The sequence below is a fragment of the Candoia aspera genome, chromosome 10, assembly GCF_035149785.1.
Source record: "Candoia aspera isolate rCanAsp1 chromosome 10, rCanAsp1.hap2, whole genome shotgun sequence".
In the NCBI taxonomy this organism is placed as follows: domain Eukaryota; kingdom Metazoa; phylum Chordata; class Lepidosauria; order Squamata; family Boidae; genus Candoia; species Candoia aspera.
In genome coordinates, this window is record NC_086162.1 from 21,187,643 (window position 1) to 21,245,249 (window position 57,607).

At 44.7% G+C, this 57,607-nt stretch overlaps 1 protein-coding gene across 1 annotated transcript; it reads left to right on the forward strand.

Moving 5' to 3' along the window:
- Positions 1 to 20,761: 20,761 nt before the first annotated feature.
- LOC134503668 (phospholipase A2 inhibitor and Ly6/PLAUR domain-containing protein-like) lies at positions 20,762 to 38,451 on the forward strand. The gene is made up of 6 exons (XM_063312547.1): positions 20,762 to 20,848; positions 32,795 to 32,905; positions 33,634 to 33,759; positions 34,627 to 34,779; positions 35,680 to 35,826; positions 38,045 to 38,451. The coding sequence occupies exons 1-6, from the start codon at positions 20,782 to 20,784 to the stop codon at positions 38,203 to 38,205; spliced, it is 765 nt and encodes a 254-aa protein (XP_063168617.1). The 5' UTR covers positions 20,762 to 20,781; the 3' UTR covers positions 38,206 to 38,451.
- The last annotated feature ends 19,156 nt before the right edge of the window (positions 38,452 to 57,607 follow it).

Genomic DNA, 57,607 nt, shown 5'->3' on the forward strand with positions numbered 1-57,607 from the left:
ACCTACGGAGACTCCACCCGGTGTTCCACACCAGCCTCCTGAAACCGGCAACCACCTCTCGATGGCACCCAAGCACGCCACAGCCCTCACCGGTGATGATCGACGGGCAACATCACTTCGACGTAAGGGACATACTCGACTCCCGCAAGCAACGAGGAACCCTACACTATTTGGTCAGGTGGAAACACTTCCCCCACCCGGAATGGGTGGCGGCGCACAACGTTAACGCGCCTGGCCTGACCCGGGCTTTTCACCGGGCATACCCCGACAAGCCAAAACCAAGGTTAGCAAGCCGTCCCCTGCAAAACCCCTACCCCGCGGGCCCCCCCCCGCCTACCGTGCCCCAAGGGAAAGGGCCCCCCCAAGCCCGCGACTTGGGTGGACCTCCCCCCCCGGGACTCACTCCCCCCGCCCCGGGCCCACGAGGCAGTAACAAGCGTTCGCCAGCACCCTCCCCCCGCCCCGGGCCCACGGTGGAGTGGCAAGCAAGTCAACAGGGCTACCTGGGGGCAACGCCCAGGAGCACAAATAACAAAGGTGACGCACTTTAAATAAAAAAGAAGGGCCTTACCTGGAGCTGATAAGCACCCGACCAGCCACGCCTCTCTCCTCGCCGAACTGAGCCTAACAAATAGGGTGTGGCCGGAGCATGCGCACGCCAGGGCGTGACCTGGGCATGCGTACTAGGACACACCCTGGGAAGGCACGTGGTAGAGGGAGGAGCAAAGGGAGGGGCGAAAACTACTCCGGCGGGAATTTCAAAAAAAAAAAAAAGAGTGCCGTTTGACATCTCCACCGAAAAAAAAAAAAAAAAAAAAAACCAGAAAACCGGGGGGGAGCACTATTCGGACAGGGGGCAGTATGTCATGAGTGCCGTTGAGCTGAAGTCATCAGCGCAATGGCACACATGACAATAGCAAGGAAACAGGGGAAGGGGCTCAAGATAAGTAGCCATCAACCCATAACGACTAACGGTCAAGAAACAATAGCTAAACGGATCACGGAACACACCCAAGCCATCAGCGCTAATACAACGGAGATCGCCCAGCTGAAAGCAATCACCGGAGGAATAGAGAAACCGATGATGGGCGATCCCGGAACGCCAGCGGGGCCTCGCAACCCCTCACCCACCGGCAGGGCAACGTATTGGACAAAGGGGGGTGACGTGACCGCGAGTGAGGGGGCGCTGACCGGCGTGGGGTATTTAAACCCCGCACCGGCGCGCTCCTGTCACTCTCAGCTTTTTTCCCGATGCTGTACCTACGCTATGAATAAACCAGAGCCTGTTCCACCGATTCAGTCTCTGAGCATTATTCAGGGGTAGGCAGTGCATGACATCTAGTCACTGAAGACCCTTTTATCTCAAGGCAAATTCACAAATATTCTTATTAACCCTCCAAGTCTCCACATACTACACAGAATTCTGACTTGCTGTTTGCTTTTTCTGGGCTTCCAAGCTAAGACCCCGGCTGTGGCCATTCAGCATTTTTATTTTTTCAAGAAGGCCTCAGTAGGACTAAGAGGCATCCTTCTTAATGAAGGGGAAATGAAAGACACCCCCTAAGGTGGGCGTGGTAAAGGTTTGGTTGCTATTTAAAGTGTTAAAATTAAAAATAATATTTAAAAAGCTCAAGGTGTCATATTGAAAACTTCAGGGGCTCGGTCTTACACTTTTGGATACCAAAACGTGGCAGTCAGTTCTGCAATGGAGCTTTTTCAGCCACACCACCACACCATCATGGTTTTTGGGAAAAACAGACCAGAGAGGGCTTGGCTACTGCCTCAAGGCTGTATGGGTTTGTTGATTCACACAACACAATAGACCAGAAAGGAGAGTTGAACTTGTACCCCCCGACACACACACACTGTTTGGGATCCCATCTTTCTTGTGACCCAGACGAGCACACATCACACTATTTCCACCACTGACCTGTTTCAGTGTGCTGCATAAAATTTCTAAGAGAATTTCTAAGACTGATCTGTACTTTCAACATTTGGCTTGAATCCTGGATCTTCATGCCCAAAGCAAACGACAACTCCTACCGGTCACAGTATTCCAGCCCCCAATGCCTGTTTCTTTTAATAGGTTTCCTGAAGTCCAGGAGGAGGGCCATTTCAATATCCAGGGAAATGTTTGTTCTTGTTGGAAAGAATGCACTTTTTTACTTACAAGATTGCTGATTCAGCTATTTCTCACGCTTATCCCTTTCTCCACAGTACCTAGCGGAGACACGAAAACCAGCAATTTGGAGTGCCCCGCCTGTTTTAATTTCTCTTCCACCCCCTGTGGGGCCACAGTGATCAAATGTCCTGAAAAAGAGGACCAATGCGTGAACATTACTGGGATATTTACTGAAGGTAAAACTGAAACCAAAATACTTGGAGTGAGGAAGTGTCCAGCTAGGTTGACAGAACACATTTAGTCCTGGCTGGCAGACAGAATTAATTTCCTCAATTTGTGCAGCTGAACTGCAAATTTTGTCTTGGCTGCAGTTCCTTGCAAGCGCCTAGTAATATGGGGACTTAACTGCAGACAGTCCCTTGTAGGACAAGAACCACTTGGTGACTGCACTGGGCTAATCCTGTGTCCTGCCATTTTCCACTGTTTGGGAGCAGATCCAAAGATATGTGTTTGTGTGCCTGTGTACATGTGTGCCCAAACACACACTCACATGAACATATACATTGTCCTGAAATGCTCAGCAAGGTTGGACCTGGCTGGCCTTTGGATGAGCTCCACTGGAAAGCCAGAAACACCTCTTGGCACAAGGCAATGGGAAACCACTTCTGTGGTGCTGCTCTGAAAACTACATCAACGTGTCCATGGAGTCACTAAGACTTGAAGCGTCTCTACCTTTTCCTTTGTATTAGCAGCAATTAGTTGAGGCTACTTGTCCTCTTTTCCTCTTTTCCAGGTTCTGAAAAAAAATTGTTCTATGGTAGAGGTTGTACCACACTCTCAGATAAGAAGATTGCTCTCGGTCAAACTATATACACAAGTGCAACCTCCTGGCTTCAAATTTATGACACCAATGTGGAGAAAGCTACAGATAGTTCGTGGTCAGTTCAAGGAAGCTTCATGGTTACCCTCCTTCTGTCTGGTCTTATTGGAATCCAGCCGACCAACATCCTTTATTGATCCTGGTTTCCTGTATTGAGAAAACATCTGAGCCCCAAAGAATTAAGGCTTTGGCTAATTTGAATGGCTGAGTTGTAATTTAACCCCACAGATGTTTGGATTTCACCTTTGAGAAACGGTTTTTGTGTCCATACGATTTGGTTTTGTTAATGTTTGAATTAGTTTCAATCATTATAGCTAATTAATTCATCAGAAGGATTTTCTCAAATTCTGACATTAAAATGTATTTGCATTCAGTTCATGTGAAAAAATAAAAATTAAAAATAGAGGAGGATCTATAAGCAAAAAGTAGAATATATGCTTTTGGTATGGAATATCCCTTTTTCAGCTTTGGAAACTTCCACTGAAACCATGACAAAAATTGTGACAGACGGGCCTTTGTCTGAATCGCTGGCAGTCCATTTCCTGTCTAATTAACTAAAAGTTAAAGTGGTCTTGAAGCCAGAACCAAAAAGAACCACATTAAGGCGTATAATGACCTGTGATTCTATTTGAAATAGGGCAGATTCCTACGTCCCTAAAACCATGCGAGCAACTGGATGAGTTACTTTGTTGTGGTAGTTGAGTTCTCTCACCCCACCCTCATGGACAGAAACTTGCTTGTATTTCGCCTGACGAATTCCAGACTTTTTTATTTCTTTTCACACTTCTTCCTCCTCTTAGGGCATCTTCGGAGCCCCCAGAATTCGATGCTTAGAGCTCTGTAACCGCTGAATTTTGGCTTGATCAGTAACTAATAAAAGAACTGGATCCTTGCCAGGGAAGAAGGGAAATGGCCCTGTTCAACATAATAAGGCAAAGTATCTATTTGCACATCAGGGTGTTATGTTTCCTTTTTTGCTCCATTCGTTCCGGACACAGCCTCCAGTTGAACCAGGCATTGCTTATAGTTCCTTCTTCATTACCATATTATGATCTAAAAGGGATTTCCTAGAGTGGCCCATTCCAGATGTTCTTTCCTTTATCCCTCCTCCCTTCGACTCTTGGGCTTTACGTACAGCTGCTGAGAAGAAAAAGGGAAGGTCGGATCAGCTTTCCAGACTATAGACCAGGGATGGCAAGCTGGAGCCTCCAAGTAATGTACTTCTTGTGGGCGAGAAGAAATGAGAGAGGGCCAAGTTCATGAAAGATGGAGACGTCTGATCCAGTGGGAGCACTACCTTTTCATTCACAATGCTCCTGGAAATCTACATCACTGGTTAGATTGATACCTTGCCTTCTGTCTGGGGGTTCAGAGGGACAACCTAGAACTCCCAGCTCCATTGCTTTTCCTAAAGAAGAGCTTTGTGCTGTCGCACCACTCCCAGTAAGGCCTTGTGGGGAAATATTGTGGCCCAGCTGAACCTGGATCTTAACCCTGTGCTGCTGGAAGGAACAGGATGTCATGTTCACTGTTTCAATGTGCACTGTACATGGTAACGTTTCACATGCCATGGCGCTGACGCGCATTTCTGTTTGGGAAGGAGCTGCTGTGAAACCTTGTACCGAGCTCTGTATCTATGTTCATTTCAATGGAATGTGTTTGGGTTATCTACTTTGCTCAAGGACTTTTCCCGCAGACCATCAGAAACCGTTAGGAGCACCTGGGAATGTGAACTTGAGAAGATTCTACGGGGGGAGGGATCTCATTTGCACCGAGGGTTTTTAGTTTGATTTTGGCACGCTTTCATCATTCTCAGCTTTCTTTGTGCCTGCATACTATTCTTTAATAAATCAGATATCTCTGTACTTCTGCTTGTGAGTCTGAGAGTAATTTTAGAATAGGCAATCATCACATAAAGCTCAGAATTACCAAAGTACACAGTAGCTCCTACCAAGATCAATTCTTGTGAGGGAAGTAGTTAACGATGGCCGAGTTGAAACTCACGACCGAGGGACTTGAGGAGCTGGCTAGCTCAATGCCCGAGTCGACGGTCAGGAATGGAGAACTGACCCCCCCCCCGAGCTTTCATGTTACCAGAAGGATTCGAGTTCCAGCCCTGAGCTGGAGGAATCCAGTGACTGGGGAGAACCAGCACAACCGGCACCAAGCGAATCGCCCGCGGAGTTGATCACCTGGGATACGATGGGAGAACCCCAGCCAGGGACGTCCCAGGCGTCCTGGAAGAATCGGTTCCCGCTGACCCCAGATGTGGAATCTACCACGGTATCAACGGAGAGACAGCCTAACGTGTGGGGGGGGGGGAGGAATCTCAACCCCCTGAAAGGCTGAGAGTGCTGGAGGCAAAAATGGAATCGATGGAGTATCTGTTGAAAAACCTGTCTTTATCATTGGGCGGGCAGGGGAGGTATGACGGAGGCCCCAGCTTCGTGCAAACATCCCCCATCCTCCCACCCGGGCCGCCGGCGGAGCGGGGCCGGAGACGGCTCCGGGATGGATCTCCACCCCGCAGAGGGGCAACCACCGTGACCTGGGGCCCCACCACTCAAGCAGCTGCCGGTTCCACTCCAGCAGGAGGGGGGGTGAAGGACTTTTCCATCAAATTTGATGGAGATCCAACCAAGCTATCTTCTTTCTAACTAATGCAAAGAGTTACATGAGGCAATTTGGCCCATGTTTCCCTTCTGAAGAAGCTAAGATAACAGCAATTGCCACCAAATTAAAAGGCAGAGTGGCTGACTGGTATGTCCAATTGACTGAGGCTAACTCCCCTGAGCTCGAGTATTTTGAGGACTTTATGTCTGCGTTAAAGCTGCATTTTGAGGATCCGCTGGCCAAGGCAAGGGCTAAGAAGGCGCTGAAGGATCTCACCCAGGGCCAGATGTCTGTAGCCGATTATGCCTTGGAATTTAAAGCCTTAGCCGGCAAAATCCCCAATTGGTCTCAGTCAACCTTCATAGAACGGTTTGAAGAAGGGCTCAATCGGGACATCCTAAAATGGGCGCTGTATAGAGACGACCTAGAGTCGTTGCACGAATGGATCTGTCTGGCCGGGAAGGCTGAGCATGCTCAGCATACTTTCATGCAAACCAGACGACCTGAGAGACAACCAGCCACGATGCAGGGACCCCGAAGAGGTGCAACTGCTGCCCGGCCAGGCTATAGAGCCTGGGAAGAGGAGAGAGATCGGCGCTACGCGCGGGGTCAATATCTCCAGTGCGGAAAGGAAGGGCATCAGGCAGCAGACTGCCCAAAAGCCAAGGCTGGAGATCGAGCGGCAAAGTTGCCGGCCAAATCGCCCCCCCCCTCGCGACGGATGACAGCAGCCAAGGGGGCAGCCGACGCGGAGGAAGAGATTTATTTCTCAGGAGAGGCTGCCTCTAAGGAGCTGGCAGGAAACACCAGCCACCTGCCCTGAAAAGCGCCTGCGGGCAGGTGGAGGAGGATGGGCGCGAGGATGCTATGGTGAGTGCTGATTGCCCTCTTTAGCGGTGAAAGTGAAATTGGGCTCCCGCACTAAGGCTACGGAAGTCTGGGCTCTAGTTGACTCTGGGTGTTCCAGGTGTCTCATCCACCCTGATTTGGTTGCTGCTCTGGACTTGCCTAGCTTTCCCCTCCAGCAGCCTTTGATCTTTACCCAGTTGGATGGGTCAACGGCGGGGGGGGGGGGCAGCAACCTATTTCACTGGAGCTGTCGCAATACAAATGGGCAGCCACCAGGAGACTTTGAAATTTATTGTGGCGCCTGTTGGCAATCCCTTAGTAATTCTGGGGATTCCCTGGTTGACTTTTCAAAACCCATATATAAACTGGGAACACAGAACTGTAACTTTTAAAGATGGGTTTTACCAAGCTCCTACAGCAGAGAGAGCTTCACGTGCGGGGGTTGGAAGGGCCACAATCGCCATGCCGCGCCCTAGCTTGGCACACTTATAAGGCTTGCCTGACCGATACCAAGACTTTGCAGACGTCTTTGGGGAAGTGGAAGCAGATCAGCTGCCCCCCCCCCATCGGAAAACTGACTGTGCAATAGAGTTGGTGCCCAACGCTCAATTGCCCAAGCCAAAAATTTATCCAATGACTCAGAAGGAGCTTGAGGCATTACGGGACTTTATTGACAAAAATCTGTCAAGGGGGTTTATTGAACCTGCAAATTCCCCAGTTGGGGCCCCTGTGCTATTCCGGGAAAAGAAAGATGGCACGCTTCGACTCTGTACGGACTATCGGGGGTTAAATTCTGTCTCAATCTGCAACAAGTACCCTCTGCCCATCATAAAGGACATGCTAGCTCATTTGTCAAAGGGCAAGTTTTTCTCCAAGCTCGATCTTCACGAAGCCTACTTTCGCATTCGCATAAAAGCTGGGGATGAGTGGAAAACTGCTTTTAATTGCCCACTAGGATCGTTTCAATACAAAGTCCTCCCTTTTGGGTTGGCAGGGGCGCCCGGAGTTTCAATGCAAATGATTAATGAAGTATTACATGATCATTTGTTTAAAGGGGTCCTGGTTTATTTAGATGATGTTCTCATTTACATTGAAATCGAGGAGGAACACGAACGTCTTCTCAAACAGGTATTAAGCAAGCTTAGAGATGCCAAACTTTATGCCAAGCTTTCCAAATGTGAGTTTCACAAGACCCAACTTGACTATCTGGGCTATAGGGTGTCTGACAAGGGCATTGAAATGGACCCTGCAAAAATCCAGGCGATCTTAAGTTGGGAATGTCCCCACACCCGGAGGCAATTGCAGAGTTTCCTCAGGTTCAGTAATTACTACCGCCAATTTATCCAGGGGTTCCCTGAGATTGCTTTGCCCCTCATTGATTTACTCCATACCAAGGGCTTGGGGGAGACACGCAAAGTGAAACACCCTGGGGCAGTGCTCAATTGGATGCCTAAATGCCAGGCAGCGTTTGAAAAGTTAAAAACCCTCTTCACTGCTGAGCCTATTCTACAGCACCCTGATCCTGAACGCCCCTTTGTGGTCCAAGTTGATGCTTCTGACTTCTCAGTTGGGGCTATATTGTTACAGAGCGATTCTGAAAATCACTTAAAACCCTGCGCTTACTTGTCCAGAAAATTTTCTGAAACAGAACGCCGGTGGCATGTTTGGGAAAAGGAGGCTTTTGCTGTAAAAGCTGCTTTGGAGGCTTGGCGTCACCTCCTGGAAGGTGCCAAATGCCCTTTCGAGGTTTGGACTGATCACAGAAATTTGGAAGCCCTCTGCACTCCCCGGCATCTCAGTCCTAAACAAATTCGCTGGGCTCACTTTTTCAGCCGCTTTGACTTCCAGTTAAAATTTATTCCCGGAAAGAAAAACTTTCTGGCCGATGCGTTGTCACGGTTACCTCAGGACAATGACCAGGTGGAAGATGTGGTTGGGACTGTTCTCACTGAACCACAACTGGGCTTGGTTGCTGTCACTCGGAGCCAGACCCAGGCGCTGGCAGCACCGCCCTCAGCACCTCCTGGGAGGCAGAAAGTCCAAGTTCCTTGTCAATTGCAGAAGGACTTTCTTCAGGCACTGAAATCTGACACTTGGTTGCTAGCTAATAAAGACAAAGTTTCTTTTGAAAACGATCTGGCATGGGTGGACCACCGCCTTTATGTCCCTGACATTTTGAGAGCTGATATTTTGCAGCGTTCCCATGATGACAAGCTTGCTGGACACTTTGGGTTTGTCAAGACCTTGCACTTGGTTCGCCGTCAGTTTTGGTGGCCCACCTTAAGACGAGATGTCAAAGACTATGTAGCTTCCTGTCCTGTTTGTGCGATGTCGAAGCGACAGGGGGGGAAGCCGCAGGGGCTTCTACACCCTGTGGCAAGCCTGTCCCATCCCTGGGATGAGATTTCTATGGATTTTATTGTGGATCTTCCTCCCAGTCAGAAGAAAACTGTCATTTGGGTTGTGAATGATTTTTTTTCCAAACAAGCCCATTTCATTCCATGTGCATCCATCCCATCTGCTCAGCAGTTGGCGCGCCTATTTTTAGTCCACATCTACCGTCTTCACGGTAGCCCCTCCCATTTGGTCAGCGACCACAGAACACAATTTACTTCCCAATTTTGGAAGTCATTTTTAAAGTTGATTGGCACCAAACAGGCACTGTCCACGTCTTCGCATCCCCAGACTGATGGGGCCACGGAGATTTCAAACTACACCCTCGAGCAATTTCTTCAGGAATACATTAACTACCATCAGGACAATTGGGTGGACCTGCTGCCTTTTGCTGAGGTAGCTTACAACAATGCTGTCCATCAGAGCACCGGGCAAACCCCTTTTCGTGTGGTTTCTGGTCATGACTTTGTTCCCATCCCTGAACTGCCCCTGCCCACAACCCCCTGACCAGACTTGCTCTGCCTCTGACTGGGCTGTTAAACTTGCTGATTCCTGACCAGTGATTCAGCAAGTTTTGGCTGATGCCCAAGCTGCTTACAAATTCCAGGCCGATAAACATCGTTCTTTGCAGCACGATTTCAAGGTTGGGGATCAGGTATATCTATCTACCAAGTTCATCAAGTCCCCACAACCCTCTAAAAAACTTGCTCCCAAGTTCATTGGTCCTTTCCCTATTGTTGATCTTGTCAATCCAGTTACTGTTAAGTTAGATCTGCCTCACAACTTGAAATGCTTGCACCCTGTTTTCCATTGCAGCTTGCTCAAGCCTGCTAACCCCTCTTCCCGCTGGCATCCCCAACCACCTCCTCCTCCTCCGATCATGATTGACGGCCAGCAGCACTTTGAAGTTAAGGAAATCATTGATTCCCGCAAGCTTCGAGGCACCCTCCAATATCTGGTTCGCTGGAAGCACTTCCCCATCCCGAATGGGTGTTCGCTTGCCACGTTAATGCTCCTGATTTAGTTCGCCGTTTCCACTCAGCCTACCCTTTGAAGCCTGCTGCTTAGTCTTTTGTTTTGGGGGGGCAGTATGTCATGTTCACTGTTTCAATGTGCACTGTACATGGTAACGTTTCACATGCCATGGCGCTGACACGCATTTCTGTTTGGGAGGCAGCTGCTGTGAAACCTTGTACCGAGCTCTGTATCTATGTTCATTTCAATGGAATGTGTTTGGGTTATCTACTTTGCCCAAGGACTTTTCCCGCAGACCATCAGAAACCGTTAGGAGCACCTGGGAATGTGAACTTGAGAAGATTCTACGGGGGGAGGGATCTCGTTTGCACCGAGGGTTTTTAGTTTGATTTTGGTGCGCTTTCATCATTCTCAGCTTTCTTTGTGCCTGCATACTATTCTTTAATAAATCAGATCTCTTTGTACTTCTGCTTGTGAGTCTGAGAGTAATTTTAGAAAAGGCAATCATCACACAGGAAAGCAGAAAGGGTACAATGGGATGACAATATGAGTTCCTTTTTGCCATGCAGAAAAACTATTGCATTTTATTTTATTCATAAACTTTCTATTCTGATTTTTAATGGTCAAATGACATGCAACAATTTGCCACACCTTAACAACCTTTTTAGAGTACTACTTTACAGTAAAAACACTCCAGGAATGCAGTCTCTTTAAAGGCGCAACCTGACTTCGGTTGTTCTGCTGTTAGAATGTCATTTTCCTTCTTCCCTCAACACAATTCTGCTGTCAGAAGAATCTGCAATGCCTCAGTGATGAGGCTGGCAGTGATGTGATCGGAGGCAGGGATTTGGTGTGCTCCTGTTGGCTGCTTGAGTCCTTGTGGGCACATTTCCTCTCATCTGGAAACTGGTTACTAACTGCTATGTCCATTTAGGCTTGGGTGCAAGAGAGACTAGATGCTTGCACACAACAGCCCTTCCTTCCTTCCTTCCTTCCTTCCTTCCTTCCTTCCTTCCTTCCTTCCTTCCTTCCTTCCTTCCTTCCTTCCACTATTAGTGGACAGCTAGGACCACTGAATGGAGCAGAGCTTAATACAGCGAAAAAGATATGCACAGAAAAGAATATTATCTAAAATAGCATTAATGAGCATATATTAGAGAAATATAGCTTATTGATCTTACACACTTAGCCCACCCAAGCATAAAGAATTACACACTTGGACAAAGTAGGTTCAAAAGTAAGCAAAAAGAAAGTCTTATTTATTTGGTCCAGTTACATCCATCCAGGAAAAATTATTCTTGTTCTGCTTTCTTTCCCTAAACTGAATTAATCCTTAGCCCTCATAGCTGCTAAAGGCTGCATGCAGAAAGGGGGAACCTTCTGACTCTAGGCCCATGCATGGCCCCCAGATGGAAGAAGCAGCAGCAGCAGCATGCTTCCTTCTCAGAGGGTAGAAGAAGGTAGGAATAAGGAATGTGGGAGGGACAACAAACAGCCTCCTCCAGAAGCACATAGAGAACTGCATCCTAGAACAAACTCATCCACATGCTAATGAGGCATGCTGATTTGCTGGGACCACCAACACTTCCTTCCATCAATCTTTCAGCTATCAATAGTCCTACAGCACTATGGCATGCATCTCTCTCTCTCTCTCTCTCCATCTGGCTGATGATCATAGGGCATATGAGGGAAGCAGGAGGAATCAGAAGGAATATCTGTTGATCTCTGCAGAGGCACCATCCTGACAGGTGGTGGTTTGGTTTGGTTTTTTATGCTAGGACTATCAATCTTTCAGGACTATCAAAGGTTTCTTCATGAGTCTTTCTCAGACACCTCTTCCCCAATCCTACTTCACCTACTAATTCTGAGAAGATTAAAAACCTTTAGCCTCAATCCATTTGCTTGCGATTAAAGCTAGAACAGCTGCTCACTGCAGCTGGTTGCTACTAGTTTCCAAGAAGAATAAAGGTAGTGTCCTAACAGCCAGGAATCACGCTGAGACGGGGAGACCTTGGGAGACGGGGCCAAGAGACCCCGCCAAGGGAACCATCGGATAAAAGACCGCACAGCCCGCAGCTGGATAGGGGGCGGGGCAAGAGGCTTAGAAGGGACCCTCCCTAGTTTCTCAGGCTCTGGGTGGGGGGAGAGAATTTAGACCTACAAGATTCTGTTAATGTAGCTTTGTTGTTGTTTATTCGTTTAGTCGCTTCCGACTCTTCGTGACTTCATGGACCAGCCCACGCCAGAGCTTCCTGTCGGTCGTCAACACCCCCAGCTCCCCCAGGGACGAGTCCGTCACCCCTAGAATATCATCCATCCACCTTGTCCTTGGTCGGCCCCTCTTCCTTTTGCCTTCCACTCTCCCTAGCATCAGCATCTTCTCCAGGGTGTCCTGTCTTCTCATTATGTGGCCAAAGTATTTCAGTTTTGCCTTTAATATCATTCCCTCAAGTGAGCAGTCTGGCTTTATTTCCTGGAGGATGGACTGGTTTGATCTTCTTGCAGTCCAAGGCACTCTCAGAATTTTCCTCCAACACCACAGTTCAAAAGCATCTATCTTCCTTCGCTCAGCCTTCCTTATGGTCCAGCTCTCACAGCCATATGTTACTACAGGGAACACCATTGCTTTAACTATGCGGGCCTTTGTTGTCAGTGTGATGTCTCTGCTCTTAACTATTTTATCGAGATTTGTCATTGCTCTTCTCCCAAGGATTAAGCGTCTTCTGATTTCCTGACTGCAGTCAGCATCTGCTGTAATCTTTGCACCTAGGAATACAAAGTCTTTCACTGCTTCTACATTTTCTCCCTCTATTTGCCAGTTATCAATCAAGCTGGTTGCCATAATCTTGGTTTTTTTGAGGTTTAGCTGCAAACCAGCTTTTGCACTTTCTTCTTTCACCTTCATCATAAGGCTCCTCAGTTCCTCTTCGCTTTCAGCCATCAAAGTGGTATCATCTGCATATCTGAGATTGTTAATGTTTCTTCCAGAGATTTTAACTCCAGCCTTGGATTCCTCAAGGCCAGCTTGTCGCATGATGTGTTCTGCATACAAGTTGAATAGGTAGGGTGAGAGTATACAGCCCTGCCGTACTCCTTTCCCAATCTTAAACCAGTCTGTTGTTCCGTGGTCTGTTCTTACTGTTGCTACTTGGTCATTATACAGATTCTTCAGGAGGCAGACAAGATGACTTGGTATCCCCATAACACTAAGAACTTTCCACAATTTGTTATGGTCCACACAGTCAAAGGCTTTAGAATAGTCAATAAAACAGAAATAGATGTTTTTCTGAAACTCCCTGGCTTTTTCCATTATCCAGCGGATATTGGCAATTTGGTCTCTAGTTCCTCTGCCTTTTCTAAACCCAGCTTGTACATCTGGCAATTCTTGCTCCATGAACTGCTGAAGTCTACCTTGCAGGATCTTGAGCATTACCTTACTGGCATGTGAAATGAGTACCACTGTTCGATAGTTTGAACATTCTTTAGTGTTCCCCTTTTTTGGTATGGGGATATAAGTTGATTTTTTCCAGTCTGATGGCCATTCTTGTGTTTTCCAAATTTGCTGGCATATAGCATGCATTACCTTGACAGCATCATCTTGCAAGATTTTGAACAGTTCAGCTGGGATGCCGTCGTCTCCTGTTGCCTTGTTATTAGCAATGCTTCTTAAGGCCCACTCAACCTCACTCTTCAGGATGTCTGGCTCTAGCTCACCGACCACACCGTCAAAGCTATCCCCGATATTGTTATCCTTCCTATACAGGTTTTCTGTATATTCTTGCCACCTTTTCTTGATCTCTTCTTCTTCTGTTAGGTCCTTGCCATCTTTGTTTTTGATCATACCCATTTTTGCCTGGAATTTACCTCCAATGTTTCTAATTTTCTGGAAGAGGTCTCTTGTCCTTCCTATTCTATTGTCTTCTTCCACTTCCGCGCATTGCTTGTTTAAAAATAATTCCTTATCTCTTCTGGCTAACCTCTGGAATTTTGCATTTAATTGGGCATATCTCCCCCTATCACTGTTGCCTTTTGCTTTCCTTCTTTCTTGGGCTACTTCTAGTGTCTCAGCAGACAGCCATTTTGCCTTCTTGGTTTTCTCTTTCTTTGGGATGTATTTTGTTGCCGCCTCCTGAACAATGCTGCCAACTTCTGTCCAGAGTTCTTCCGGGACCCTATCTACTAAGTCCAGTCCCTTAAATCGATTCTTCACCTCCACTGCATATTCCTTAGGAATATTAGTGAGCTCATATCTAGCTGATCTGTGGGTCTTCCCTAATCTCTTTAGTCTGATCCTAAATTGTGCAAGAAGAAGTTCGTGATCTGAACTACAGTCAGCTCCAGGCCTTGTTTTTACCGACTGTACAGATGTCTGCCACCTTTGGCTGCAAAGGATGTAATCAATCTGATTTCGGTGTTGTCCATCTGGTGAAGTCCATGTATAAAGCCGTCTCTTAGGTTGTTGGAAGAGAGTGTTTGTTATGCAGAGTGAATTGTCTTGGCAAAATTCTATCAGCCTGTGTCCTGCTTCATTTTGTTCTCCTAGGCCATACTTACCTGTAATTCGAGGTGTCATTTGACTGCCCACCTTAGCATTCCAGTCTCCTGTGATGAAAATAACATCTCTTTTAGGCGTGTTGTCCAGTAGGTGCTGCAGATCCTCATAGAACTGCTCTATTTCAGCTTCTTCAGCATCTGTGGTTGGGGCGTATATTTGGATCACTGTGATGTAGGCTTGCCCTGAATTCAAATTGAGATCATTCTATCGTTTTTTGGATTGTATCCAAGCACTGCTTTCGCCACTTTACTATTAATTATGAAGGCTACTCCATTTCTTCTGTGGTCCTCTTGTCCGCAGTAGTAGATCTGGTGGTCATTTGATGTGAAGTGGCCCATTCCAGTCCATTTCAGTTCACTGACGCCCAGAATGTCTATCTTTAATCTTGACATCTCACCAATAACCACATCCAATTTGCCCTGGCTCATAGATCTTACATTCCAGGTTCCGATGGTGTGTTGATGCTTAGAACATCGGATTCGCCGTTCACCACCAGCACCGTCGGCCGCTAGCCGTCCTTTCGGCTTTGAGCTAATTAGCTCATCTGATCGTGTTCTCTGTCTGGTCTACGCAGTAGGGCTGACATCTCTGTCCCCAAATCTTTCAACGTACAGTACCTGTACACGTGCCTTGTTTCCTTCCACATCTGATACTTTGCATCAGGAGTCCAGACCAAAGGTCCCAACACCACATGTACTCCCTGAAGGCCTTATATGAAGTTCTCAAAGCCTCTCTAAAGGTTGCCATCAAACTGCAGGTTGTAAAATAACCAACAGGGAAAAGCTTTTAAATGCATGAAAAGCATTTGTAATAATGCTACTGAATTTACTACATTTATTTATTTACTTACTTACTTACTGCATTTGTTCATTTATTAACTACCTTTATTATTTACTACAGTGTTTATTTACTACATGAATTTGTTTATTTGTTTATTAAATTTCTTTGCCGCCCGTCTCGCGTACGACGACTCTGGGCGGCTTACAAATAGTAAAAATAGCAAATCCCTAAAACAGTTCAATATAAATACCTAAAAATACAAATACAAACACACAATATAAAATACAAAATTCCAGATGGGAAGATCTTAACCTTGGCACCCTCACGGGGCCAACCACCCCCATGAATAACTGTCTCCCCTCCCATCCCAGGCCAGGTGGCACAACCATGTTTTTACTCCCTTCCGAAAGGCCAGGAGACTGGGGGCCTGTCTTACCCCCAGGGGTAGCTTGTTCCAAAGGGCGGGTGCTACGGCAGAGAAGGCCCTCTTCCTGAACCCTGCCAATCAGCAATCCCTCGGGGACAGGGTCCGTAGCATGCTCTCTCTGCCGGACCAGGTGGGACGGGTTGATGTAACGTCCTACATTTATTCTCTGTCAATTAATTCAAATTAATTTAAACCAAGTTTATTTTTGTCCTTTCTCTGCCCACTTGTGCCCTGGCTCTGCCTATGACTTGGAGCATGCCTTCTTATCACGCTGAGCTTCATGTAGCCTTCATCCTGATAAAAAGTGGAACATCCCTGTTCTGAGTGAACTAGAAAACCTCAATGGGCAGGAGGGATGAAAAAGCTAGACAGCCTGTGCTTACCTTCCAGGACCAGCCATTTCAAACCCATAATCTTTATTTGATGCAGAGGAGAAATCAGTGCATCTCTTTTCCCAGATATGCTTTCTTTGCAAAACATAGCATCAAAAGGCTGGTAGCCACAAGGGTGAGCTGAGAATATGAGCCAAGATAGCCCAGGTTCAAATCTTTTTTCACCCAAAGTGCTCCTATTTCTCAGCTCCATCCATCATTCTTTTACCAACCCAGATTGAGTTAATGACTATACTTCAGGACTTTCTTATGGCATTGCTCTAAAGATTTCAGATTTGATGTATGAGAACAATTAAAAAAAAAACACCTTGAAGTTGTGATTCTTTGAGAGCATACTGGAGAGTCAGACTCATTGAATCCTGAAGACCTGAAGATGAAGAGTTCCTCATATAAGAATGGGCAAGTTTTTTATTGCTAGGTGCTACAGTTTGCATCTTTAGTATTCATACTACTAGTGACTCACAAAAATCCCCATTAAACCACTGCAAGAAGCCATACAAATTCAACATACAAAAATCTCCACCCCTAACAAAATCCAACATCCCACAGCAACTTCCTTCTTTCTTGTCCATTAAAAGCTAGGCAAAAGAGTTCTGTTGGCAGAGCCCTCCGGCGTCTAGTCAAGCAGGGTGCCATTTGCTCTTCTGGAGTTCAGGTTCTCTGCAAAATGAGTCCATATGGTGAGAAACAGCGTGTTCTAACTCCCTCTCCTCTGATCTCATTTGGGGGGCACTCTCAACATCCCCACCCTGGCTGAATGACCTGGATGGGTTGGTTCTGCCTGGAGGAGGCAGCCCTTCAGATGTCTAGGGTCAAATCTTGAAGGGCTTTATAGATTATGACAGGCACTCTGAGCTGTATTTGGAACCCTAGTGGTAGCCATTGCTGCGCTCCCAAAAGCAGGGTTCTATGGCAATGTTTCTCAACCTTGACAACTTGAAGATGTGTGGACTTCAACTCCCAGAATTCCCCAGCCAGCCATGCTGAGAGTTGAAGTCCACACATCTTCAAGTTGCCAAGGTTGAAATATTGTCAGTCTTCCCAAGTAGACCAGACAGGAAACACGACCAGATGAGCTAGTTCTACTTTATTGTAAGGCTACATTAACAGAACCTTGCAAGTCTGAAAGTACAATATTCCCCCCCCCCACATCTCCTTTACACCCTGAGAAATTAGGGAGGGCCCCTCCTGAACCTTAGCAGCGTCTCTTCGCCCAGTTTCCCAAGGTCATTCTCACATACCATTACAGAAACAGTGTTCTGTGGTATTGGCAGTTCTCAACGGCAAACAGCCCCAGTTTGTACCAACTGCAGCTTCTGAGTAGCCTTTGAAGGGAGCCCCACGTACAGTGCATTGCTACCATCGGTATGAGGGCTGAGAAGGGCATGGATAACAATTGCAAGGGCATGATGCTCCAGGAAGGGCTGCAACTGGTACGCCGGCTGAAGCTGAGCGAATGCCCATCTAGCCAAGCCACCAGTACTGAGGAGAACCACAAATCACAGACCTGCTCCTTCATTAGACGTGCCTCCCTATCCAGAGTTATCCCTGAAGCAGACAAAATGCTGGATGGTTTCTGAAGAACTAACACCTCCATCTTTCAGGGATTTCAGCCCAGCTTGTTTCTTCTCATTAAGATCCTAACAGCCTCTAGACATCAAGTCATCAAGCCAAAATTTCATCAGAATGATGAAAAGTTCATGGCAGTGTTGCAGTGCAGACTTTGTACGTGCATTGTGATTTCACAGGCAAGTACATAAGTGGCACAGCTGCTTCATGAGATCATGATATACATTTCATCACGTTGATGAATTCTCAGCTTGCCGTAGATGCCCACCCCCACCAGAAGAGGTAGAGAATAACCGCAACAGCAACCATGCTCAAAGAAGCAACGCAGTAAAAGTCGTGTTGTTGTTAGTAGTAGTAGTGATAGTACTGTGTTGTTTCTCAATGAATAAAAACATGAGAATGTCCTTAACCGTTACCATGGATGCCCACTTTGGACATGCTGGCGTATATCAAACCTCCTGTTATTCTCCCCCTCCAAAATAAAAAGAATAAAAAGAGGAGGGACAGACGTCCTCTACCAGTCCCCCAGTTATGATGGACTCCAGTCCGTACCTAATTTAGACAACCCTCTGGGTTACTGACTACTCCCAACAAGCCTCAGCCAACTTGCTGGTTCTTCACTGACGTTGTCCCTTTTCCTACTTTCATTGCGCAAATTGATATTACCCAACGCTGTGTGGGATCTGATGATCACTCATGTCTCCCATTCCACCCACTTGAGGGAATTGTTCGAAACCATCCCACACTGCAACAACTATAAAGCTCAGCGCATTCGATAGATGGCTTCAGGAAAGGCAGTCGAATCGCTCTGCGAACACAATGGCTGCTGGCCTCTTGGTCTTCTCTCTCATCTCTTCAGCCTTATTGACAGGTGGTGAGTATTGCTATTCAACACTGAGATCTTAGAGAGGCAGTAGAGGGAGGCTTCTTCCCTGGGTAAGGACACATGGCTGGACAGGCAGATACTCCACTGCTAGAACTACCTGCAAAAATCTTTGGTTTCTCTCTCTTTTTTTTAATTCTGGGATGAGTTGTGAGAAAACGGCTCACTTACATTAGAAACCAAAGCATGTGGAGATAGATGCAAGAAAGTATATTTACAGGAGACTCTCAGTTAACCGGCACCCATTGTCATGAGCACTGATGGTGAGCAGGAGGGGGCCCCTATCCAGGGGGGGAAATGCATGCGTAGTACTGAGGGGTTGAGCAGCCATTCAAAGAGACACAGATCAGACCCACCTTGACTTTTGGGGTTTACCTGTCTGGGTTTTTCCCACGCTTCTTCAGTTTGTTAGGATTTTCTGTCTAGTGTAGCAGTAATAAACACTGGAGACCTATTCCTTGTCTCAGCGTGGTTCCTGGCTGTTAGGACACCCATGGGATTGGCAGATGCCAAATAAATGTAGTTTCTAGTTGCTTGAGAGTTACTGTTAAACCCTAATACCCACTAGATGGCAGCAGAGAGATACAGATTTTTTTGCCAATTGCTTGAAAGTGCTGGTTTTTTTCTGGTTGCTTGAGAGTGCCGGTTTTCTTCCCCGGTTCCATTTGTGTGCCAGTCGCTTGAGTTCCGCTTAACTGAGAGTCCGCTGTATTAGAATACACTTACGGGGATCACCAGGCTCCCTGCCAGCAGACTCCAGGAGAGACCCCCCAGCAAAACTCCCCATGCTGTGCATGTTTGATCAATTACCTTTGAAGCAGAAAGATAAAAAGGACTACAGTAATACGATTACATTGCCACCCTTCCCCTGGATGGCTCTGAGAAGCTATTTGCTGACCTCCTTGCCATATTTCACGCTTGCAGTATCCTCCCTGATAATTATCATGTGCCATAAACAGCAGTGTTTACACTGTGATCTCTTGTTATACCCTTCTATTCTTGCTTCCTAGAAAGACAACAGTCAGGCTTATTTAACTGTCCGTGGTCCAGGGTCACAGCATTAAGAACCCGGCTATACAAATACATTGCTGCCTCTAAGCTGCCTGAAGATTTATACCTCTCAATAGGTGCATACATTCTCACATCATGTGATGTGTAGCAGATGTCCAATTATACCATCACAGATGGAGGGAACAGAAATGTGCTGGTCGGTGCTTTGTGAGATAACCAAGGCCAGTGTCAGAGAGAGTCTTCCAAAATATACTTACCTTTCAGTCAGACTCTCCCAGCCCAAGCCATCCCATTAGGGAGGATTTCAAGGATCATAATTCTCAGGAAATGCACACTGAGGTGAGGAGAAACCACAGGAGGTTCTCTTGAGAGCGTCAAGCTCTCATGTTTTCTAACATGTTTTTTCCACGTTCAATTTGAATGAGATTTATCAAAAAGGAATGAAATTACAGAAATCTCAGCAATTGGCTTGCTTTCCCTTTCAGACACAATTTAGCTCTATGCTTGTATCAGCTTTTTACTACAGACTGTCAGTAAATGAATTGGGAAGTTCATCACCAACCAAAGAGCGGATGGATGGGCAGGAGGCTAAGACTGAGGTTCTAAACATCCCATTGTGGTGGTTATGGTCTTTTGAGTCAGTCTTGACTCCTGGGGGCTGCAGGAACAGGTCATGCCATTTTCTTGGCCGTATTTTTGGAGATGACTTGCCAGACCTTCTTCCTAGGGCTAAGAAGAAGCCACCGGCACCCAGCTGACTTTTGCGCCTGAAGCAAGACTAGAACTCGCAGTCTCCCAGCTCCTAATTCAATGCCTTTAAGCACAACACCAAACTGGCTGTCATAAACAAACCATTATAAATAGGAGACCCTGGTTTTGTTCATAGTTCCACAATACTCTATATTGGTTCTTCAAGGATAGTGACAGGCATCTATTCAGCTTGTTCAGAAGACTGATCTCAATCGATAATAAAAAGCCGTGTCTGGGAGAGGATCTCATCTGAAGGGTTGAATAGCTCCTTATGAAGAGTCACCTTTCCTATTCAAGAGCTGAGCTAATTTCTGATATCCATGTTTTCAGTCTCTTCCTCTTCCCTCCAACCATCAAAACTTCAAACTTTTGGCAGAAAGATAGGTTACATACCGAGCAAAAAAAACCTGATATTAACCCATTGATCTTGAACTTCTAAAAAAAAAAAAGGATTTTAATTAATTATTGCATGATTTGGTTGGCTTTGCGCATGTATAATCATTGTGCTTCTCCCTTCTGCAGTATCATCCCTAAAATGCGAAACGTGTTTTGCTTCCAGAGGAGAATGTAGAAATGAGGACATGGAGATAGTCGAGTGTGGAACAGATCAAACAGTTTGCCTCTCCGGGACTTTTCGTACTACTTATAGTGAGTGAAACGTGTTTTCAGTTTAGCTGACAGCCGACATTATCATCAGTTAGTATCTCAGGTATTGAGGCATAATTCAGAGTTCTTGAAGGTGAATTACATCATTAGCTTCAATTAATGTCAACATACTCCACCATTTTCAAGGGAGTGTGTTTACTAGGAATGTTATGTAGAGAAAATATTATTTTCTTTTGCACTTCCATACATGGAAAATACTGGGGGGGAAGTAGTAAGAGAAAGGAAGGAATTGAATGTTCCTTCTAATTGTAGAGAACGGTCTTCCGGGAGTTCCCCAATCAAAATTCACTGTTCCTTCTTATCTGTGATAAATGGAGGAAACCAAGTTGAAGAACGTATGGGCTAACTTTGAGCATTAATTTGCCAGTCTGAGTTCTTTCTCATATTAAGGAAAAAATAGACGATCTACTCAACCAGCCAACATCCATGAATACAAGGGAACTCAAATGGAATATTTAAATGAGCAGATTGCTTTTTAAAATTTCTTTTAAATTATTTTATTTTTTATAAATCCCAACATTTCATTTCTGTTCCACAGCCAGTCCTTCACTTAGTTTCACTTTTAAGACTTGTGCAAAAGCTGAGGAATGTCCCTCCGGCTATTTCACTGTCACTTCTGTACGTGGAAAATACCTGGAGGGGAAATTTAACTGTTGCCAGTCAGATGGTTGCAATATAATGCCTGTTTCTTGTAAGTAATTCAACTCAAGGTATCTTTGCATAAGGCCGGGAAGGAAAACTGCAGTACTGTGGGTAGGGAGTGAGGAAGGAAGGGGAGCATGCTTCACCCAGCCCAAGCAGAAAGCAAGAGGACACCAACGGAGATGTAAAGGGTGAATGGAGCATAAGCCTCTGGGGGTGGGGGTGGGGGTGGGGGTGGGGGGGTGGGGAGTGAGTGAGGAAAGTTCACTAGCTGAGCAAGCCATTGCTGGGTCAACTGTAAGATAATAAAAATAGCAGCTCTCAATAAGTGAAGAACATGGCAGTCTGGCAACCCAGGATAAAATGGCTGCCTTGGGCAGTAACCAGCCATTGAAGGGAAGCCATTGTTGCCAATCAGAGCTGGGGCTGTCATAGAGGGAAGTGAGCACTGCTGATCAATCGATCGCAAGCGTCAGGGGACATTTGCGATCGATTGGGAGCAGGTAGAAGGAGGTATCATCTACTTCTTCCTGCACTGAAGAAGTGGTGGGTAGCCTGTATTGTTGATGGGATAAGCAGAGGGCACAGCTCTACCTTTAGACACTTGGGACTACAAATCCTGTCCTGGCTGGGAATTCTGGAAGCCAGGGTGCAAAAGACCTTGATATTTAAAATGGGACGATGGCCATGAAAATGTTTGCTAACTTTGGATTGGTTTCTGCAGTGCCAAACCGTGAGGAGCTTAGACCCAATGGAATGGTATGCTCAGGATCATACACAAAACAGGGGGATTCTCCACAACCAGTTCAACCAGTTCTCTGTCTTGGCAAAGAGAATCAGTGTATGAATATAACTCTTGGCATGACTTTACGTGAGTAGAATTTCTTTCTCCCTTTATTTTTTTTTAATTAGAGAAACATGAAGGAAAGAGAAAATAAAACATAACTAAAAATAAATAAGGGAAAAGGAGGGAAACAAAAATAAAAAACATGGGGGAGAGACAGGGAGAGACTGACTGCAGGATGGGTCAAAAAACATCAAGAGGGCAGCCATTACCATGCAATTGAAGTCCTGGGGCTTCAGTCATGTGATTCTGGCCTCCATCTTGACTTTTTTGATCCACCCTTCTGACTCCCCTGAATGGATGAGTAGAATGGAAAGAGATAGACATATGAGCCCCAAACACTTAATTTTCTGTTAGGCTAAAGTAACTCGCCCAGCTGAAAGGAACCATAGGGAGGGTATCTAAGGCAGGCATGGTTAACGAGCCCTCAACTCTGGAAAATGAGATGACATCCTAGAGAGGCCTCACAAATATGGGCCAGAACAAGTGAAGGGTCAGGTAGGGTCTCTCCAAATTTATCCAGGGAGGTGGTCATTACAACAGGCAAAAGGGGAAGACAGATGGGAAGCATCAGACTGGTGATGGACTGCTGGCTGGTAAAAAGGTAAAAAAGGCCAGCAAACACAAAGGTCCAGCCATCCTGTGTAGAGTTCATGAAGATAGGTCAACTGACTGAGAGATGTGATGGCTGGCTCATTTGTGTTCTGCAAATGGGCCTATTTTTTTTTTAGAAGACTCTTATTTCAAAGTCAAGAATAACTCATTTGTCTCCTAAAAGAATACCTATTCTTTTGCTTGTAATTAAACATCTACTTATGATGCCTGTAGACAATCAACTAGGACATCATGATGTGGAAATCCACTTTCTTCAGCTAATCAAATAATTGCAATGGCAGGGGGAGGAATCTGCAGGAAAGCCAGTACTGTTTCTCACACATTTCTCTCCCTAATGCATATATCTGTAGACATTTGCCCTACATTTTGGGTGCAACTTTGCCTAATACAACTTTCCTTGTAAGCTGCTGTGGTGTATACTTCTTTAGTAAGCAAATTTCCAAGGCAAGTGCCTTTTTGTACAATCTGCATCCTAATAAAAGCATTCCAGTGTAGCTGCTAGATATTTCACCAGAACAGTGTCTGTCAACTATGTAACCATTCAGAGCAGTATGAAAATGTACTCTCATGACCAACTTTCCACTGCAAAAAAAGTATGCTCGAGTTCTCCAACATCCTAAGATATGTACTAAATCTAGAGGTGCAGTGGGCAGAAGGAATAATCTTGAGGAACAGCAGAACAATGGTCAGATAAAAGAAATCTGAGTCCGGGCCGGAACTGTAACCTAAAAAATCATCTCAGATGAGACCCTCCCTAGTTCTCACCAAGGTAAAGGGAGGGAGGGGGAAGCATATTCAAACCTGCAAGATTCTGTTATTGTAAACTTATAATAAAAGTAGTATTAGTGCAAAGATACATACATATGGAAGGAAGGAAGGAAGGAAGGAAGGAAGGAAGGAAGGAAGGAAGGAAGGAAGGAAAAGTAGTATTAATGGACAGATACATACGGAAGGAAGGAAGGAAGGAAGGAAGGAAGGAAGGAAGGAAAGGTGCTTTAAAAAGTGAGGGGGGAAAAAGTAGTATTAGCATGCAAGACTTTGGTTTCCTAGTCTGGTCTATCTTGAAAGGCTGACAAGAGGGCAGTAGCTTCATGACTGATACAAGGACTTAACCATCAGCATGGTGCAAATATCTCCCCAAAGAGTAGCTACTTTGGGGGGATCTTTCATCAGGAAAACTATCATTGTTTTATAATGTCCTCATAATAAAATTTCAGAGATGCTTATTCTTTCTCTTTTTTCCCACCACAGTTGGAGCTTTTAATGACGAGGCTCTTATCCAAGGATGTGCAACAAAGGATGCATGTTCCTACCCTGCAGGAGATACACAAATAGCCAATGGCCTTTTAAAGTTCAATATCCCCTCAACGCAGTGCAGCAATGCTCCACAATCACTTGATGAGATTTATTTTGATCTGTAGAAAGAATATAGCCTTCTTCCCTTTGCCTTTGATGATTTGTAAAAGTGGGAAGGAGACTGGAGCCTCAACAGTAAGAATAACAGTGGTTTGGGGGTCAACTTTCTTGGAACCTTGGCAGTAGTTTACAATATGGAGGAGCAGGATTTAAATGTTGTGTTTTGGGATTCTGGCTCAGGGGAATGTGGGGAATGTGGCTTTTCTCTAAACATTCTGTTTTCACTAAATCAAATTACAGAATAAATTGTGGCGACAAAAGAATTTGGGTCTGTGTATTTTTCTAAGGAGGGTTTGAATGCATACGAGAAGATAACTTGATAAACTAGGTGTTCCCTCCTCTTGTGTCATCCGTTTTTAAGTCGGTTCAGCTATAGTCTTATGTACTTTTCTTTTGGAATACTTTCTATAGTTCTCTCTTGTCACATCCTTCTCCCCAGAGGTAATGAGTCTAATAACATATTTAGGAGCACTTCATAAATGTTGGGAAGGGCTACTGTGCCTAGTGCCCTGCAAGTTCTCGTTATGGATCCCAGATGCCAAATCCCTCATTGCATTTCTTCTCTTCCTCTTTCAGCTCGTCCTGGGTTAACTGATGCCTCCATGGGCCTTTTTCTGGTTGGGAACATCTGTCTCTGTGCCCCTTGCATTTCTCCCTCATTAAATACATTTATGTGTATGTGTGTTTTAAAAAAGAAGATTAAAACTGATGCAAACTAATATAAAGTAAGAAAGGGAAAAGAAAGAGAAGGAAGAGAAAGCTAAAAGTGCATGAAAGGAAAAGAAAGAAAAATAGAAAAGAAAGAAAAAAAGATATACAGAAGTGGCTTCTGATTTTCTTTTCAGTAGTTGTAAGTACAATTATAAATTTACTTCTTACTCTAAGGTTACAACATGACTCTCTTCTTTCTATGATCTATCCTGTCTAATCATCAAAACCATAAATCATAAGTTCTACTCTACTTTTGATGGCCATATTTGGGAAGGAGGATAAAGAGACACTGGGCAGAGTGGGTTGGGGAATGGAAGGGAAGTGAACTGCTAAATGGGAGGGTCAAAGCAGAGACTGTGGATCAGATTATCTCTGGGATCAAAGAAGAATCAGTTTCTCCCTTGAATCAAGAAAAAGACAAAAGATTCTGGGTTTGCAGTGAGTGGCCATAGTAAAACCAATTCACCATTGCACTCACAGCAAGGGTGCGTACTTTTTTCAAACGTGGGGCTACAAATCTGAAAATTTGGTGGCACTTCAGACACTGGGACAAGGCCTCACCAGCCTCGCCAGCACAGCATCAGCACCCTGGAGTAAAGATGTAAAGCTGATCAGCAGACTGATGGTATCAAACCCCAAACTAATAGACAACCTCTCCCAGTAGTTGCATGTAGATCAGTGTTTCTCAGCCTTGGCAACCTTAAGATGTGTGGACTTCAACTCCCAGAATTCCCCAGCCAGCAGGCTGGGAAGTTGAAGTCTACACAACTTAAAGTTGCCAAAGTTAAGAAACACTGATGTAGATGTTAAACTGTAGGGGAGAGAGGACTAAACCCTGAGGCTAACCCCACAAGGGAGCCCTTACCAAGTTGACCTATCCTCTCCAACATCACTTTCTAAAACTGTCCACTGAGAAAAAGTGGAACTACTGAAAATCAGTGCTTCTAATCAACCCACCACCCACAAAATTGGTCCAGTAGAAGACAATGGCCAATGGTATCAAAAGCCACAGAGTGGTCTAAAAGGACCAAGACAGGCTTACTACACCAATCCAGATCTTGACAAACTTCATCCACTTGTTGTAATGAATGCCTATTCCCAGACTCACAAGCCAAAGCTTAATAAAATCTGGTTTATTGTAGAATAGAATGCAAATACAAAGAAAGCTGAGAATGAAGAAAGCGCACCCAAAATCAAACTAAATAACCCCCAATACAAATGAAGTCCCACCCACCCCCCTACAATCGTCTCAAATTCACAATCCCAGGTGCTCCTAACAAGTTCTGCTGATCAACGGAAAAAGAGCTTGAACAGAGAAGATAACCCAAACACATTCCATCTTAATGAACACAGATAGAGAGCTTGGTACAAGGTCCCTCAGCAGCTCCCTTCCAATCAGAAACACGTGTCAGTGCCTTGGCATGCGAAACGTTACGATGTACAATGCACATTGAAACGGTGAACATGACATACTGCCCCCCCAAAAAAAATTCTAAGCAGAAGGCTTGGAAGGGTAAGCTAAGTGAAAACGGTGCACCAAATCAGGAGCAGCAACGTGGCGAACATGGACCCACTCAGGGTGAGGGAAGTGTTTCCAGCGAATGAAATATTGAAGAGTGCCTCGAAGCTTGAGAGAATCAAGAACCTCCTTGACTTCAAAGTGTTGCTGCCCATCAATCATGATAGGAGCAGGAGGAGGAGGATGGGGATGCCAGTGGGAAGATTGCTGGACAGGCTTGAGTAAGCTGTAATGAAAAACAGGGTGCAAGCATTTCAAATTATGAGGCAACTCTAACTTAACAGTCACAGGGTTAATAAGGTTGACAATGGGGAAAGGACCTATGAACTTGGGAGCAAGTTTCTTGGAAGGCTGTGGGGACCTAATGAACTTGGTAGAAAGGTAAACCTGGTCCCCAACTTTGAAAGCATGCTGCAGGGAACAGTGCTTAACTGCTTGAGACTTGTAAGAAGCCTGGGCATCAGCCAAAGCCTGCTTAATTACCGGCCAGGAATCAGCCAGCTGAACAGCCCAGTCCGAGGCAGAACAAGAGCGGGGAGGGGCTTGTGGCAGCTCAGGAATGGGAACAAAGTCGTGGCCAGAAACCACCCAAAAAGGGGTCTGACCAGTGCTCTGATGGACAGCATTATTGTACACCACTTCAGCGAAGGGCAACAAATCAACCCAATTGTCCTGATGGTAATTTATGTATGCTCTAAGGAATTGCTCAAGTGTAGAGTTCAAAACCTCTGTAGATCCGTCAGTCTGGGGATGCGAGGAGGTGGACAACACCTGTTTGGTGCCAATCAATTTTAAAAATGATCTCCAGAACTGGGAAGTGAACTGGGTCCCGCGGTCGGTCACCAAATGGGAGGGGCAACTGTGGGGATGGTAGACATGGACAAGAAACAAACGGGCCAATTGCTGGGCTGACGGGATGGAAGCACATGGAATGAAATGTGCCTGCTTGGGAAAAAAATCCTTAACAACCCAAATGACAGGTTTTTTCTGACTGGGCGGTAGGTCCACAATGAAATCCATAGAAATTTCCTCCCAGGGGCAGGATGGGCTAGCTACTGGCTGCAGAAGCCCCTGTGGTTTACCCGGTTTCCGTTTTGACATGGCACAAACAGGACAGGAAGCAACATAGTCCTTAACATCACGTCGCAAAGTTGGCCACCAAAATTGGCGCCGAACCAAATGCAAGGTCTTGACGAAACCAAAGTGTCCAGCAAGCTTGTCGTCATGAGAACGGTGCAAAACATCAGCCCTCAGAGCCTCAGGCACATATAAGCGGTGATCCACCCACGCCAGACTGTTCTCAAAAGAAACATTGTCTCTATTAGCCAGGACCCAAGGATCAGATTTCAGTGCCTGGAGAAAGTCCTTCTGTAACTGACAAGGAACTTGCATCCACCGCTTCCCAGCAGGGGTGGGGGGCAGAGATGCCTGTGCACGGGTCCTGCTACGGGTGACAGCAACCAAACCCAGTTGAGGTTCAGTAAGAACAGTCCCCACTATGTCTGACACCTGCCCAGAGTCCTGAGGCAGGCATGACAAAGCATCAGCCAGAAAGTTTTTCTTACCCGGAATGAACTTCAGTTGGAAGTTAAAGTGACTGAAGAACTGAGCCCAGCAAATCTGTTTAGGACTGAGATGCCGGGGGGTGCGGAGGGCTTCCAAATTCCTGTGATCTGTCCAAACCTCGAAAGGGCATTTAGCGCCTTCCAGGAGGTGATGCCAGGCTTCCAAAGCGGCTTTTACAGCAAAAGCCTCTTTCTCCCAAACATTCCATCGGTGTTCAGTTTCTGAAAATTTCCTGGACAAATAGGCGCAGGGTTTCAAATGACCGTCGGAATCTTTTTGAAGCAAGATAGCCCCAGTTGAGAAATCAGAAGCATCCACTTGGACTACAAAGGGGCACTCAGGGTCAGGGTGCAGTAAAATAGGCTCAGCAGTGAAGAGGGTTTTTAACCTCTCAAACGCTGCTTCGCACTCAGAAGACCAATTAAGCACTGCCCCAGGATTCTTAACCTTGCGCGTCTCCCCCAAACCCTTGGTGCGCAGCAAGTCAGTGAGAGGCAGAGCAATCTCAGCAAACCCCTGGATAAAGTGGCGATAATAGTTACTGAACCCCCAAAACTCTGTAGTTGCCGCCGGGTGCAGGGACGCTCCCAACTCAAAACCACCTGAATTTTTTCAGGGTCCATTTCAATGCCTTTGTCAGACACCCTGTAGCCTAGATAATCAAGGCGTGATTTGTGGAATTCACATTTAGAAAGTTTTGCATAGAGTTTTGCATCTCGAAGCTTGCTCAACACCTGTTTCAGAAGGCATTCGTGCTCCTCCACAGTCTCAGTGTAAATGAGAACATTGTCTAAATAAACCAGGACCCCCTTAAACACATGATCATGTAACACCTCATTAATCAATTGCATGAAAACACCTGGGGCCCCAGCCAACCCAAAAGGGAGGACTTTGTACTGAAATGACCCCAATGGGCAATTGAAAGCAGTTTTCCACTCATCTCCAGCTTGTATGCGAATGCGAAAATACGCTTCGCGAAGGTCGAGCTTGGAGAAAATTTTACCCGTTGACAAATGGGCCAACATGTCTTTCATGAGAGGTAGAGGATATTTGTTGCAGATCAAGATGGAATTTAACCTGCGATAGTCCGTACAAAGCCAAAGCGTGCCATCCTTCTTTTCCCGGAAAAGCACAGGGGCCCCCACCAGAGAATTTGCAGGTTCAATAAAGCCCCTTGACAGATTCTTGTCAATAAAGTCTAGCAATGCGGCTAGCTCCTTCTGGGTCATCGGATAGAATTTCAGCTTGGGCAATTGAGCATTGGGAACCAGCTCTATTGCACAGTCAGTCTTTCGATGGGGGGGGGGGGGGTAGCTGGTCTGCTTCCACTTCCCCAAAGACATCTGCAAAGTCTCAGTACAGGTCAGGCAAACCCGCCAGGTGTGGTAAGCTGGGGCGTGGCGTGGCGATCGCAGCCCTCCCCACCCCCACGCGTAAAGGCTTCTCCGGTGTAGGAGCTTGGTAAAAGCCATCCTTAAAAGTAACAGTCCGGTGCTCCCAATTTATATATGGGCTGCGCCAAGTCAACCAGGGGATTCCCAAGATCACCATGGGATTTCCAACAGGAGCAACAACAAATTCTAAAGCCTCCCTGTGGCTGCCCATTTGCATCGCCACAGTTCCAGTGAAATGAGTTGCTGGACCCCCACCCACCGTTGACCCACCTAACTGGGTGAAAACCAAAGGCTGCTGGGGAGGAAAGCTAGGCAAGTCCAGTGCAGCAACCAGGTCAGGGTGGGTGAGACACCTAGAACACCCCGAGTCAATGAGAGCCCAGACCTCCGTAGTTTTAGTGCGGGAGCCCAACTTCACTTTCACTGCTAAAATGGGGCGGTCAGCACTCACCATCTCATCTTTGCACCCATCCTCTTCCACCTGCCTACAGGCGCTGTTCAAGGCAGGTGGCTGGCGTTTCCTGCCGGTTGCTCAGAGGTGACCTGAGCCTCTCCTGAGAAGTAGACCTCCTCTTCGACGCCAGTAGCCCCCTTGGCCACTGTCATCCGTCGCAATGGGGGTGGTGATTTGGTCGGTACTTTTGGCGCTCGATCCCCAGCTTTGGTCTTTGGGCAGTCTGCGGCTCGATGTCCGCCCTTCCCACACTGGATACACTGGCCTCGCGTGTAACAGCGCTGTCTCTCTTTGTCCCACGTTCGGTAGCCTGATGGAGCAGCAGTTGCCCTGGGTCAGGGTCCTCGCATCGCGGTCGGTGGTCTCTCGTGCTTCCCGGCTTGCATGTAGGTGTGCTGGGCATGCTCTGCCTTCCCGGCCAGACAGATCCAGTCATCCAATGACTCTGGGTCATCTCTGCATAGCGCCCATTTTAGGACATCCCGATTGAGCCCATCCTTAAACCTTTCTACCAAGGTTGACTGAGACCAATCGGGGACTTTGCCTGCTAAGGCTTTAAATTCCAGGGCATAGTCAGCCACTGACCTGGGACCCTGGATGAGATCCTTCAGCACCTCCTTAGCCCTTGCCTTGGCCAGAGGATCCTCAAAATACAGCTTTAAGGCTAGCAAAAAGTCCTCAAAAAACTCGAGCTCAGGGGCATCAGCCTCCGTCAATTGGACATACCAATCCGCCGCTCTGCCTTTTAGCTTGGTGGCCACCGCCATTATCTTAGTCTTCTCAGAAGGGAAGCAGGGTCCGAATTGCTCCATGTAGCTCTTTGTATTAGTTAGGAAAAATGACAGCTTGGCGGGATCTCCATCAAATTTAACAGGAAAGTCCTTCACCGCCCCTCCTGCTGGTACGGAACCAGCGGCGGGTCGGACGGGGGGACCCCGGGTCACGGTAGTGGTCCCTCTTTGGGGCGGAGATGCATCCCATAGTCGTCCGCAGCCCCGCATCGGTGGTAGTTCGGGGGGAAGGATGGGGGATGGTTGAGTGAAGCCAGGACTCCCATTGTATCTCGCCTCGCCGCTCACCGCCAAAGACAGGTTTTTTAACAGATACTCCACCGATTCCATCTTCACCTCCAATACTCTCACCCTCTCAGGGGTGAGAGATTCCTCCCGCCATCGCACGGTTGGCTGTCTCCCCGTTGCTACCATTGTAGATTCCACCTTGGGGGTCGGCGGGAAACAAAGCTTCCAGGATGCCTGGGACGTCCCCGGCTGGGGCTCCCCCATCATATCCCAGGTGGTCATCTCTGGTGGGGAGCCAGTCGGTGCCGGTTGCTCTGGCTCCCCCCCCTCGCTAGATCCCCCCAGCTCAGGGCTGGAACTCGAATCCCTTGGGTAATAGGAAAGTTCAGGGGGGGAGGGGGCTTGGCTCTCTGCTCCAGATTGCTGATTCGAGTAACAGGTTAGTCGTCTCCTCAAGCCCCGCAGACGCTGGTTTTGACTCTGCCATCGCTAACTTCTTCCCTCACAAGAATTTATCTTGGTAGGAACTAGCGAGGTATATTGATGGATTCTCAGCTTTATGTAATGAATGCCTATTCCCAAAATATTCTCAGACTCACAAGCCAAAGCTTAATAAAATCTGGTTTATTGTAGAATAGAATGCAAATACAAAGAAAGCTGAGAATGAAGAAAGCGCGCCCAAAATCAAACTAAATAACCCCCAATACAAATGAAGTTCCACCCACCCCCCTACAATCGTCTCAAATTCACAATCCCAGGTGCTCCTAACAAGTTCTGCTGATCAACGGGAAAAAGAGCTTGAACAGAGAAGATAACCCAAACACATTCCATCTTAATGAACACAGATAGAGAGCTTGGTACAAGGTCCCTCAGCAGCTCCCTTCCAACCAGAAATGCGCGTCAGCGCCTTGGCATGCGAAACGTTATGATGTACAATGCACATTGAAACGGTGAACATGACACTTGTATGCCCAAAGCTATCTCCATCCTATGCCCAGGTCTGAACCCAACTGAAAAGGTCCAGATTTAGGACACTCTGTAGTTGGTCCCTCAGCACCATCTCAACGATCTTCAAGAGAAAAGGAAAAAGGGTGATTGGGCAGTAGTTATCTAACACCTCTGAATCTAGGGAGGGAAGAATTATAATTACAATTATAATATAAGAAACAACGTATTGTTTCATATAATCTTAAATTATACCTATACTTTAATCTTTATTTCTTACAAATAGAGTGGGAAGCCAGGAAGTATAGGTGATAAAAACTAAGGGTCAGAAGCTAAAGCCTGTCTACAAAAACAAAAATACAATAATGGAAAAGGTCAGAGATATGTGACTAATATATCATATAGTACTAAAGTATATAGTACAAAGAACTGTAGGATCAGGAAAAGATCCAGAAAAGATCCAAATAAATGGAAGTAAAGAAATAAGTTGAAACACAATAGAAATTAAGAGGGGGAAAGTGTACAAATCAGGTAGAGTTATAGTAAGATATAAAAAAAGCTTTAGAAATTAGAGTAAGCCCTAAGAAAATGCAGAGCTAAGAGGTAGACATATAGTAAACAAGAAATCACATCCCCGTTTGATTGCAGAGCAAAGTTTATTTTGTATTTATTTTGTAAGAAAAACACTATCTTCCCTAATGGAATTTGACTTTTGGCTAAGTTTGTTATCTTCTGTGAACCTATCATTTGCTTCCTGCATCCCCACTCCTCCTCCAGTTAATTCTTCAAAAATATTTGTTCAGGTACAAAGCTGAGCAACACTTGGCTTCAGGAAAGGCAGTTGAGTAGTTCTATGAACACGATGGCTGCTGGGATTGTCGTCTTCTGTTTCTTCTCTTCAATCTTATCAACAGGTAAATAACTTAATTTGCATAGCCCCAAGATATAGAAACTTCGGGAGACTTCAAGAAAGGGAAATATAATACGTGGAGGGCAGGAGGGTGTGGAAGTCATCTAGTGGATGCAGGATAAATGATTGTCTCTTCAGAGTAAATTCTTCTTGGGAATTTGGTGTAGTGGCTGAAGGTTTTGGACTAGGAATGGGGCGATGTGAAGTCCAGTCTTCCATGAGGCACAAAAGCTAGGAAGGTGACTTTGGGCCAATCACTCTTTCTCAGCCCTAGGAAGAAGATATTGGCAAACCGTGTCCAAAACATTGCCAAAAACCCTACATCTCCAGGAGTCAAGAGTGATTCAAAGGTCCATATCAACAATAATTCAGAGTAGAGTGAATTAGCTCTTGCAGAAAAATGGGCTCTGCCAGCAACCAAATGGCTTGTTCAAAAAATTGGCTTCAGTATCATAAAAACCAGAGGATGAGAAGAAGAATCTAGTTTCATATTAAAATAAGTTAGAGGTGTGAGGGGGTGAATCTCTCCCTTAGTCTCAGCTCATCTTCCATTTCTAAAAGCTGAGCTCATTGCATTCTCTCCGCCCTTCCCGACATGTCCCCAGTAGAAGAAACAATTGGATAGACATGCCTAATAAACCAGATAACAGTAGTTTTGAACTTAAAAGCTAGGATAGCAAAACTTTAAAAGGTGGCACTGATCATTGGCATGACTATCTCTTCTCTCTGTAGTGGCATCTCTAAAGTGCCAAACGTGTCTTGTCTCTGGAAATGAATGTAAAGAAGAGGATGTGAAGATGGTGGAGTGCAAAGACAATGAAGAATTTTGCTTTTCTATTATTGCTAATACTACTTTAAGTGAGTGAAAACTGTGTTTGTTCTACAGCGTATTCATCACTGGGCTTCTGGACCACCAAGGAATAACCTGCATGTATTTGTGCTAAAATGCCACTGAGTTGCTGGGCTCCCCTTTATTGGGCCTTTCAGTGGATGTGTTCAAGCAAAATCTGGATAGCTTTCTTCTGGGGATGTGGACAGTAGGAGGTTGATCCAGTGTTACTTCCCAGATGTAATTCTTTAAACTTAGTTGCATTGGCATCTACAAGGGGAAAAGGGAGGACAAATGATAAAACATACATCATGATGTAGCAATGTGAACTCTGCCCCTTTTGTATGTGCATGTCAACATCCCAAGCTTAATGGGTGGAGCTTACATTACTATGTCACAATGCAAGGTTCATTGTTCTGACAAAACCTCCAGAGTCTACAGATGCCTGTGCTCAGATGTTCCTTGGGAATAAATAAATTTTCACAAGGAGTCAACATCTCCTAGAGAGCCAGTGAGGTTTAATAATTAAGGTTAGGATTAGGAGCCAGAAGATCAAAGTTCTAGTCCCTCTCCAGCTGCAGAAGACCAACTGGAGGCTTTGGGCCAGTCATTCTCTCTCAGTCCAAGAGCTAGTATACTGGTAAATGTGCTGGACTAGAAGCAGGGAGACTCAGCCATGGAAGTTCACTCAGTAGTTTTGGGTCAGTCACACTCTCTTAGCCCAACTAACTTTGATGATTTTTATAGGGAAAAGTAACAAGTAGAAGGGCTAGGAGCATCTAAACAGAAGTCAGGATATACATTTAATAATTAATAATAGCCAAATTAACACGTTTGATATGTATTTCTTCATTTTCTGCTGAGGTCCACATCCCCTTTTTTATTCCCTTCTGCAGCCAATGTTTCCATGACTTTAATGATCAAGGGATGCTTAAAACCTGAGGAATGTCATGAAGGCTTCTACAGCACAACCACCATCAATGACAGATATGAACTGGCAAATATGCACTGTTGCCAGACTGATGGCTGCAATTCAGAACCTCTTCTGTGTAAGTATCTACACCTTAGTGCATCCTTCTCAAACTCTAGCTATTTGAGCATTTATTTCTTTATTTAAAATAATATCTGTCAACTGCTCCAAGCCACCCAGGCTCTGAGCAGCATACAATAATTCAATAAAAAGAAACAATACCATGAAAAGAAAACATCTGAAGTAACAGCAATATTCAACTAACTATGATGGCCACCCAAACAGAGGGTCAAATATCACTGGTCTAGTCCCGATTTAAGCTACTTCCTAAATGCAAAGTGGGTTGGGCTGCTGATACTTCTGAGGGTGAGGGGGTCTACCAAGAGGATGCACCTGGTGCACATCTTGTGAGGACAGGAGACCCTGAACAGGTCTTCCCTAGAAGTCCAAACTGGGCAGATTTTCTTCTGGCAGGGCGTTGCTGATACAACCTGGTGCTGTACCGTGGAGGTCTTTAAAGATAATGACCAGCACTTTGACTTCGCCCAGAAGCCTACTGGCGAGCAACGCAGCAACTCAAGAGAGGTGTTATTCCACATTGATGGAATAACTCACCTTAGTGCACGCACTCCAGGTTACAGAGTGGGTGAGGGTTTCTTTAAATCCTTAACAGCACTGGCTATTCAGTAAGCGAAGAACATTTCTGGCACCAATGCCTGTTTTTAGCTATATATTTGGGGATTTCTCTCCCAATATGAGTTGAAGTCAATGAAAATAGGCAGTGGTGGGGAGGTATTTATAAAAATCTATCTTGCATGATGTTCATCCATGCTTTGAGCTCTAGCAATCAACTGTCCTGGAGAATCTTGGGTCTTTAGATCTCATCCTTTCTGGGAATCTTGGAAAATAAGCCCAGATAATGTTAAAGGGTTAGTGGTTGTCATGAAACTTTGCTAACTGGAAAAGTTGGTTTCTCAAGTGCCAAATTATGAAGAGCTTCAACCAAATGGGTTACAATGCCCTGGCTGCTATGTACAAGATGCAGATTCTTGTGAAGGCCATCAACCTGTGATCTGCCTCAGCACAGAGGATCAGTGTCTCAAAGTGACTTCCAGCATACAGGCATGTGAGTAGACCTTCCTTCCTTTCTTTCACATTTTTTATTGATGAAGGTGATTTATTTGAAGAAACATTATAATACAGCTAATACATGGTAACCAGATTTAAATGCATCTATCCTTCACTATCAGGTTTTTCAAAGATCTCTGCGGTTCCATTAATGTTTCAGTCAGAGTCATTTCCCCCATTTATAAATAGCACAAATCCAATGCAAGATACATTTTAATTTTTCAGTGTTTTGTGATAACAAACCTGGCAGCTCACAACAATTTCTCTTGTTACATTAACTGATATGTCTCAGAGTAATAAACTAAAACCAGCATCCATTGTAAGAAATGGTTGAGTGCTTTTCTCAATTTAAAAAAAAAAATCCAGGATGGAATAACTAGACAATTCCACCTAACTTGTCTACAACCCTACAAACACAATCTTTTGTTTTCATTATTTTATTTTATTTAAACTTCAAAAATATTATAATATAATTGTAACTGGGGGTTATTCCTGGTGGTCTGCTCCACGGTCTAGCTCAGGCCTTGGTTGTCACTTGGAATAAGAGGGTGGCTGAGGCTTTGGACTGGGTCATGCCCCTGCAGCCTTTTGTCTCCCATAGATTCCATTGCTCTCAGTGCTTTATGGAAGAGCTGAGGAAGGTGAAGTGGGAGAAGCGATGTTTAGAGCACCACCGGAGGTTGATGAGGGATGAACTCAATCAAACACGGGTGAGAGCCTCTGTTAAGGCCTACCTAGTGGCAGTAAGGGTGATGAAGCAACAATACTTCTCCGCCCTTACTGCAACTGGGGATAGCTGTCCAACAGCCTTGTTTAGGGTGACCCGAGGCCTCCTGGAGGAGGAGGACTTGGAAGTTCACCTACAAGGCCATGCGGAAGAATTTGCAGAGCATCTGACAGGCAATATCACTTGAATTTGTTCCCTGGTCACCTTCAGAGTGGATTACTGTAATGTGCTCTACATGGGGCTATCCCTGAAGACTCCATGAAAGCTTCAACTGGTGCAGCATGTGGCTGCATGGACAGTTATATGTGCCTCTAGGATGGCACATGTTACACCTCTGTTCTCTGAGCTGTACTGGCTGCCAGTTTGCTTCCGGGCACAATTCAAGGTTCTGGTTTTGACCCTTAAAGCCCTACATAGCCTGGGTCCAGGTTACTTGAGGGACTGCTTCTTCCTGATCACATCTACCCATCCCATCAGGCCCAGCAGGAGGGGTATGTTGCGGGTCCCATCTGCTAAAGAGCTTCATCTGATGGGACCCTGATGACATGCCTTTTCTGCTGTGGCTCCCATCCTCTGGGACATCATGGCCCCCCACAAGGTTATTTTATTTTATTTTATTTTATTATATTATTATTTTATTATTTGAGAGGCAGTTTGGTGTAGTGATTAAGGCATCAGGCTAGAAACCAGGAGATTGAGAGTTCTAGTCCCGCCTTGGGCACAAAGTCAGCTAGGTGACCTTGGGCCAGTCACTCCCTCTCAGTCCTAGGAAGGAGGCAATGGCAAGCCACTTCTGAAATCTTGCCAAGAAAACTGCCAGACTAGTGTAGGAGGTCACCGAGAATCAGACATGATTAAATGGAGATAGATAGATAAATAGATAGATAGATAGATATATTGTGTGTGTGTTTTAATAGTTGTGATATTGATTAACTGTTGATTTTACACTGCTCAGAGTCACATTTAGTGAGATGGGCAGCTATATGTGTTTAATAAATAATAAATACCATTTCTTTTTTAAAAGTTATTTGTGATAATATATATAAACTAAATAACAACAATGTGACTATATTACTCTTATATCACAGAACTATACGGTTTAAAAGTGAAGCTTAATCTATTGCATATTTTTAAAAAGTGTATGGTGAAGAAAAAAAATAAGCTAAAATCCAATTGTTTATTAGATAGATTTTTTTTTTTGCTGAACTAGCCAAGTTTATAAGTCTTAAGAAATATACCTAAAACTTGAAGCCAATTCTCCATTCCTAATTTCTTGCATATTGTCCAAATGTAGTTTTGACATCTTTTAAAAATTATAGTACTAATAAATTGTCCATTTAGTTTCAATGAAGTAAATAACTCTGGTGTTTCAGAGGCCACAAGGGCATCAAGGCCAACCAGTGTAAATAACAAAGACACCAGCATTGCTGTATAATGTCCAACCTATAAAGTCTCAGATACACTTTTTCTGCCTTTTTTCTACCCCCAGTTGGAAATTACACCGACAAGTACAGTTTCCAAGGATGTACAACAAAGAAATCATGTGCCTACTCTACAGGAGAGTTTCAGCTAGTCGATGGGATGTTTAATTTCAACGTCTCCACATTGGAATGCAGAAACGCATCTTATCATTATCCTGATCTTAAATAGTAGTTAAGGAAGAGCAGAACCTTCTTCACATTGATTGAAATATTTGTAAAAATGAGAAGGTTGGAGATTTAATGAGATAAGTGAAGTTTGGGATCAAAGGTTCTTGAGTTTCTTCTCTGAGGCTGGTGGAGGATAGCTGGATAATTGGCGTCAGAGAAATATTACGCTTTGAGACTGTAGCTCAAGAAAATGTTCTGTGTAAAGACCACAGAATCATGGTGAAAATAAATCGATATGATGAAAGAATCTGCAGTCTGTTTTTTTTTTTCTAAGAACTGATATGCATAAACAAAGGTGTCTTGGAGAAAATAGCTCTTTTGGTGCCACCTATCTTCCATACTTAAGCAATCATAACTACAATTTTATGCATTTCCATTTGGGAACCTTCACACTGAGTTCTACAATGTCCTTCTGCCTGAAGTTATAGGTACAGCTAAAAAAAAATGAAAGCTAGTCCCGGTAGATGGATCCTCTGAGTCTAGTCTAAAGAATCACTAGAAAAGCCATTTTCCAGGCAAAAGCTTTTTGGCCTGTTGTACCGATCACCACCAGGGCCACCTGGCAGTGGACTATGGGTTAGGAACTAAGAACCTCAATACAATATTAGAAGTATTTAACTCAATACTGTCGACACTGGCTAATGGTGGCCCTCCAGAATAACAAAGCAAGTCTTTGCCAGCCCTGATTTGAACTTAAGAGCTTCAAAGCAGGTGTCAGGATCCCCATGCTGGCCTGCCATAAAGCACTGCAACACATTTCCTCCTGCTACACGCATCAGCCAAGGGAGAGCAGACCCATGTCAGCTTTGCAGCTTGCAGCTTCGCAGACAGAGAGAATGCTTCAGCATAATCCTTCACAAACCATTAGAGCCAAGGACAGACTGAGGCTGATAAGACACCTGGGCTCTAAGGAGCTGGGAGGGGGAGATCAGGAGTGAGAAAGAGCTTGTTTGTAAGACAGGGAGGAGGGATGATGTCACAGGGAATGAATTACTTTGAATGTTTTGGCGCTAAAACGCTGTTCAGAGCTTTGCAACTGTCCTGAGTAATCAATTTTAATAAATGGATTCTTTAAGCTTCTAATGAGTTGTCTGGAGAATTCCTTAAGTTAGATCCTGGTCCTGGGACTGTCACAGCAGGTCCCATAGACAAGCAATTGGAAAGTCCTTCCTACAATGTTTGTCTACTACAGGGGGAGGGAGGGCTGATCTGCTTGATGGACTTCAAGAAGCCATGGCTGGGAATAACCACCTTCATCCCCCTGTTCCCACCATGCATGAATGCAGGGATTTAATGTTAAAAAAAAGGGACAGGACTTCATTTGCAGCACTGTGCCAGCTGTCTCGCAGATGTTGACACATGCACCCCACAGACTTCCCTGCTTGGGCTACTTTTTCTCTGTCCAGGTATTCCTAACACAAGTGAAAGCATTCTGGGGGGAGACAGGGGAAAAAAAACAGGCTCAGGGGTGTACTCAAGATGGACCAGGATTGTGCAATTAACACTCTCTTTATCTGCACCACACATAAAAAAAACTGGCAAAGCTTCAACCTCACCATTATGGCCACCATCTTGATTGTTATAGGTGCTGTGCAAAGATGCAATGAGGAGGCTGAATTTGATTGTGTTTTGATCAACCTGCTGAATCAAATCAACATTCCAGGTGGAATCACTGAATCGATTCAAAGCATCAAAATGGAGTTGATGTTTTGGTGCCTCTCCCGTTTGCCTCAAAGCAGCAGATTTTTTTCTATATTTGGACAAAGATTTTGTGTAGGGGGGTTGAAGATGTGATGTGGTCTTGATAGTAATATGACTAGCAGGACAATTAGTTTTATTACCTCATGAAACCCTTTTGGCTGTTAGAGCCATTTGGGGGTGGGAAGTGAACTTTTTTTTTCTGTTCTTTTTGGTTTCTGCCTTTTTTCTTGTTCTGAAGTTGTTCATTTTGAGTTGCAGCTCTCTTAGGTGAGACAAGGAGAGAAAGAATATTCAGCTGGTCTTTCTTGCTGAGCTGTTTGTTCTTAAGTGTGGTCTATCTTGGACCATTCCATATAATACTGATCCTTCAGTTTATCTCTTCCAGTCCTCTTTAATTTCATGTTTCTGGGTTGGGGGCACCATTTGGAGGACTTTCCAGGACTGTTCCATGAAAGGTCCACCACTTCTTCTGCCTTATGCTGTTCCCTCACTGCGTTTTTTCACAGCAGGGAGCTGCTATTCCATCCAATTTATTCAGTCTTCTGTTCACAGTAGCGGGAATAACATAGTTCTGAAGAAGAACTAAGCAATTTTTTTTTCTTTAAAGAAGCATTTCTAAAGACCGGATCTTTGAAAATTCAGAGATTTTTCTGCTATGATTCTTTTTTAGACTAGCCCCTACATAATGGAGTAGCAGAATCTCATAATGAATAGGAGGAGCATCATGGACCTGGTCTTGCCCTACTGCTGGTAGAAAGGTAAATGGTGAGTTACACTTACCAATGCAGTTGCTTATTGCAAACCTATATTCTTCTTCTTTTATTTGGTTCAGAAAGGAAACTGAGGCCTCCCTTTTTCCAAAACACCTTTCACCTCTTTGGAAAACAGTACCTTGGAAGGCTGGTAGCCAAGAGAGCAAGTAATGAGTTGAGGAGGCCTAAGTTCAGATCTTTCCTCAATCAAGCAGGTGCTAGTTCCCAGGGGCATCCATCATCCCTCAACTCACCCAGAAGGGGAAAAAAAACATTTGTGGCCTTTTCCATTTGATCTTAGGCTATAACTTTAAGGAACAATCCTAGGGAATGAATTACATGCAGCACCAGATGATTCGAGATACACAATTCAAAATGAAAGAGTAGGCAACATTTTGCAGTGAGGATGTCACTGAGGGGATTGGATTAATTTCTTCTGCCTCTGGGGACCTCAGGGAGACATGGCAGGGATGCAGCAATGTTGCCCAAGGCAGCAGGACCGAAATTTTCAGAGCATTGTGGGTCTGGGAAAGAAGGTTGGAGGGACTGGAGGGACACCGTGAGTCCATTCAGCTCCCGCCCCCTACCTTGGTGAGTGAACTCAGTCACCAAACATGGGAAATAATATTGTCCCCCGCTATTATTATATTATTATATACACTATTTTGCTATGAAAATTCTATGGAAAAGCTGGGGTGCTCCAAGTACAATCATTTTCAAGATATGCTTATCTACTCCTTTTCTAGAAATATTCCACTGTTCTGTCTCAGCCTAACCTACCACGTGCAATTTTTGTAGGAAAAAGCAGTTAGAAGTGGGGGAGTTGTACATGCTACTCTAAACTCCTGGGGAAAAGGTAGGATATAAATCTAATGAAGAAATGAGCGGGATTTTGCTGTCACTGATGTCTCCCATTCCAGCCACTCTAAGAAATTCTTCAAAACATCCTCCAGGGCGGCCATACTCTGGGAACTACAAAACTCAACACATTCCACAGTCAGCAGTGGGATGAGGAACAGACTCATTCCACAGACACAATGGCTGCTGGAATCCTTATTTTCTGCCTCCTGTCTTCAGCCTTAGCAACTGGTAAGACCTTATCTCAGAGATAACAGAAACTTGGGGACAGGGAGAACTTATGAATGAATAACAAGACAGAGATAGAACTGGTGACTTGGCAAGTAGATTTCTCACTACTGTGTCTCTGTTTTCTCATTAAAATACGCTGCTGATAAAGTTTGAAGATATTTGGAAACGTAAGGATGAGTGACTTGCATGCGATTGTTACTTCTGAAAACACTGAGGTTTGCTTCATTCCGAAGTCTTCAGACTCTTTTTCTGAAACATTCAAAATCTGCTGGTAAAAGGTAAAGGTAAAGGTTTCCCTTGACATTAAGTCCAGTCGTGTCTGACTCTAGGGGGCGGTGCTCATCTCCATTTCAAAGCCGAAGAGCCGGCGTTTGTCCATAGACACTTCCGTGGTCATGTGGCCGGCATGACTAAACAGAACGCCGACCCCGTCACGCGGATTCGAACCACCAATCTTCCGATCGGCAAGCTCAGCAGCTCAGTGGTTTAACCCGCAGTGCCACTGCGTCCCTTAAATCTGCTACTTTCCAGAAAATCTCAAAATCCACTCCAGTGTGCTTTCTAGTCAACTTTCAGTTCAATAGTGCTCCAAATAGGTAACCATCTACTGCCATCATTTACAGCAATGAAACCTAGTTTCACCTTCTTGATCCAGGAGTTAGAACTAAGTTCTGATAAGTTCATAATCCTAGCCTATTCCTACATCTTTATCCAAATATACAGCCAGCTGGATATCAAAAAAGTCAAGATTGGGACTCAATAGTGTGATTAAACCCCTGTCCTTTCTACATGCATGCAATGTCACCACAAATACAAAAGAGGCAGGGCCTTGATTGCCCTGCCGTGAACGTGATCTTGATTTTTTTAGGCCCTCTCCATGGATAGCATTGCATAGTACAGAAACAATACTGGATTAAGATTAAAGCCTAGAAGAAAAGACTTTGCCACTAAACTTGAACTTTAAAAGTAAGATAATTTTTGTTGCCTTACCCATAACTGACATAGATGGCAAGGCATAAGCAAGCTATATCTACTTCTTTTTTCCTCTTCTGTTTGCAGTGACACCCCTAAAATGCCAGTCCTGTTTTGCTTCCAGAGGAGAATATAGAAATGAGATTATGAAGATGATGGAGTGAGATGGAGATTAAGACATTTGTGCTTCTGTAATTTTCCGTTCTACTTTCAATAAGTTATTGTTGGAAGTGTTAGCAAATCAGCATGCCTCAATTAGCATGTAAATAGAGTTTCTCCCATGATGCTTCTTAGAGGAAGCTGTTTGTTGCCACTCCCACTTGCTCCCTCCCTCCCTCCCTCTCTCCTCCTTCTTCTACCTGAGGAGGCAGCAAGCATGCTGTTCTCCTCTGTCTCCATCTTGGGCCTAGCCCTTTCTTCCATGCAGCTCTTAGCAGCTATAGGGCTAAGAGATCACTTTGTTGTTGTTGTTGTTTATTCGTTTAGTCGCTTCCGACTCTTCGTGACTTCATGGACCAGCCCACGCCAGAGCTTCCTGTCGGTCGTCAACACCCCCAGCTCCCCCACGGACGAGTCCATCACCTCTAGAATATCATCCATCCACCTTGCCCTTGGTCGGCCCCTCTTCCTTTTGCCTTCCACTCTCCCTAGCATCAGCATCTTCTCCAGGGAGTCCTGTCTTCTCATTATGTGGCCAAAGTATTTCAGTTTTGCCTTTAATATCATTCCCTCAAGTGAGCAGTCTGGCTTGATTTCCTGGAGGATGGACTGGTTGGATCTTCTTGCAGTCCAAGGCACTCTCAGAATTTTCCTCCAACACCACAGTTCAAAAGCATCGATCTTCCTTCGCTCAGCCTTCCTTATGGTCCAGCTCTCGCAGCCATATGTTACTACGGGGAACACCATTGCTTTAACTATGCGGGCCTTTGTTGTCAGTGTGATGTCTCCGCTCTTAACTATTTTATCGAGATTTGTCATTGCTCTTCTCCCAAGGATTAAGCGTCTTCTGATTTCCTGACTGCAGTCAGCATCTGCAGTAATCTTCGCACCTAGAAATACAAAGTCTTTCACTGCTTCTACATTTTCTCCCTCTATTTGCCAGTTATCAATCAAGCTGGTTGCCATAATCTTGGTTTTTTTGAGGTTTAGCTGCAAGCCAGCTTTTGCACTTTCTTCTTTCACCTTCATCATAAGGCTCCTCAGGTCCTCTTCACTTTCAGCCATCAAAGTGGTATCATCTGCATATCTGAGATTGTTCATGTTTCTTCCAGCGATTTTAACTCCAGCCTTGGATTCCTCAAGCCCAGCATGACGCATGATGTGTTCTGTGTACAAGTTGAATAGGTAGGGTGAGAGTATACAGCCCTGCCGTACTCCTTTCCCAATCTTAAACCAGTCCGTTGTTCCGTGGTCTGTTCTTACTGTTGCTACTTGGTTGTTATACAGATTCTTCAGGAGGCATACAAGATGACTTGGTATCCCCATATCGCTAAGGACTTGCCACAATTTGTTATGGTCCACACAGTCAAAGGCTTTAGAATAGTCAATAAAATAGAAATAGATGTTTTTCTGAAACTCCCTGGCTTTTTCCATTATCCAGCGGATATTGGCAATTTGGTCCCTAGTTCCTCTGCCTTTTCTAAACCCAGCTTGTACATCTGGCAATTCTCGCTCCATGAATTGCTGAAGTCTACCTTGCAGGATCTTGAGCATTGCCTTACTGGCATGTGAAATGAGTGCCACTGTTCGATAGTTTGAACATTCTTTTGTGTTTCCCTTTTTTGGTATGGGGATATAAGTTGATTTTTTCCAATCTGATGGCCATTCTTGTGTTTTCCAAATTTGCTGGCATATAGCATGCATTACCTTGACAGCATCATCTTGCAAGATTTTGAACAGTTCAGTTGGGATGCCGTCGTCTCCTGCTGCCTTGTTATTAGCAATGCTTCTTAAGGCCCACTCAACCTCACTCTTTAGGATGTCTGGCTCTAGCTCCCTGACCACACTGTCAAAGCTATCCCCGATATTGTTATCCTTCCTATACAGGTCTTCCGTATATTCTTGCCACCTTTTCTTGATCTCTTCTTCTTCTGTTAGGTCCTTGCCATCTTTGTTTTTGATCATACCCATTTTGGCCTGGAATTTACCTCCGATGTTTCTAATTTTCTGGAAGAGGTCTCTTGTCCTTCCTATTCTATTGTCTTCTTCCACTTCCATGCATTGCTTGTTCAAAAATAATTCCTTATCTCTTCTGGCTAACCTCTGGAATTTTGCATTTAATTGGACATATCTCCCCCTATCACTGTTGCCTTTTGCTTTCCTTCTTTCTTGGGCTACTTCTAGTGTCTCAGCAGACAGCCATTTTGCCTTCTTGGTTTTCTCTTTCTTTGGGATGTATTTTGTTGCCACCTCCTGGACAATGTTGCGAACTTCTGTCCATAGTTCTTCCGGGACCCTATCTACTAAGTCCAGTCCCTTAAATCTATTCTTCACCTCCACTGCATATTCCTTAGGAATATTAGTGAGCTCATATCTAGCTGATCTGTGGGTCTTCCCTAATCTCTTTAGTCTGATCCTAAATTGTGCAAGAAGTAGTTCGTGATTGGAACTACAGTCAGCTCCAGGTCTTGTTTTTACCGACTGTATAGATGTCCGCCACCTTTGGCTGCAAAGGATGTAGTCAATCTGATTTCGGTGTTGTCCATCTGGTGAAGTCCATGTATAAAACCATCTCTTAGGTTGTTGGAAGAGAGTATTTGTTATGCAGAGTGAGTTGTCTTGGCAAAATTCTATCAGCCTGTGTCCTGCTTCGTTTTGTTCTCCCAGGCCATGCTTACCTGTAATTCCAGGTGTCATTTGACTGCCCACCTTAGCATTCCAGTCTCCCATGATGAAAATAACATCTCTTTTAGGCATGCTGTCCAGTAGGTGCTGCAGATCCTCATAGAACTGCTCTACTTCAGCTTCTTCAGCATCTGTGGTTGGGGCGTATATTTGGATCACTGTGATGTAGGCTTGCCCTGAATTCAAATTGAGATCATTCTATCGTTTTTTGGATTGTATCCAAGCACTGCTTTCACCACTTTACTATTAATTATGAAGGCTACTCCATTTCTTCTGTGGTCCTCTTGTCCACAGTAGTAGATCTGATGGTCATTTGGTGTGAAGTGGCCCATTCCAGTCCATTTCAGTTCACTGACGCCCAAAATGTCTATCTTTAATCTTGACATCTCACCAATAACCACATCCAATTTGCCCTGGCTCATAGATCTTACATTCCAGGTTCCAGTGGTGTGTTGATCCTTAGAACATCGGATTCGCCGTTCACCACCAGCACCGTTGGCCGCTAGTCGTCCTTTCGGCTTTGAGCTAGCTGCGTCATCACGTCTGGGGCTAGTTGAACTCATCCTCTGTTCCTCCCCAGTAGCATTTTGACCATCTTCTGACCTGGGGGTCTCATCTTCCGATGGTATACCGACATATCTCTGGTCGTACTGATCCATTGAGTTTTCACGGCAAGAATACTGGGGTGGGTTGCCATTACCTTCCCCAGGGATCGCATTTAGTCTGACCTCTCTGTCATGACCTTCCCGTCTTGGGTGGCCCTTCACGGTTGAGCTCATGGCGTCATTGACGTGCTCAAGCTCCAGCACCACAACAAGGTAACGATCCTTTGCTGAAGGAATAAATAAATAAATAAATAAAATAAATGTTAATCTGGCTTATTTGCCTGTATTGAATAGGTTGTGTGAAAAAAAGGGTGTGCCTCATCAAGAGCAAAAATTGACTCTCCAGTAGACACAATGGGGATGTTGAATAGGTTTTGTTTACCTGCCATGACCATTCAGGGTAAATTTATCATCTATTTCCCTTGGTTCAACAAAGAAACTGAGCGTTCTCTATTCCCACGGATATTTGATATCTCTTGAGTACTGTCTTGAAAGTTCTGGCAAGGCTTCAGGACAGCAAGCAAGAGGAACGTGACGGTTGTGCAGTAACAGATCTGAAGAAAAGTAGTCTGGTCTTGGTGGCAGTTGATCCATACATACAGAGAAGTGAAAATGTAGGGTAGGTTATATAAACGAAAGTGCTAAAATATATGTCATAAAACATAAATTGGTACAATCCAGGTAATTTACCTTTGAAAGTAAGCTAAGATAACAGTGAGATGGGTAACTAACTAATGCTAGTTCTCAGCACCATCCATCGTCCTTCGACTTCTCCAGAAGCAGAAAACATTGCTGACCTTTTCCATCTGATTCTTGTAAAGATGCCGGGACTATATAACAATAGCTAAGGAAAGCTTAGGCTGTAATTCTATGCAGTGTTCCTGGGGAATCAGTTACAATGAACAGCAGGTGATTCCTGATAGCTCCTAGTGAAAGACTCGGCAGTGTGTTGGCAGCGAGGAGGGGACCTTGAGGTGTTGCATTTATTTCTTCTGCCTCTATGGGCCTCAGGGAGACCTGGCTGTCGTTCAGTGATGTGGCCAGAAGCCGAGGACTGAAATGTTCAAACTACAGTGGGTTTGGGAGAGGAGGCTAAACAGGTTGGAGGGCCGCAGTGAGCGCATTCAGCTTCACCACTTGATGAACTAAGTCAGCAAAACATGGAGAATCTCATTGCTCTCCCCTCCAAAAGCATTTTACTGTAAAATGTCCATGCAACTGGATATCAAGTACTTTCCAGAATTGCTTAACTTTCCTGATTGTATTTCACTGTTGTAGTTCCCCAGCATGTGTGCAACTGGCGTCATCGTGAAAATGTTGGACTAAGTGAAGGGACACCCTGTGTGGAAAGCCTTGAATCTGGCAATTTAATCCTTGCAGTGACCCCATACTTCCTTAACCTCCTCCTGCTCCTGCTGGATAAACGGATTGATCCCTAAACATCATGCAAGAACACTCAAACAATACTTGAGAAAACAATCTTTTGTCTTTTCAGTACAGGGTAGTCCTCGCTTAATGACCACAATTGGGACTGGAATTTTGGTTGCTAAGTGAAGCAGTCATTAAGCAAATCTGACCCAATTTTACGACCTTTTTTGCAGCAGTTGTTAAGCGAATCACCGCGGGCATTATTTAAACACACACAAACACCCCTAACATCAGACTTACAGAATTCAATTTTAAATCAATGTAAATTAAATTAAACGTACTGTTCTACCTTTACTTTTTCTACTGGCCCTACCTACGCTTTCAGATTTGCCTTTTTTTCAGTCTTGCTACTCGAGGTTTCACCACAGCATTCACCATGAAAATAAATAGTTGTACTCTGTGCCCCAAGTGAGAGATCCATTCACTGGACAGGATCGAAATGCTGACCTTTCTGTGCCTGTTGCCATAGCTGCTCATGAAAAACCAATACATTCTATAAAAGCAGAACTGTACTTATTAGGGTTTATGGAAGAAGAACCAAGCAATAAGCGTGGTGTCTTATTCTTGTATATGATTACTGTGGCAAGATTATTATATGCGCAGAAATGAAAAAATAAAGAAGCTCCAAATGTTGAAAATTGGATATTTAAAGTTATAGATTGGCAGAGATGGCAAAACTGACACATCTAATGAGAGAGAAATCTACAGAGGCTCTTATTAAAGGCTGGAGTCCATTTATGGATTATATTATAAAAGTAGAGAATGTTCATATTAACTTTATTAACTTACTTTGATTTTAGTTGAATGAAGAAGCAATTGAATGAAGTCCCGTTTTGCATCCTGTCATCTTCCCAGCTTTCCCAAGGATGCATGGAAACCCTCTTCCTGAGCATCTTTGCCCTGAATGAATGAGAATTTTTGACTGCTGCACAGCCTTTACAATCTCTCCAGGGCCACTCAGTACAAACCAAAACCTTTCTTTGGTTTTGGGGCACAGGGATCTGGCAAAAGCCAAAAGATGCAGATTATGTAATTTGTGCCAGTCGCACCATGATGCAAATGCAATGCCATTTGCATCATTTGTATGCCGATGTCATGGAGTACGTGATGTCTCTAGCCTCATCTTGCCCACATTACAGATACCCATAATTCAGGAGAGAAACTGATGCCTCCCTTTTCCAAAAGAGTCTTTGTGCTCTTTACAAAGCAGTTTAGTGTAAGGCTGGAGGCCAAGGGAGCAAGCACCAGGCCAAGAGGGCCCAGGTTCAAGCCTTTCCTCATTCAACAAGCTACTATTTCTCTAATCTATCCATCATCCCTTTCCCTCCCACATGCAGCTCATAATTCTAGAGTTTCTTATTGCATTGTCCAAAAAGTTGCAGAGCTAATTTATGAGAATTCTCCCAAGTGTTGTGCTGCAATCCAATGCCACAGTAATGGAACTTGACCACACTGAATTCAGAGTGATTTCAGATAAATAGTTCCTAGAAACTGGTGGTTCTTTGAGTGTATCCTTTCTATCCTATCTGTGAGTGTGAAGAACTGTCATCACCAAACAGAGTAAAGTAGACATTTTCAACTTGGCTGATTAGGTGTGCCACAGTGTTTCAGCCCACAGATAGACAAGCTAGAGAGAAGCATCAGGGGGGCACTAATCTTTCATCACATGTTCCTTGTGCTTCTGCTGCTGCCTGACAACATGTGTGGTTCTTCCCAAAATGTTACTGCAATGCTCTCAATGTAATGGTGATTGGGAACATCCTTTCTTGCCCCTGTAAGAGACTGGCGTTACTAACACACAAACACTCTGCTAAAGATGGAACCCAGATACCAATCGAAGCGAATCTTTGTAGCTCAGGGTTGAACTGTGGAGTGCTTGGTGCTCTCTGAGCCTTGTTGTTTTCTTGCAGACGTTTCATTGCCAGGCTAGGCAACATCTTCAGTGCGAAAAGGGAATTCCAGGAAGCTTGGCACTCAGACAAAGGAGCCATCAACAGACACATAGAGGTAAACAACATTTACATACCATTCAAAAGAGACAATAGAAAAGCCAAAAGACCAGAATACTCCTAGCCAGCAATCAACACCCAGATATGCAAAGATTAACACTAGATGAAACCATCAACAGTACATTATACCCTAATCAGGGAACTATTAAGTCAGTCAATCAAGCAGCAAACAACAGCCCAATTAAGGAACTCCCAAGGAGAGAACAACACCCCCACCAGCACAAACTGGACAAACCATGGTATATAAACAGAGAGCAAGGCCCACTCCCTTTTCACACTGATGATGTTGCCTAGTCTGGCAATGAAAGGTCTGCAAGAAAACAACAAGGCTCGGAGAGCGCCAAGGACTGGAAATGGCCAACACAATTGTCCTTTACCATCAGTATGACAAACTGCCTTACCCATCTTGATGGATTCTGTACAAATGTTCCCTTTCCCCAACTTCTTGTGTAAGTTGGTGTTGCTCTACTCCGTGTGGGATGTGATTGTCATTCTACCCCCTCAGCAGAATTCCTCAGACACATCCTTCAAGGTAGATGTATTCCAATAACTATAAATGTCTCACAGACCGCCTTCGCAAAGCACACTCGATGCACACTGTCATCATAATGTCTGCTAGAATCGCTGCCTCCTCTCTTCAATCATATCAACAGGTAAGTAATACCAGGGGTAAATTTCAGAGGGAAGAGAAATCTGGGAAAATATGGACTAATTTGTGGACGAGGATTCCTCCAAAGGAGGGGAGGAATCTCAGTTCTGGGTTCTCTCAAGGAATCCCTATTCAACATGGTATTTTTTTTCTTCCAAAATTGTAAGCATCCTATTCTAATGAGGCGGCATTGAGTCACCTTCTTTAAAAGACAGGTCTCAGTGGTGTTAGAATTAAGGGACTGGGAGGTAGAATTCAAGGAATTCTTGGCCTATCTCCTGCCCACAGTTCATTTTCCACATACCACACCCAAATTCAGTGCTAGTACTATCTTTGCAAGCCATTCCAATTTCTGTTCCCCGCTTCAAGGACATCAATATCCTAAGCCGCCCTTACAATACATTCCTAGAAGGAGTATCTCATGACAAATCTTGAACATTGCTAGATTTGGTTAACTACAGCATGATTGATTGGAGATTCTCTTTCTCTCTTTCTCTTTTCCTATCTGCAGCAGCATCTTTAAAATGCCAGACCTGTTTTGCCGCCAGAGAAGAATGCAAAAATGAGGACATGGAGATGGTGGAATGTAGAGAGGATCAAGGACATTGTTTTTCAATTTCCTTTCACAACTCAATGTGTGAGTGAGACTTTCAATCTTATGGAGTTTGCTGTTTTCATCACTTGGTCCCCAGAGCAGCAAGGGGCGACTTGCAGGTGTTGGTGGGAATCACTACAGACGTCTCACCACACCTAGGCCCTTTCCTAAATCCAGCTGCCACCAATGCAGGAATAGCATGACTTCTGTTAATCTCATCACACTGCAGCTCACTCAGCTCAAAAACAACGGAAACATTCCCTTCCTCCCTGGGGAGGTCAAGATGTTGCAATGCTCCCCAATCACCCTTCTCCATCGGCTCCATCTCATCTGGGCATATCTAGAGGGAGCAGCTTGAAAAACGTTTGGTGCAACTTTCAAGGTTACTGTTCCAAGATCAGTTCTCCTATCCTCAGCTGAAACCCTCTCAACTAGTCAGCACTGATCATTAGAAGCATCTGAATTTAAACATATAAATTGGAAGACTTGATATTTTTCTTTCCTTCTTAATGCCCCAATGTTTCTTTTCTCTAATTAAATTTTGCAGTCCCTCCTTCAATCATGTTCACTGCCAAAGGATGTGCAAAAACAGAAGAATGTTCTGACAATTACCATGAGGTCACATCAGTAGCTGGCAGATACCACCAGAAGAAAATAGCATGTTGTGAGAATGATGGCTTTAATATAGCACCTCTTCCTTGTAAGTAACTTCACATTAAAGTGTCCATTCAAAAAACCACAGACTGTCTTGAAAGACTGGTTCTCATCTCTTTGAGTGCCCTGTATGTTTGGTGGTAGAGGGAGCAAGGGAGCATGAAAATCCTTAGAAAGAAGTTGTAGCCAAATTTCTCAGGGCAATTGAGAAATTCTAAAGACCCCACCATTTCCTTGATCTTCATTAAGAAATTGTGAACCCCAAATTACACACCCTACTCCTTTACAAACACAAGGTGATCTCTAATTTTTGGGAGAACAGATCTTTTCCTGACTGAGATTTACAAGAATTGTAGTCTCAAAATATCTCGAGGGCGCTAAGTCAGGATATAAATACTTAGAAAGGGTGGTGGCTGTGGAACCATTTGCTAACTCCGAGGCTTCCTTTCTGCAGTGCCAAAGCGTGATGACCTTAGACCCAATGGCTTCCTCTGCCCAGGATCTTATGTACAAAATGGGGGTTTTTCTGAAGGAAATGAACCTGTCTTCTGCCTTGGTAAAGAGGACCAATGTATCAATATAACTTTCAGCTATAATGCATGTAAGCAATTTCTTCTTTCTAAATCTCTTTTTTTCTTTTTTTTAGAAACAAACCAAAAATAAGACATGCACCAAATGAAAAACAAAAATAAACAGAGGACAAAGTAATACTCCTAGGATGTAATATCTTGGGAGGATACTAGTGTCTTTGTTCAGTAAAAAAAAGTGCATAAATGAGGAAAGCGACATTGCCAGAAAATCTTTCAATTCAAAACTTGAGATAGATGCCCTTAGTCAATCAGCTGGGGCCCAAAGCTGCTGAACGTAATCCGATTTCAGTCATTTCTGTTAAATGGACGGGGCGGGGGGCAGGACATGCCTCAGTGGAGAGAGCATTCCACAGATCATGGGCTACCAGACAGAAGGCCTTTTAGCCACTCCCCACGTATCCCACAAGGAAGGGGAATGCCCAACAGGCCTTGTCTAGATGAATGGACAGATGCACAAGGTGTTTGATGTATCCATGCTACCATTTAGAGGGGGAAAATGAGAAGTTTCATAAATGTTTCATTCTCCCTCTTTTCCCCCCAGTGTCAGCATTCAGTATAACAGCCACTGTCCAGGGATGTGCGACCAAGAACGTGTGTACTATGCCAAAGAGAGAGAAAAAAGTAGCAAATGGGTTACTTCATTGCAACATTATGACAAGGGAATGCCAGAATGCTCAGTCTCTGGAGTGGCGGAAAGACCTCACCAAGGCGGACATGTTTGAGTGGGGAGGATTTTGAGGGCTTACTCAAGAAGGTGGTAGGAATTTGGGATCAAAGATACTCAACTTTAATCTCAGCGTTGGTGATGGATGATGGGGTTAATTATTACACTTCGACATTCTAGCTCACTGTGATGTTCTTTCTTAACTTTCAACTGTCATCAAGCCTTAATCAAAATAAACTGAGAATGCAAAAGAATTGGGTTTTGTCTAGTTTTTCAAGGAGTTGTGGTAGAAGTGGCAGTGGTTCTTTTTCAAAAAGTCAGCGTCCTCTCTTCTTATAGCATCCATTCTCAGGTATTATACCTGTAATCTTGTGGACCTTTCCTTGGAAAGACCTCCTGCAGTTCACCCCCAGAAGTAGAGAGAGCAATAAAGGCATTCCTCTTGTATATATCTTGTATAGCCTTGTATGCTTATTGAGATCATTTATAGATCTTCAACTCTCTTAAGGCCTCTGGGTGCTTTATCTGTTGGAATTATCAGGGGTCAACTCAGCATTGTCTCACAAGCATAGTAAGAGGGTTTGCCTGGTAGGCGTGTCTCTATTGTGCTTGTGGGAAGTCACATGGGTCACCGGATTTCCTCTTCCTCCTCCTCCTTGGTCTGGGAGATTCACAGTCTCCATCTTTACCTCACGGGCAGACATGCAGGCAGAAGGACTGCATAATGCAGGCCTTGTCCTCTAATATCTCACTTGCACACAGACTTTCTATTCCACGTAGAAAGTATCTACAAAGAGTCAGTGATGAAGTGCCTTTCTACTAGGAACATTCCTGTATCCAGATCTGCTGAATAAAGCAAGCTACCTCTACTTTTCTTCATCTAACTGCTGTATGAAGGTTGAATTTATTTCTGAACATAATTAACCTTGATGTGCAAGTTCTCTCTTTTTTTTTTTGGTCCACGCTTCTGCTCTGCAAGCTTGCTGTTAGCTGCTTGGAGTTCTTTTGTCGACATTTAAAAACTCCATCATTATCAACAGCAAGTTAAAAATCTATTGGTGGTAGCAATTCGTGTAATGCCTGAGAATGAACTAGTGAAGCATCTTGTGGTAAATTAACGATTAAGAGGATCTGCCACTGGAAATATGCCTGGAACGGTCACAACGGTTCCACCATGATCATCCTGGGATTAACGTCTCTTCTCGACCAGTGTTTCTCAACCACAGCAAACTCAAGATATGAGGACTTCAACTCCCAGAATTCCCCAGCCAGGCTTTGATCTAGACAGGCGCACAGACGTTCCTTGATCCAGAGCAGGAAGCAGAAGAACATATAACATCATAGCTAACTCCTTTTCCAACCCTCCCCTTCCTTAGAATGGGAGGAGAATTGTTTTCTGTGCATGCCAGAAATGAGGGGAAGGAGAGGCAGGTGGGGAGCATCTCCTTGGAAGTGAGAAAGCAGCAATCTAGTTGAAGTTCAGTGTTTTGGTTGCTTGGAATCTAGAGCCCCAAGGGAGGAAGCTTGGAGAAGTTTTTAGAAAGCAGTATAAAACCTTCAAACTAAATAAATATTGAAAGGAAGACAGACGTTCATAAAAATTGCCTGAAAGGCAGTGGCAATACCTTTTAAACCTTATTTTCTTACTGCCACAAAGAGGGGGGAGGGGAGGGGCGATGATAATTGACCTTCCTTTGATTCCATTTTCTTCCCCCAACTCCTTTGAAATGTCCAATGGCTATATTCACACAACAGGCCTAACTAGGCAAGTTACAATCTTAAACCAGCATTCTCATATGCGTACTAAGCTTGATTGGTGTTTAAATGTGCCTAGGTTCCAATCTATCCAACAGCTCTGGGATTCCCCAATAATTTTCCACAGCTAGCCCTGTTCCAACGTCAGCCAAGAATAGACAGTGGCTACCATCTAGTGCGGGGACGTGGTGGCGCTGCGGGTTAAACCGCTGAGCTGTCGATCGGAAGGTCGGCGGTTCGAAACCGTGCGGCGGGGTGAGCTCCCGTTGCTCGTCCCAGCTCCTGCACACCAAGCAGTTCGAAAACATGCAAATGTGAGTAGATTAATTGGTACCGCTTTGGCGGGCAGGTAACGGCGTTCCGAGTCGTCATGCCGGCCACATGACCCGGAAGTGTCCTATGGACAACGCCGGCTCCAAGGCTTTGAAACGGAGATGAGCACCGCCCCCTAGAGTCGGACACGACTGGACTTTACGTCAAGGGAAACCTTTACCTTTACCTACCATCTAGTGCAGTATTTCTCAATCTCAGCAACTTTAAGATGTCTGGACTTCAACTCCCAGAATTCCCCAGCCAGCATTTAGTGAGACACACTATAACTGGACTATAAGCAAAATATGAGGAATCATAGGGCAGGGAAAACAGCTTTTGATGCCCTACAGAAAAGGAAGAGGACCAAGACTCAAAAAGCAGTGAGGAACTCCTCTGGGTCCTAAGTCAGCAACTGCAATCTCAAAAAAGGAGGAGGAGGAGGAGTCAAATTATAGAATGAATTATTTCCCTTGGAGGAAAAAACTGGGATAGACAAGGAGCTAAACCCATCCAATGGCTGTCTTCATGGAAGATGATTAACCACTGCAGGTGCTAACCAAGCTTGCTTAGTTTTAACACTGGTTAATAGAGATTTGTTGGCCTACCATATTGCGTGATCCCAGGCCATTTGTTTAGCCGATATTGCAGCTGTTGTGCAAAGAAGGAAAATGAAATAACCATGTTGTGAATAAATACAGCCCCTGTTTTTCATAGCTGAGTAGAGAGTTGAACACGGTCCAATTCCAGTACTCCACCCGGTGGGGTGGGGGGGGGGATCCCTTGAGTGGATGGCTGAGGGCGGCATTCCAAAACATGGGTGGAGCCAGGGTGCAGATATACAAATACTCAAATTGCTCCTCCATTTATATTTCACACTTGAAATACCATAAAAGCTTGGCAACAGCATTCAAATCTGGTTAAACTACATATTGACTTCCTCTACCCACACTTTGCCAACCTGTCTCTTCTAGAAGAAATGAGTCGGTGGACCCTTCACAGGGCAGAAATCTTCCCCACTGACCAGGACCAGAGAAACAGGAACTGGGTGCACAAATCAATCCCATGCCAAACACCTTCCTTCAGCCTTCAGGCTGGGTGTCCAGCCACTGGCAAACTAGGTACCAGAGGAAGAGTTTGCCAGCCTTTCACAGTCCTTATGGTAAATCAAAAGGTACAACTCCTCATCGGAGAGGTAAGTGGGAGCTGAAAGCAGACCAATAGGGTCGAAGAAGGAGCAGGGAGGGATCACAGAAGATGACCAGGCAGACAGTGGTGGGAGTTTGTAGGACAACAACTCAGAAACAAAAAGGAATGAGCAGCCCCACTAGAAAGGACTGGACCAAGTTGTGTCGAGAGGCAATTCCTGGTGCAAAACTGCACACGTTGGTCGTGACTTCAACGTTGCGGCCAGCGGCAAACAGCGCCACCGCTCCCATGTCACATAGATTCTTGGTAGCGCATCCTATGAAGGCAACCTGTTGGTCCTTGAATTGTTCTGTATTGGAAGGAGGGGAGGGGAAAGGATTAGCTGGTTTGAATAGACGGAACTATCTCTATCATTCTAATCAGAATAAGCAGGGAGTTTTTGACTCCCCGTTTCTTATATTTATTAACACGGTTGTAAACTCACTTTGACAAAGATTGAGTCAAGGGCTAAACAGTGGGCAGCAGGATTCCCATGGGCAAGAGATGGAATTAACTTCTCCATCTTCACCACAGCCAGTCCTCTTTCTGTCTTCTTACCTTTCTTTGTACTGGTGGCAAAGTGGATGCAGTGTGTCATGAGACCTGTGCAGGCCACCTCAGTCGTGTTAAGACACAAATCTGTGCCACGGGCAAAGCATGAATTGCAGCGGACTCCATTCCGATTCTGAGATGCTTTTTGTACTATGGATGGAGAAAGCCAAAAGGAGAAGTTGAGAATCTCTACAACATGGGATGATTTGTGCAAGGGATTAGACCAGTGTTTCTCAACCTTGGCAACTTTCAAATGTGTGGACTTCAGTTCCCAGAATTCCCCAGCCAGCATGGAATTCTGGGAATTGAAGACCATATATCTTAAAGTTGCTAGTGTTGGGAAACACTGATCTACATGAAACTACTGGGAGAGGTTTTCAAGATTCTCTTACCATGCCCTCCATCAATAACATAGAGTTCTAATCAAATGTGGAGTCTGTTTCCTGACCTGGCCTACCTCAGAGGGTTGACATCAATCTTGAACGCTTTCTCTGTTTCTGGGCTTAAAGCATGCTTTCATTTTTATAACCATTGCCTCTGCATAGTTTCACCAGGGACATCTCCGTAGCTCTGTACAAGAGCCCAAAAGGCTGTTAGATTCTGCCAAGTTTACACTGCCATTATTTCCCTCCTCCCACCCATCCCAGTGAAATTAGCTAAAGAAGTAGACAAGGAAATTTTCTTTTGTGGAAAACTTACGTTTTCCCAGTTCTTTCAGACACATGCTTGTTTTTAAAACAAGTTTAGCATCCTAAACAAATAGCTTCTGGATAATGCCCTATGAGACCATGAATAAGTCCTGGAGTGTTGGTTAACCAGTTTTCTAGCATCTTCAGAGCAGATCTTGAACTGAACTTTGCAGCAGATGTCACATTTTTATATATTGCCTGTGTTCAATGGGGGTGGGGTGGGGGAAGGCTCATAGCCAGTTTTTGCTAACTGCAATGTAGATGGCGTAATCCAGATGTCATTTCTCAAGAAACAGCAACTGTAAAAACTACACTCTGCGGTCACAGCATAGTTTCTCTGTGTTTCAAGGGCTCGTGT

Bases quoted from the DNA above. Each gene is read 5' to 3' on its own strand.
- LOC134503668 (XM_063312547.1), top strand. From the start codon at position 20,782: ATGGAGATAGTCGAGTGTGGAACAGATCAAACAGTTTGCCTCTCCGGG. The intron at 32,906-33,633 runs GTAAATAACTTA...TTCTCTCTGTAG, and splicing joins CTCTTCAATCTTATCAACAG to TGGCATCTCTAAAGTGCCAA. The intron at 33,760-34,626 runs GTGAGTGAAAAC...TCCCTTCTGCAG, and splicing joins TATTGCTAATACTACTTTAA to CCAATGTTTCCATGACTTTA.